General features: G+C 40.2%; 5 protein-coding genes across 5 annotated transcripts; 2 read left to right on the forward strand and 3 right to left on the reverse strand.

The window, feature by feature from the left end:
* The first annotated feature begins 12,150 nt into the window (after positions 1 to 12,150).
* cldn7a (claudin 7a) lies at positions 12,151 to 19,518 on the forward strand. The gene is made up of 4 exons (XM_066722758.1): positions 12,151 to 12,740; positions 16,587 to 16,751; positions 17,100 to 17,184; positions 17,298 to 19,518. Exons 1-4 carry the CDS (start codon positions 12,518 to 12,520, stop codon positions 17,461 to 17,463), a joined length of 639 nt encoding a protein of 212 aa, XP_066578855.1. The 5' UTR covers positions 12,151 to 12,517; the 3' UTR covers positions 17,464 to 19,518.
* A 3,325-nt stretch (positions 19,519 to 22,843) lies between these two features.
* LOC136768521 (uncharacterized) lies at positions 22,844 to 28,473 on the reverse strand. The gene is made up of 3 exons (XM_066722759.1): positions 28,264 to 28,473; positions 27,551 to 27,888; positions 22,844 to 25,267 (listed from the first exon to the last, which is right to left on the reverse strand). Exons 2-3 carry the CDS (start codon positions 27,852 to 27,854, stop codon positions 25,182 to 25,184), a joined length of 390 nt encoding a protein of 129 aa, XP_066578856.1. The 5' UTR covers positions 27,855 to 27,888; positions 28,264 to 28,473; the 3' UTR covers positions 22,844 to 25,181.
* A 7,562-nt stretch (positions 28,474 to 36,035) lies between these two features.
* On the reverse strand, positions 36,036 to 54,801 carry LOC136768530 (oocyte zinc finger protein XlCOF6-like). The gene is made up of 2 exons (XM_066722780.1): positions 54,540 to 54,801; positions 36,036 to 39,795 (listed from the first exon to the last, which is right to left on the reverse strand). Exons 1-2 carry the CDS (start codon positions 54,694 to 54,696, stop codon positions 38,138 to 38,140), a joined length of 1,815 nt encoding a protein of 604 aa, XP_066578877.1. The 5' UTR covers positions 54,697 to 54,801; the 3' UTR covers positions 36,036 to 38,137.
* Positions 54,802 to 65,165: 10,364 nt separating this feature from the next.
* Positions 65,166 to 66,954, reverse strand: LOC136768097 (lithostathine-like). The gene is made up of 3 exons (XM_066722151.1): positions 66,945 to 66,954; positions 66,416 to 66,556; positions 65,166 to 65,524 (listed from the first exon to the last, which is right to left on the reverse strand). The coding sequence occupies exons 1-3, from the start codon at positions 66,952 to 66,954 to the stop codon at positions 65,166 to 65,168; spliced, it is 510 nt and encodes a 169-aa protein (XP_066578248.1).
* Positions 66,955 to 67,668: 714 nt separating this feature from the next.
* On the forward strand, positions 67,669 to 71,832 carry LOC136768540 (cathepsin K-like). The gene is made up of 8 exons (XM_066722793.1): positions 67,669 to 67,733; positions 68,154 to 68,286; positions 68,896 to 69,018; positions 69,127 to 69,291; positions 69,422 to 69,646; positions 69,795 to 69,960; positions 70,251 to 70,356; positions 71,147 to 71,832. Exons 2-8 carry the CDS (start codon positions 68,164 to 68,166, stop codon positions 71,244 to 71,246), a joined length of 1,008 nt encoding a protein of 335 aa, XP_066578890.1. The 5' UTR covers positions 67,669 to 67,733; positions 68,154 to 68,163; the 3' UTR covers positions 71,247 to 71,832.
* Positions 71,833 to 72,089: the final 257 nt, after the last annotated feature.

Consider the following 72,089-nt stretch of genomic DNA (forward strand, 5'->3'; position numbering starts at 1 on the left):
TAATTAGGCTAATTAGGGACATACCTTATTCTTTTCATAAGGTCACTGCCAAATGCATAGCCCTCAACTAGACACAAGGCATATAGTCTTCAGTTGAAAATGTTAACTTTACTTCTTCATGTAACTGATGTTTAAATTATTCTGTTTATAAGTCATCAGTCCTTAACTGCACAATTTGAATCGCAATCATCTGTTTTGTCAATTGTTGGAGTTTCTCGAGCGAAATGCTTTTAAAACACGGTTTCCTGTTTCTAGGAACGTTTCACCTTATATTGTCAATTTACAGTAACTAATGACTCAATGACATGAGGAGCCCGGCTCTCCTGGGAGTTGGTTTTGTGAGAGAGAAACTCTTCACTTTCCAAACAGAAACTAGTGTAACCTGAGTGGTTCTCACCCAAATGGGTTGGGCCCATTCAGGGAGCTGCTAACCAATCATTGAGGATCAAACGAATCACACGGACGGATGTGCTGAGAGGAAGTTTCTCCCCTAGTTTGCTGCCAGTGCAAGACACCTTTACGTCAGTTTAATTTCTGCTTGAAGCCTGAACTCAAATGTTTCTTCATACTTAGGCAAAGTGTCATAATATAAACCCACATAAACTGCAGGTGTATAAGCACCACTCAGGTGTTGAATAAAGTGTGCATTAGTCACTATAGTAACTAAGCAATTTTGAAGCTTCTATTTACAGATTTTAAATTACCCTCACAACATAAACATAGACCGTAAAGATTATATGATCCTTTTCAGAGAAAGATATGGCAGCAATCCAAGGTATTTGGCAATGTTGCAAATTGTAATCATAACAATTGCAGGGTCTATAAAAATAATCAGTGTGGTCATGTAAAATGTTTAAAAACAGGACTACAAATTTGGAAGAATGAACAAAAGGTTAGTGCCTCCTATACATTTTATACTAATACTGTTTAATCGGAAAGGACTTGAATCTTTAACCTGAGCAATGGAACAAGACCAAATTAAAGAGCAAGTGAGGTGGGGGGGGATATTTGTAATGTTTATTATTACCTACCACTTAATTTCTTTATATTTGTAAGATCATATACTGTTTTCTTGTCTTCTAACATTCTGGACCTCAATTTTATGTTTATAAAGCAAATATATATCCCATCTTAGGAGGACAATAGGAGTTGTCTGCCCAGGCTACTCACCATGCTTCGGATTTGAAGCACCTTGGGAAACCAAGCTTTGAGTTTGTGGTTCCTTTCAAGAAATGGTGCAGGTTTCAGTTGGTGTCCCACCAACCAAGCAATCAAACTTCCTGGGGGAAATTTCATGCGTGTCTGTGCACTTTTGTGTAATTATATCACAAACAGGATCGAACCCGGCTTAAGCTGTGTATCATCAAGTCAAAAGCCACATACTCTGTTCTTGTAACTGAAAAAGTCTTACTACTGCATGTATTTACAATAATCATCATCATCATCATCACAGATATTAATAATAATAACAGATTACAATAGTAACAGATATATCCTTTTATATGGAGAAACTATATATAAAATGTAATGGATAATTCTTGCAGAAATATGTACAATATCTGTCTAGCTCAGTTTAATTTCTGCTGTTCAGTGGAAAGCTGACAGTCAGTCTTTTATTATCATTAGGAGGCTAATAAAAAGATTTCCATGCTCATGTAAGGGCATTTGTCAGGACTGAGAACTACCCAGTGAGTCATGCAGTCTTTACAGTTTACTAGATTTCCTCTTCTGGGAGTACAAAGTGATATCTGGAAAAACTGGTTTTAGTAGCATGAATACATAAGTCTCTGTTTTTATTAGCCCTACAATTTGAATTCATTATCATTTTTAAGTAGGATCAATGAGACAGCTGTGCAAGGTTTAAACAATCAGTACAGTGTATAGTCCTGAAGCTATGCCAAATCTTGACATATCGAGTAAAGAATGAAAATCAATAAACATAAAGCCCCCGTTAAAGCGTGTGTGGGGAAACACAATTAGGAAGTGTATTACTTTTTACAGAAATTAAAAAATACAACAATACAGAAACAAACGGAACAACAACACAAAAGCCAAATAAAAACGAACAATATCAGCATCGTTTTTACATGATAAAAGTGGGATCTGGGATGGTAAATATACCTAACGGCTGACCGCTCCATATTAGACAATGGCGCCTAAGGTTCTGAATGCCAATTGGTTAGCCAAAAGGCACTATATAGTGGAGTTGAAGTTGAAGAATGTGAACCTACACTCACCTAAAGGATTATTAGGAACACCTGTTCAATTTTTCATTAATGCAATTATCTAACCAACCAATCACATGGCAGTTGCTTCAATGCATTTAGGGGTGTGGTCCTGGTCAAGACAATCTCCTGAACTCCAAACTGAATGTCTGAATGGGAAAGAAAGGTGATTTAAGCAATTTTGAGCGTGGCATGGTTGTTGGTGCCAGACGGGCCGGTCTGAGTATTTCACAATCTGCTCAGTTACTGGGATTTTCACGCACAACCATTTCTAGGGTTTACAAAGAATGGTGTGAAAAGGGAAAAACATCCAGTATGCGGCAGTCCTGTGGGCGAAAATGCCTTGTTGATGCTAGAGGTCAGATGAGAATGGGCCGACTGATTCAAGCTGATAGAAGAGCAACTTTGACTGAAATAACCACTCGTTACAACCGAGGTATGCAGCAAAGCATTTGTGAAGCCACAACACGTACAACCTTGAGGCGGATGGGCTACAACAGCAGAAGACCCCACCGGGTACCACTCATCTCCACTACAAATAGGAAAAAGAGGCTACAATTTGCACAAGCTCACCAAAATTGGACAGTTGAAGACTGGAAAAATGTTGCCTGGTCTGATGAGTCTCGATTTCTGTTGAGACATTCAGATGGTAGAGTCAGAGTTTGGCGTAAACAGAATGAGAACATGGATCCATCATGCCTTGTTACCACTGTGCAGGCTGGTGGTGGTGGTGTAATGGTGTGGGGGATGTTTTCTTGGCACACTTTAGGCCCCTTAGTGCCAATTGGGCATCGTTTAAATGCCACGGCCTACCTGAGCATTGTTTCTGACCATGTCCATCCCTTTATGACCACCATGTACCCATCCTCTGATGGCTACTTCCAGAAGGATAATGCACCATGTCACAAAGGTCAAATCATTTCAAATTGGTTTCTTGAACATGACAATGAGTTCACTGTACTAAACTGGCCCCCACAGTCACCAGATCTCAACCCAATAGAGCATCTTTGGGATGTGGTGGAACGGGAGCTTCGTGCCCTGGATGTGCATCCCACAAATCTCCATCAACTGCAAGATGCTATCCTATCAATATGGGCCAACATTTCTAAAGAATGCTTTCAGCACCTTGTTGAATCAATGCCACGTAGAATTAAGGCAGTTCTGAAGGCGAAAGGGGGTCAAACACAGTATTAGTATGGTGTTCCTAATAATCCTTTAGGTGAGTGTATACTATATGTAATATTTTTCTGGTATTGAGTTTTACGTCTATAGATTAGCCATTCGATTCCAAAGCACAAACAAGGGCCAGGTGATGTGAAAATGGCCACTTTGAAGAATGGGAACTATCTATTTTGCCTTGGGGCTATTTCACTTTCCCTGGTGCTGGTGCTGGTGATTTTTTAAAAGATCCTGGGCAAAATGCAGGTTGAGTCAAGAAGCTCAAGCTTGCTTGCAAATTTACTTGATAAGGATCACAAGCACAACCAAGATATATGAGCAATGATAGAGGGGATAAAAAAACAACAACACATTTTTGATTGGTATCACAATTTGCAGAAAACTGAAAGAAAAAACAACAAGCTACAGGAAACGCCTACACATACTGAATGTGTAATTACTTGTTGACAAATATGTTACTGATTCATACAACATTGACAGTTATTGAAATGTACTATTTGCCATTTGATTTTTATCCAAAATAAATTATGTATTGATTTTAATTAAAAAATTACACCAGTAGTTTTTACTAATCAGCATATATATGTTATTGCTGTTGTTGTTGTTGTTGTTGTTGTTGCAATCAAATGCAACACATTAAGCTAGGGGTTTTCAAACCGGTCCTGGAGTACCCTGCCCTGCTGGTTTTTGTTCCAATTCAGGTCTTAATTGCTTAATGTAATCCTTAATTGACCTAACAAAGCAATATACCATTCAATTAAGTAATTAAGACCTAGGTTGGAACAAAAACCAGCAGGGCAGGGGGCACTCCGGGACCGGTTTGAAAACCCCTGTATTAAGCAGTTCAAAAAATTCTGTTTCTCTACAAGTACTATGTGTAAAGATTTTAAAGGCAATTTTATGTCTAATTTAACTCCTAAAAACTGCAACCTTTCAGTGCACACTCAAGTGCTGTTAGGACACCACCTCCTACATACCATGGATTCACAGTCATGCCGGTGTCTATTAATGTAGATGCTTACTTATAGGGTGTGTTCTTCTCCCCAGGACAGCAAACCAGTTTTGGAAAATAAAAACTTCTGAATGTCTACAACAGCAATTCATGGCACTCTGTACACACACCTGCAGGCGGTCGATGCTGCCAGATGGAAGCAAATGTTTTATTCTCGAGGGTTGAGATTGTATACATTCATTTTTCTTTTTGTCTTGTTTCTGTGTCAGTGTGTTGGTATCATTGAACCACAGCAACCATTGCTGTTGTGCCACCATCTTTGTTTTCTAAGAGGCTTCTGTATTACGTGTTTTGTTTACTTTGGCAGTTGCAAATTCCAACTTCTTATTAAAAAACCTGTTTATCTACCATTCGACAGATACTCCCTGTTAATAAATACACTCTGTTTGCAAGTCCAGACACACTGTCTATCACAATGTGCATTTCTGTAACCAGCATGCATCTTAACCGCCTGCTGGCCATATCCCTAAAGTGAGACCATGGACTGGATTGAATAAACCCACACACCAATTGCAAATTACAATTTCCATGGCAGATAAAGACCACAAATGTATATCCATTGACAGCCATAGGTTTTTAATTATTTGTTTTGATTTAGTGTGAATATGAATGTGATTTGTACTGGTGTAGGATGCAATAGATGTAGTTTGTATGCTGGAAATTATTGTATCCCACAGCTGAAAGTAATCTGTTTCCTTGGCAGAGAACTATTCCTTTTTTTCACAGTGTAAATCTGGTATCAAGCACAACGCTTTCAATGTGTAACATGGTCTGTTATATGGTCAGCTGATATATGTGGTGATCACATCACAATGATATCAATACTGGCAGCGCGAAACATCGCAATATGCAGCAGTGGGAAAAGCTTTTTATTTTATTTAGTTTTATCTGTGGGTGAGAAGCGAACATGTCTGAAATTCCTCCACCACATGTAGAATCACTGTAAGTATACAGTAATCTAGCTTAGCATCCTAGGTTTGACTACAAACAAAACCAACATTTTAAAACTCAAGTAAATATATATAAGTAAATATATAACACAGTGTTTACGCAAGGTATCTCAAGATTGTGTGACGATGACACTTGACAACCCTTGACTTTGATTTCACCTCAATACTTTAACGAGGATGGGGACCTCAAACCTTTCAGGTCCCCCACACTGATTCTTCGACCTGGAATACTGGAGCCAACACAATGGACACAAGCAAAGGAGAGCCATCATTTGATTTATTATTCTTTACACAAGCACAGGTAGACAGTTTACACAGCAGCATGTTGCAGACTTCAAAGCCTATGTACAAAATTACAGCAGCAGTTTAAAAAAATTAAGAAAATACCTAACACTAACCCAAATGACAAAACCTCACTTTATTACTATAGAGCAGTATTAATTTCGTCAACTAAAACTATGACGAAAATATTCGTCAACGTCTTATATTCAGTGAGGATAACTATGACGATAACGAGACGACATAGTGTGAAAAAAACAATAACTAAAAATAAATGCTTTCTAATTTTAGTTGACTAAAATGTGACGAACGAAAACACAAGATAATGGACATAAATGACAGTATTTTGCCAGGCGGCCAGTCAGGGATCTGTTTAATGGTCCAATCATAATCATGCCTTTACTCGGTCATCACGTTCGTGTAGCGCAGCTAATCGCAGTTCTGCGCAGATCTGCGCTGCTCCACCAATGCGAGCGGTGTGCTACTGCAACTCTGCGCAGAACCGCGGAAATCTGCGCAACAGAATGTGACCCGATTGGACACAAGCGTGTGTTTCGCTAAACATTGAAGGCGTTGGTGTGGTTTACTGTATTGTGCTTATCGTGAAGTTGATGCAGATTGTGTGCAGTTATAATTCAATTGTTTTCTATACAGGACTGGTAAGTGCGGGTCTTGTAATTAGCAAAGTTAGGATCTAATTGGTTAATTTATAATTACAATAAGCCAAGCTAAGCGCTTACAGCAGCACAATTCATGCTTGGCTACAATATGCTTATGCTTTTCATATCACTTTAAATATCCAATATGTTGTATATCAAGGGGGAACGTTTTGAAAACGAAATGCAAAAGCCATTTGAAATTGTAATATTGTCAGCGAATGTGCGTACTGGAATATACAAATACAAATTGTATTTGCATTTTCACTTAAATAACGCGTGCATAAATTAAAGATGAAAATGCAATTGTGGAAATACATTTGCATTTGAATAAAGTCCACTATATGCTTCCATACTGTTCTTGTAACTCTATTCTTATTACAAACATTTTCAAGAGAGACTTCAAACTTGTGACCATGAAATTTACAATACCTGTTTGTGTTTTGATTTCAAATACATTTCATATTAAGTCAATCAATATGTTTATGTTTTGCATCCATCCACCAATTGGTGTAAACATCTGGCATCAGACATAATGCATAATGCTGATAATGACATTTAAAAAAATACATGAACTAAAATGACATTGACTAAAACTTGACTAAAATGTCAGTTTTCGTTTACTAATATTAACTAAAACTAATGAAAGATGGAATTAGTAAAATGTGACTGATAAGCATTTTACTGATAAGCTTAATGTTGAACGTGCTTGATGTGGTTTACTGTATTGGGCTTAACGTGAAGCTGATACAAACTGAAAAGCATTTTATTCAAAAGAGTAAGACTAAAACTAAATCTTAAATAGCTGACAAAGTTAACACTGCTATAGAGTGAACTACTCTAATACCCTAATGAAAAGAAAAGAGATTAAACTAAAGGCTTATTCCAAAAAGCTAATAAAACTACAAAAAAAAAAGATTATTCCAAGAAATCCCAAGTCTATTCCTATATATTTAAGTATATGGACACAGACTGATGACTAAAATCACAGGGACACAAAAGAACAAAGCACAATAACTAAAGTCTGTAGTTGACCGGTATACTTCAGATAAACGTTTTATGGATACCTCTATAAAACCACATGCTTTGTCACTTCATTACAGAGACAAGAGAATACATTACAGGTGCTGAGAATAGTGGTAAGACATAGGGTGACTTACATTTTATACAATAGATCACATTATTTTTGTACATACAATTACCCATTTATACAGCTGTGGTTTTACAGGTACAGTATCTTGCTTATGGGTACAACAGCAGTGTCCCCCACCTGGGATCGAGCCCACAACCCTCCCTCCACCAGAGCCCTGACCACGACTCCACACTGCTGCAAGGGTCAGGTCCAGTGGCAGCGCAAATAACTCACTGTCAATTACTTTCTTGCCTCAGGGTCATACAATAATCAACGCAACACTTAGCTCTCAAGTTCCTTTGTTTTCCCCAGTGCCTGTGTCCTTCTTCTAGCACAAAACACCAGGTCATGGCTTCCTTGCCTGCTGTCCGGCTGATATCTCTTTCCCCTGGTGGTTGAATCTGAGTCTCCGGTGTCCGCCCCCCCCCCCCTGCCGTTCCCTTCGTGTGTTGATGAGCTCAATCAGTCGTTGCTGGGTGACACCCTTCGTTGGCTGCAGGTGTGCTTTGTCACTGACTAGGACTCAATACAAAAACAAAAGTGTGGCAGTGATTATACAATTAAGTCAAAATAATACACACATGAGGACAAAAGAGAGAAAGGTTACTGAAGACAGCAAAATAGACATGAATAAGCCTTTGAACAAAGAACATTATAGAAATCTGAATACACAAATTATGAATAAAAGCAAGCAGATCACCCTAGTTTACTTTATTCTTTCGATTTTATTCTGTTGTTACTATACAGCCAAACACAAACTGTGGAACGGCTATCACTTACGCCTCCTTGTTACTACATAAACAAAACTATTTACATAGAAAATATATACAAATTTGTTCATGATTCAGCCCCTCCCAGGGAACATGGGTATATTTTTCTCGGGAGCTGCCTGGCGGCCACCCAAGAGATAATGTCATGATGTCACATGAGCTGGGCACCGGTGATGTCACACTAAACAGCTACAAAATACAAGCGGAAGCATCCTGTCATTCTAGTGTCTCTCCCCTCCCCTGACTCACTGTGTTTTTGTCTGTTAAAATCTAGATAGAAACTGAACCCACTCTCAGGAAACCGTTAAGGAATATGCAAGAGAGTTCCTGAAGCACATTTCACACCAGGTGGAGAAAGGTCTTTTAATAGCTCACCTAGTTAACTAGCAAACACTGATCTAAGAGGTTCACCAAGTAGAAGTATCCTGAAGAGGAGAATCAACACCTTGGCACACTATGACAAAAGACGCCGTTCGGTGGCTTTGTTCCAGCATCTACAAAGGGATTATATGTACAGCACCTTAAACTGAAATCGCTTTATCACAGAAGATAAGTGGATACACAGCAATACACTTCCCTTCAGTGAAGTAAATAGAAGGACAAACAAAGTTACAATTCACACAAAACGTTAAGCAGTGGCATTTTTGTTATGGTCAGGTTTTCTGTATCAAATCATTGGAACTGTTAGGCAAGCATAAGCAATAAAGAAGTGGTAAATGGGTTGACAGTGGAGATAAAACATATGGCTGAATTACAGCACAGCGCGTTTTACAAGCTTTTATATTTGTAGTAACCAATCCTGTTAAAAAAAAAACTGTTTTTGCTCCTGAGGTTTGTGCTATCTCAGCACATTTGTAGTCCTGGTCCCCTTGCAGTTGGGAAGCTACAAGTCCTGGGAACAGAACAATCTTTACAACCCACCTGACTTTCAGTAAACAAGCAAACTTGGCTGACACGGCCCCTTCCCGGAAAGATATATCAACCACGTAACCAAGAGCTACAGCCTGGGCATCCCGGACACTCATTGGGTTTCTTTGTGAGTTTTACGTTCCTTCTATTTCAATGTAGCTCCTGTTCACAATCGATGCATTGTTGTCGACTGTGCGTGGCCCTGGGCTCTGAAAACAGCACATTTCTCCACAGTCCGCTGTGTATACAAACTGCCTACTGATGAGAGGGCAGGGAACGTTCAGTCCAAAGCTCACATCACGCAAGAAGTACAATACAGTCAATTTGAGTGCATTTAGTGAAGGCCTCCTGGATAATTCCTATCATAATATTTCTGCAGATGCGTTTAAATATGTTGTTGTATACATGCACAACACATATGAGGTTATTCAACATCTTTTCAGTTTCTGTCGAACACTGAATGAACTGAGTCAAGTTCGGAGGTGTATAAACTTTGGGCCGCAACTCTATTGACTTCTGTGACGTGCCAATCGAAAGTTTGCACAACACCTGACTCCGACCCAATTCAGGAAGTTTATCGTGCTGTTGTGTTTCAGTCCTCTTGGGTAATGTCATCAATTGACCAAACAGACACACAAACAAACACATAAATCATTGAATAGTCCTGCTACCATTGATCTTTATTATCTGTGATGGTTCAAACAGTCACTGTTGCTTTTCAGACTTATGAGAAAGACAGCGCTATGTCAGAATGTCTTTCTTTAAAAAGTGAAATGGAAGAAAATAATGTTGACATATTTGTTTAATCATTTTAACCTATTTATATAAACATAATTATATATAAATATCAATTCTAGTTCTCAAATTAATGTTTACACTCTATAAACAAATAGTTCGGTAGTTTCAGAATATGTTTCAGTGAAAGGATAAATACATTGTCCTGTGTTCAGGTTTGTGGGAAGACCTATTTTATCTTTCTATGTCTTCATTCTTGTCAATCTCAAAGTGACAGTCTGTGTTGTTACTCAATTGTTTAACAGTTTATCAATGATTGATTTCTGGACTGTTAACATGTGTGGGTGAATGGGTGTAAAAAGTCAGACAAGACAACAAAGCCATTCAAAGAATTCACTTATTAATGTGTTGCTCTTGATTTATTATTTTGGTTAGCTATATCTTTAATTGTTTTCTTAATGCTATCTATCTAACTGGACAAGATGAGCTAAAATAAAAAAATAAGTAAATTATTGGTTTAAGAAAGTTGGTCACACGATCAATCTCCAATTTGAAATAATAATAATATTGATTCAGTTATATACTTTCCCATCATGTTTTGTCAAATTAGTTAAATATCAGTTCAGTGGATTTTTCCAACTATAGCTATTCTCTTAAAACTTTTTTACATACTCTTGCTCTCTCCTTTGAAAATAATATAATAGCTATCATTGTTTATTGTACACATCAGCCCCCAGGTAGGTGCTAAATATACTGTCAGCAGATGCAGTATTAAATCATTTATTTTGTGTCCTTTGATATACTTTGTAACTGGGTAACATTTTGCTGTTACCTGTGAGCTTATAACATTCGGTTGTATTCATCACAATTAAAGCATCTTCGAAATAAGAATATTAATGTATTATATTTAATTTATATGACTTTCTCATGATCTCGTTAGCTTGGTTATTATCAAATTCTAAGCTGAACTGTTTAATTATGATCATAACCGTTATTTTGTAATGAGAGAGATAAAGTAGTAAAATGTATCAGTTTGTGAGCAAATGTAATTTATCTTGTTATGAAGGGTATCAATTATATTAGGAAAAAGTAATATAACATGTAAATACTCAATATCTTACGTACACTATATATATATATATATATATATATATATATATATATATATATATATATATATATATATATATATATATATATATTTAAGTAGTAGTAGTATTTTAATAAACCGTTATACATGTTTTAGTGTTCAACTGCGGTGGCACAATGTCCATATGTTCTTTATCGCTCTAATCGCTCTTTATCTCATTCGAGAGCAGATTTATTTGCCTTTGTTTTGAGATTTGTTCATATTTATCGTCAAGTCTTGCGTTGTTTGCTTACCTGTACCGCTTCTCTGTAATCTTGAGTAGGAGATTATGCACGGATTTCATTTGCACGGTGTTAATCAAAGGGACTGCCTCGGGCACAGTAATTAAACCAGAACCAGGGATCACAATTAAAAAGTAGGTGTATTAGGACTGAAAACAGAAGGGGTTTACTACACAATAATCGGCTTGAGTTTAACGTGTAAATAAAACTTGCTGTGGCATTTAAAAACCGTATCCTCTGTTTGTGCACTGCTGATACCAAGCAAGAAGAAAGAAACATAATAACCCCCCCCCCAGAGATGAATTGCTCCAATGCGGTGGACTAGGCTTTTCATAGATCTGATGCCACACGTGTTGAATGTATGTAACACGTTTTCCTATTCAAGCTCAGATTCATTATTTCTGTTATGTTTTTGCAGTTGAATATGTTTACGCAGTTTCACTAAAATAAGAATAAAGTTTGTTTGCCAAAACGTCGATACATGTGTATCTGTTCCAGAACAAACACCTACACCGAATTCCTCAATCCACTTTCACTTTTCCCCCACAAGAAATGAAACAAAACCAATACACACGTTGCAACAGCACATATTTACAAAAGGCATTGTGTTTGTTTTACTTTATTTGCTTTTTTTGTCATAATCGTGGGCTTTGGGTTGTTTTGATGGTGAATGTGCCAGCAATGGGTCAACAACAAATCAGACACGTTTCCATTTGTTTGCGCCAGTGCAAACCAAAAGGCGCAGTTTCTGTTTCGTTCAAAGTTTGCCTGCTGGTCGAGACCAGACAGCACCACCGGTCCCAGCAAAAGCAGCCCGTTTGACGTCACACCGCATGACGTCATCATGAAACCCGGCGCACTGAAACTCCCGTGCCCGCGCCCGCACGCCCCCCCCCGCGGCTTAAAAGCGCGTCCCCGGCGCCTCATTAAAAGCTCAAGGTGCGGCAGACAGGTGTAAGAGACGGACCTGCGCAGGACGGCACGGTGCAGCACGGGTTGCCTGGATAAAATCACCCAGAGACGTCGTTACCTTGCTTTTACTGTAACCTTACACCTCAGGAGGGGAAGCATTGACTGGATTTGACCAAGTGCGCAAAAAAAGTAGTTTGATTCCCAAATTGTAGCAGGTGCACCGGAGTTGGAAGACAAAGGCGGTGTGAACACGCGTTGAAGGACATCTTCTTCCCTGGATACAGACCTCAGACACATCCGTCTCATTTTTCCAATCCATCCAGTCGTCTGGCAACTTGTTGGTGACGTTTCTTCTCTCCGGCCGGCGTTGGACGTGCGTTGATCCAGATGGCTAACTCCGGGCTGCAGATGCTGGGCTTTGCGCTGGCGCTCATCGGCTTGATCGGGCTGATCATCGGGACCATCCTGCCCCAGTGGCAGATGTCGGCCTATGTGGGGGACAACATCATCACGGCGGTGGCCATGTACCAGGGGCTGTGGATGTCCTGCGCCTTCCAGAGTACCGGGCAGATGCAGTGCAAGGTGTACGACTCCATCCTGCAGCTCAACTGTAAGTGTGACCCGTTTTCTCTTGCCTGCTGTGCTTATAGTCGACCACCTACAGCCCGAGCCCATCATGCGAGAGCAGTGTGGGACAGGTGTGCTCGGACCCAGAACTTGGTTAGGAGCACCTTCTTTAGGTGGGAGTGATGTTTTGGAAGTTCGCACTTGGGCGTGTTCACATAAGACCGAGTATCTGCTGCAACTGGGGGCTTCTTTAGTTTAATTACAGCGCACATTGACCTGGTTAAATCTAAACCGCACATCCCCTGTTCCATAACCGTGCATGCCAACGCAAATTCGTGAACTTTCCCACATTTGAAACGGTTTCATTGAGGGATAATAAAACCTGGGGGGTGAATCGTGTGTCGCTACACTGTTGCAAACTGTTGAATGGGTAACAATCGGCGGAAAGGGGCGAGTTGAACGGGCTACAGCGGGGGGTACCTGGATGGTATTTTGTGTGGGTTGTCCCTAAACCTGTTGCTTCTCAAATTACGTTCTCGGAAGCCTGTGTGAGTTTCTGTAGAGGGAGGGGGTGAGGGGGGGCTCATAGCCTTTAGTCCTGGAGATGACGTTACAATATCACTGTAGTAACCTGTGCGGGAGGAAGGAGGATCCGGGTGATTTCGTTCTTCCATTTTGAAAGGACGACACCGTTAATGGCTTTAGTGTTTGAAAAGGTCACCCTGGAGCTGCTAACCTAGGCTTGCAAGGGTTTGTTACCTGTGTGGGTGTACTGGGGGGGGGGTTGGGGAGCCATTATGCAACCCACACTGATCGACTAGGCTGTTTTTGGAAGATTTGGTTGCCCGACAGTTTGCATGTCGCCAATGCTTTGTACGACTTCAGGAACCTCGCCCAACAAAACCGACCCATTGCTTTTCACATGAAAGCAAATGCCACCGCGTTAGACTTGCTAATTAACGCCTGCTTCCATTGTCGACGTGTTTACTCTGAGTGTAACGCATAATTAGTGACTGTCTTCTCTAGAAGAGCCTTTTTGTCTCTATAAAAGGTTGTAACATTGTCCATTGTTTCAAGGTTTACACGACCTCCGTTTGTGCCGCATCCTAGGCGCACTTAAGATAACAGGTTTTCCCCCCAGAAACTGATTTTAAACAATTCATATATATATATAAAAAAAATATGCTTTTTATTTTAAGCAAATGAGTTCACAATTTATTTTTACACCCTTTTGTTGCTTGCAATTATATGAAATGTGATCTGGAAGTGGTTGATCACAGTGGACTGAAGTGTTTTACCAAAAGACACTCATTTGGTGCAGCATTATTTTCACACAGATTCCCTAGTCCCCATGTCTCCAAGACTTCCTACATCTAGATGTTGTAGTAATTGGTGAGGAGTCTTTCGATTCCAATGCTATACTGCACACAGTTTATACAATAACTCTTCAGTGTGCACATTTAAATGTCTTATTTAAAGGATGGATTCGATGATTTGCCCCAAGGGGCAATTCGGTTTGCAAACTGGGGTTAAACCTTCAGCAATCTTAATAACAAAAACTAACTCAACGGCACTGATCCACGGGTGGAGGGGGGGATTCAGATAGCAGTAGTAAGGATGCTCTTGTCTTTCTAATTCCTTTTTAAGGTGGACTACAATATAGTTTTGAAAAGTTTTTGGTTTCTATGTAGTTTCTCAGAAGTGGTCTAATATTTAGAGTAATGTTATTCCATGCATACTCAATACCTCTTGTATATCACTTTGTTAGATCTGAAATCTAAATGGTTCACATTTTGCTTGATGCATGTTTTAAGATGACATGTATCAGTAAAAACAACAAAGAAACTTTGAGAGCAAGTTAAGAGATCGCACAACATTTAATCTTCTCAGTCGTCCCAATTGGATACTTTCACTAGACAGGTGTTCACATTACCAGATTATGACTTGTTTCTAACTCTCCTGGGTACACATTGTGCAGCAGTATTTCGTGTGGAGGTTTGGGATGGTGTATTTTTTGTCACTGTCAATGCTTTTTTGTAATGCAGAAATGTATTGGTCATCTGAAATGTTGTACATTTTTGGGGGAATGTGGCCATTTCTCCTTTGCAACTCACTCCTGTTATCTCCGATCAGCAATGCATTCTGGGCTTATCCACAGTGAGGCTGGAGAAGACGACTAGTGCATTCCAGACATGCCTGACCTGAAACCCACAGACTTGAGTGTAGAAAATGTTCCTCGCACTGGCACCCAAACTGATTTTTAGTTTCTTATTCTGCTGTTCATCCCATTTCTGACAATAAGGCCTTAAACTCCTTCACCACGATCTTCTAGGGAGTGGCAGATGAAGAGAACAGATCATGGGGAAATGGATGCATCCAAACAAACGATAGCAGAATGATACATTTTATAGTGAATTATGTTTTGGGCCAGTCCTTGCTATTTTCCGAACTACTTTCAGTACGACCGCTTAAGTGTAGCTCCATGTAATGACTCCGGACCTCTTGTAATGAGAAATGGGTTATTGGGTATATAATATCAGAAACTAGAACCCAGCTAAATCATTTTACTTATCTTCTGCTTTTCAGGCCTTTGTGTAATCGTGAAAGTGCAATGGAACAATAAAATCACACTCCGGGCGTGTGACACACTGTACGCGGAACTACAATACTAAAATGCACCACTATTCACAAACCATAAAACAATATGGTGTTTGAACTGATTATCAAAATTGTGGTGATTAAGGAGCTTTTATAGGGTGTTATCTCAATGTAAATATGTTTTATAGAATCTTGAACAAATCGACTGATAAAAATGAATAAACCATAGTTACGTGGAAGGAATACTGGAGTACACTTAATCCAGAGGAGTCTGAATTCTCTGCTCGCTGTGGAATGTTGTGCAGTAGTTACAGTAATATTTAAACTTTATAAGAAGGGTTAACAAAACTCAGTTGACTGTAAATGGCTGGAAATTCCCCAAGTTAACCATGGACACGTTAACAATGTTATAACACTCGATACCTTCTTTCTCTGTTGGAGTTGCTAGAGAACACCCAACCATGTTTCTCAACTATGAGAATTTAGTTTTAGTTGTGCAGAAGATTTACCTGTGTGGCACTAGTGATATTTAGCCTTCAAAAAGACCTGAGAATGAATCCTTTTGCTTTGTAGGAGGGAAGTAAACTCAGATTTTCAGTTGTTTCTCATGTATTCACTCTGGCACACCTTGCACTGAAACCTGATCCCTTTGACCTGATGATAACTGGCTCAACCTGTACCGTGTGTGTCCGCCTCTGAAAGGCGGAAGGTGGGGGAGGATCAACGTCGCGGTTTCCCCCAAAGGAATTCTCTTGGTAGAACCGGTTTTGGCCGCACCTTATGCACCTGATACTCCAGAGCTGTTGCCAGGCTTGATGTGGCCTCATTTACATCTGTGTCAAGAGATTTGTAAACTGGGGACAGCCGAGTCTTGATTAAATCGAGCGCGTCCCAGTTCAAAATGCCCAAATGCATCTTATTCTTTAAATAGAGTATTATGTTTAATAAAGTTAAATAATGTGTAGGTCATATGAAACCCTATTTAACTTCCCTGCCCCCCGAGCCCTGGCTGGACAACTAACCCAAGCTTATTCAGGAACCTATTGTAGTCTCAAAGTAGGCCATTACAAATACATCAGGATGCACAAGCTGGCGTTAATCACATGGGGCCTGTTATTGTGATGAAGGTCTTGGGTGGAATGAGAGCCGGAAGACCTCCTATCCTAGGGAATTGAGCCCCTGCTTATTAGATGTTGATTGGTACACTTCAGTTTTTTTTTTTGTTTTTTTTTTTACGTTTTGAAAATCTTAAGCTTTCTGCACTAATCGAGCCAAAATCTCTTCTCTCCAGCTTCCCTGCAGGCGACACGTGCCCTCATGGTTGTCAGCATCGTGGTGTCCGTGGTCGGTCTGGGGGTCTCGTGCATGGGCATGAAGTGCACAAACTGCGGAGGCGACGACAAGGTTCGGAAATCGAGGATCGCCATGGTGGGCGGCATCATTATTCTCATCGGAGGTGAGGACAGCGGTTTTGGGTTCTTGTCTAAATATCTGATCCTTTTCCTCTTGTGCAGAATACTGGAAAACCACTTCTACCGTAGACCCCGACTCAATTCTTTACTTGTATAGCACCCTTCACAGGGTAGCCACAGAGTGCTTTACAGACTGGTAAAGGTACAACAAATGTACAGCAAAATAAAATGCAGACCTTTAAACAGTTTACATGATCTAATGTAAATCATTTTCCAGCCACTGGCCTGACGAATACACAAGGGGTTATCTTGCCACACCCGTAATTTCTTCTGAAGATCATGAAGATCTTGGTCTGCATTCTCTAATCTGTTTTCCTCTCCATTTCCTGCAGGTTTGGCTGCTATCGTGGCTTGCTCATGGTTTGCAAATAACATCATCAAGGCCTTTTATGACCCCTTCACTCCTGTCAACACCAAGTGAGTACCACTCCTATCTGATGCTCATTTACTTCCGATCTAGTGTATACTGTCGGCATATTGTGTCGCTAATTGTTATATTGCTTTAATTTTGACTGTTTGTTTTTCTTCAGGTATGAGTTTGGTGCAGCCATCTTCATTGCCTGGGCTGGGTCTTTTTTGGTGCTTTTGGGTGGTGGCATGCTTGCCGCTTCCTGTCCTGGTACAAAACAGGGAAAAACCTCCAAATATCCAATGCCAAGCAACCGACCTCCCAGCAGCACCAAGGAGTACGTCTGAACGTCCCCTATTCGACCTCTGCAAGCCAAACTGCACAAGGAAGGAACCAACGCCTCCTTGCAGGCTGTCGTTACAGCAGTGATTTTTTTTTTTAATTGCATTTTAACTCTTTTTTTTTTTTTTTTTTTTTAAGCAAAGTAAACGTTTATCACCTCAGTTGACTTCAAGTTGAATTCACACCCCAATGCATAGCAGTTCTGAATATGTAAGACTTTGATTTTTGGTGCATGTCCGAGAATGTTGGCGAATCGGATTTTGTAATCCTCCAGGTTCTTTAGGGTGTTTTTTCTCGCTTCCCATAAGGAGACAACGATTAATCGGTTTAATATAAAGTACATTTTGAGTGGGACCAGAACCAGACGAAACTGTGGCTCTTTAGTGCCAAGGTTGCTGACCACCAGTACCTCGTGATGAGGACCTCACAGCAGGGATAGATAACTCTAGGCCTTTACGGCTGAACTTTTTTCTGGTTTAATTCCACCTCAAGACTTAATTCTCTAGTTTTTATCAGTGGTTTCAGCCCTTTAATCTGTTGTCAATGGAAAGACCCCTATAAAACCTACAGGAACTAGACCCTCCAGGGGTTAAGGCATTCCAGTCCTGGCTTACGGCATGATGTATTAATTTTAAAATCATCCACGGAACCGAACTCCTTCTGAAGTATGCATGTACACACCGATTTCACTGCTAGAATCCGTATTGGTTCAGGTATTTTCACTCCTCAGTTGTTCAGGTATTTCCCCATTAGAGGTTTGTTTATACTTTGACATCAAAATAGTAATCGATCTCAATTTTAGTTTTTAGTTGTTTTTTTATATATATATGGATGCATGTTTGAAATTTGAGTAGCTGAGTAACCTAATGTTTTTTACAATAAAAGTTCAAAGTTCACTTGTTTTAATGCCCTCAAACATGACCAGAGCAGGGTGATTTTTTTTTTTTCCTCCCTTCTAGTAATGTGAAGGCTAATACTTTCTCTTTACTGTAAAATTAGTGCTAGAGATCTGGAAGTGAGTTTTAGGAAGGAAATTGTTAATGCCACACTTACTTAATGCTAGCATGTCTATATTATAAGCTGTCCACTTGTTGCTGCAAACTTATGTTCAAAGACTTTAAAAATGTGAAACCTGCATTAAAATGTATATAGGAGGAACCTTTTAAATTATGAATGTGCAAATTGTATGGGGTGACTGATCAAAATTGGTCAACAAAAACGTGTTCATCAGTGCCACCAACGTACTATTTCTAACTTCACGTATGCTAGAAGCCAGGGCTGTATCGGTTTCCTTATTAATTCACATAGATAATTTGTATAAAATTAATTGTTGTCAAAGTCCAGATTGTTTTGATGGTTTGGGGGTCCTTTTGCTCAATTTTTAAAAGGTCTGAAGTCTTTACATTTGATTCTGGAAGAGAATGAACACCAAAATTATATCCTATTCTGTAAAGATGATTTAGACTGTGCATACTTTGAGGACAAACCTTTTGTATCAAGTAAGCCTTTTCATTGCCTTTTAAATTGTACTTACTAGAATATTTGACTGTAAAAAGCAGCTTATACCAGGAATATTTTGTTTTTCATGCATTCAACCCTGGTTATTTCCCCTTGTGAATCTAAAATGGCATGGATAAATGAAATGTAGACTCTCTCGGCAGCAGCCAAAAAGTTTTTGCATATTCACTTTGAATATGCAGATTCCTCTGCCCAACTGTGTGGGTCCAAATCCCTTGCAGGTTGTCTTATGCTGTGTCCTTTTGTACAAGATCTATATTAAGAAATAAAAGCTGCCCCATTAAGAGCTGGATAGATATAATGCATTTTTACACTGCTTTAGGATCTGTGATCTGTGTTTTGAAGTAGTGTGGCAAATTTTGTACATGGCAAATTCTGCTTGGTTTCTTGCATGTTGTACAAATGGGTCTGGCTTCTTTATATATTTTTTTTCCTTCAGACTATGGTTGGCTAACTTGCCGTCTATCAATGCCTAACTTTAAGTTTGTATTTTGTAGTTTTGTTTTGAGAAGATTCTTGTGTAAATAAATATTTCAACCTTTTTTGGTGGCTTTTGTTTTTTCCTTGTCTGTGTGTATTGGTAGAAAATAAACTGTTCTTGGATGCAGTTTTCTGAATGTCACAGCCCAGAGCTTGAGTTGTTGGCTAGTTTTGCAGGCCTTTGTGGATTGAGTTTGTTCTATAGACCTTATTGTGAAGGTGGTGAAAAGGCTGGGGTGGAGTTGGAGGTCTGAAAGTTACAGGAGTAACAGATGTAGTAAAGGTTTCATTTGTTTTAATTTTCTGGTCACCCTTTTCTCTAAATGGTTGTATAAACCAGTACTGACCTAACCACCTCCCAGCTGTTGGATTCAAACCAGTAACTGACAGTTTTGATTTTCATGCTTTGCATTGTGTAAATGCTTGTAATTGTGATATTTGTACACTGGCTTTTTTTTTTTTGATAAAGAAAAAATAATAAATCCTAAGATGCAGGCAGGTTGAGGAGGGAAAAAACAAAAACAATGGCTGGATGCAGCCTATGTTTACAGACCGGTGTGCCAGTAAGGCCTACAGAAACACAATAGTTGGGTGTAGTCCTTTCTTGCGGTCTTGCAAATAGACAAACAACCACTGAAACAATGGGATGTGATCTCTTCCTATAATAGGAAAGTGCGGTCTGCCTCAGAAAATTATTTAACCAAGTCCGTACTGTTCCAAGTTCCCCAGGTCTCGCCTCCCATCAATATCGCCTGATTAGTTGGGAAAGGATTAGACCCAGCAAGCACATTGTCCTTCCAAACAATAGGCCCATCAAAATCTGTCGACATTTCATCTGTCAAAGAACCTGAAACTCTGGATAACGGTGAAGAAATCCAGTACAGGATTTGCTTATCTTGGAATGGAAGCTGGGGGGAACTTCTGAATATGTTATGTAAGTTTGTCTGAAAACTCAAATTGTGAAATGAAAAGGATGCATATTCAATTCCATTTGTTTGGTACAATGTAGAATTGGCTTGTTTTGTATTCTGACCTGTTGGTTCTTCCTGAGCAACATACTCTCTCACAATTGGCCCCTTCCTCAATGACTACTTTACTACTTGTGTAGTACAGTACATGTTGTCTATGGAAACTATAATGACTATTGAGATGTAAGTCTGTGAATCCTTCACACTCTACTGATTTCAAAATGAGTCCAGTTGCTGTGGGAAAGACCAATCTGGTGCTTCGGAGTAGCTTTTCCATGGTTTAATCTTTCGTGGAAACAATACTTCCTGGAACCCTGAAAGATCACATCTGCCATTACGTGGTAAGTTTTAAACTTGGTGTTTAAAGTTGTTTACATGACCAAATCAAGTTGGAAACATATCGCACATCTGATGTATATGCTAATTGGAACATGTAGCGATGCATGAAACCATAACTTTAGGAACTCCACTAGTTCCCCTTTAAGTGATTCATTCTAGTGGATATTTGTGTGTCATTTCCTGCATTTGTAACAGTATGATAGTCTGTATGCGCCAGCCTTGTATAAGTTAGATCAGGTGGTTTAATTTGTTTGTTTAATGCATTTACACTAATATTTGAAATATTATTGAATAATCCAGATACACACCGATCAGTCATAACATTATAACCACTGACAGGTGAAGTGAATAACACTGATAATCTTGTTATCATGGCACCTGTCAGTGGGTGGGAAATATTAAGCAGCAAGTGAACATTTTATCCTCAAAAGTTGATGTGTTAGAAGCAGGAAAATGGGCAAGCGTAAGGATCTGAGTGACTTTGACAAGAGCCACATTGTGATGCTAGACGACTGGGTCAGAGCATCTCCAAAACTGCAGCTCTTGTGGGGTGTTCCCGGTCTGCAGTGGTCAGTACCTATCAAAAGTGGTCCAAGGAAGGAAAATAAACTGTTCTTGGATGCAGTCAGATGAACCGGCAACTGGGTCATGGGCGGCCATGGCTCACTGATGCACGTGGGGAGCAAAGGCTGGCCTGTGTGGTCCAATCCAACAGACGAGCTACTGACGAGGTTCTGATAGAAAGGTGTCAGAACACACAGTGCATCGCAGTTTGTTGCGTATGGGACTGCGTAGCCGCAGACCAGTCAGGGTGCCCATGCTGACCCCTGTCCACTGCCGAAAGCGCCTACAATGGGCACATGAACATCAGAACTGGACCACGGAGCAATGGAGGAAGGTGGCCTGGTCTGATGAATCACGAGTTCAAGGTGTTGACTTGGCCTCCAAATTCCCCAGATCTCAATCCAATCGAGCATCTGTGGGATGTGCTTGACAAACAAGTCCGATCCATGGAGGCCCCACCTGGCAACTTACAAGACTTAAAGGATCTGCTGCTAACGTCTTGGTGCCAGATACCACAGCACAGCTTCAGAGGTCTATTAGAGTCCATGCCTCGACGGGTCAGGGCTGTTCTGGTGACAAAAGGGGGACCTACACAATATTAGGCAGGTGGTCATAATGTTATGGCTGATCGGTGTATATTCCAATGTGTAAATAACATATTAGGAATATGAAACAGTATTGAGGATGGGATATTCCTGAGCCCTGTTCCAGATATGAGACTGAACCACCAACATGTTAAAACAGAGCCCGAGTCATATCTGAACAATTACAAAAAAATGTTCAACACCAAGAGCCTTAGCTCTGTCTTAACAGCATAAGTGGAATATTCTGCATATTTAAACATACCGGTTGTTAGTTTTCAGCACTTTCATTTTAATTTGAACAATGATTCCTTTCACACACACACAAACACGCTTGTCTGTATTACATCCTATCTTGTGTGTAAGGAAACACACTCCCCTGCTCCATTAGCAAACAGAAGGATGCCTCAACGTCCTGGGGTTTCTCAATTTGGGGGACTTTTACCAAGTCATGTTTTATTAATGTAAAAATAAATATTTTATTCAAGAAAACAAACCTTTTTTTTTTTTTTTAGTGCAGATGAAAATCTGTACTGTCCCACGTTATACTAAAAAGCAGATAATGCATTTAGTATTCTTTGTGTGCCAAAAGGAGTTAATGACTGTATCCAACGTCCTGGTGGTTGTAGGAAGTGGAGTAGATTGTTTTACAGTCAGTTCTGCCCTCATGTGACAGAAACCTGTAATGCACTTTGTTGTTTTGTTTACTATTGGATTATTATTTATTTATGAGCAGACACCCTTATCCAAAATATAAGCACAATACAACATGCAAAAATACAGTGCAGTTCAATGCATAAAACATATTACAAATTCCAATTTACATAATGCAGTGCAATTCAAAGCATAATAATGATAATTAAAAAATGGCAAAGCTTCAACGAGCCCAATACTGTTAAAGCACTAATGGTACAAATAACCTCACAACACACAGGTTTAAAATGTAAATGCATATTTTTAATAGGAAAATCCATCCTCCTATGAGCAATCAATACTGTCATAGATAGATCAATCACATGCATTCCTTAAATAGCAAAAAACTGAAGACACTTAACACTTGTGTCCTGGTGGGGTTGGCAGCCAGGATATTGTGAAGATTGTGTCATATGTGTCATAACACGAAAGGTAAAAATAGCAGTATTGAAGTTTGGAAAATATAGTATTTTACACAGTGCAACATTAAGATTGTGTTGAAATACTGTGATTATATGCAAAGACAGTATTAGCATTGTATGTCTGATATGAAATGCCTACATACTTAAATAACCTTGCTATACAAACCCTGAAGCATAAATGACCAAACGTATTATTTCACTTTAACCAGGAATACTTTACATCATTCTAACTGTAAAGTTTACTTTGAAAATCAGCAAGCAACATTTTCATCCTTCTCGTTCTTGACAATGTAAATGCCTTCATTTAGAAACATCAACTGGAACACAGGGAGTGGAATAAAATATTCCAATGTCGCTTCCTAGTACAGACGTTTAGGTTGAATGGATACCTTTGTTCAAAGCGTACAATCGGAGAGACAATCAATAAGGCAGGCAAAGGCAATGCATGTTTATTTTAGTTTTTATTTTTTCTCTTCTCGAATTGTTGAGTTTTCTGTACCCTTGGATTTCACAATTGAATGTATATTTCATCCAGAGTCCTGGATTTCATCACAACATGATGCCGATTTTTAAATTAAAATATAACCACAATTTAAACCTAAAATTAAACAAGCTGTAGGCTGCCTAAAAAATGGCAATTGACAGACACAAAGTAATGAATGGATGTTTCGGTGCTCTCATGATACAAAGCATATCTTGATATGGTAGATCACAACATAACTCATGCAACCTTTACCAACACCATGCACTGTACAAACACCTAGGTACAGTCGCAAAATAGAAATCATGTGCCAATCAATCGCCAACATGCGGATATCCAATTTGAAATACAAGGTACAGGGCTTTCTACAGCTTTTGTCTTTTTTTTTTAATAAATTAATAACCGTAACATTTAAAACAGTGGGATTAATTCCCAGTCTGCTTAAATATCCAGTATAACAGTTTCCAAACAAGAATAGCTAATGAGAAGCAATTATACTTCTCTTTCCAGTGAAGACGGTCATCTCTAAAACAAAACATCCCTTCTTAAAAGATAAGCTGTAAACATATGAAGAAATAGTATTGCACTTTTTTTTTTCGTTTTTCTTTTTTGCTGCACGAGAAGCTGCATTTTGGCCAATATATAGATTCCAGACCAACTTTTAAGACATGAAACAAAAATATATAAAAGGAAAGTCGGTTTTCAATTAGGACATCTTATTTTCTAAATACTAAATATGTCCTACCACTCTCTCCCTAACAGTTCCAGTTTCTACAGTTTACTCTGATAAATCTCCATATTTGAGGAATCTCTAATTATTGTTATTATTATTATTATTATATTTTTTTTAAATAAGGAGATGCTGGTGAAATGCTTGCAGCCAGACTACGTTAGCTTTAGTATTTTCAATTTCAACGTACAAATGGAATGCTATGCCACACAATGCTGTATAGAAACACAAGGTATATAGTTTCTAGGTGCATGCTTGCAAAGAGAGAGTGTCAGCGTGACAATGCATATAACAGATGTTCCACGTAAAGATATAAAGATATATTTCTTGCCACATGTGAAAACTCATGCTCATTTCCTGTGTGGCCCTTTTGTATGGTTTCAATATAATTCCATATACGTATGCAGTTACGGAGGGATATTAGATTAGAAACTAAATGAGTCTGGCTGCAGGCTTTACACCCCCTATTACAGAAATGGTCATATTCCGAAGGATGTCGCACCATAGTAAGTTTACAACTCATTTTACATTCGCTAAAGAACCTTTTAAAAAGCATACAACATTTTTTCAAATTAACATCCCGAAAAATTAAGATCTACTATAGTTTTCTTATACATAAACTACTATAAACTTAGCATAGTGGTCAGCCTATTATGAACATGACCAAATCGAAGAGAAAATTAGAACACCTTTTTAAGTTTTTTTTTTATTATTATTATTTTTTAAAACACTTTAAGAAACCGAAATGAAAGAGAAACCACAGAAAAGCACACCAATTGTATCAGTGTTCCATAAATAAGCTTAAAGTGCTTGAAGTTAAACAATAAATAAAGTCCCCATGAAGATTTTGACGTCTCCAATTCATTTCCCCGGTAAAAAGGCATTTCGACCCACGGTTTTGCGGTTTGGCTTCGTGTAGGCATGGCACAGTCGGTATCGCAGGGTATCTAGGCCACAGGCGTCAGGTTAAGGGATATGGGGAAAAGGCCATTATTGTTCATCATGTCATCAAAATCTTCATCCTCGATCACAACTAAAAGAAGAGGGAGAAAAATTATTCAGAGTCAGTATAAAATCATATATATTAATTAAGCTCCCATTAACAGCTTATTCCTTACAATTACTATGTACAATGTACCTGAAGGGGAGGAGGCTGTATTTTCTTTTGCTTGGTAATACAGTTCAAATCATAGCCACAATAGCAGTGCAGCATTTCAGATGTGGGTTCTGCTCACCCCCCCATTTAATGGTACATTACCCTATTCAAAACACAGCAAGTACTTTACACAAATAGTAATGTAAATGGGAGATTAATAACATTGGACAGGGGAGTAAAGCAGCTCTTACAAAGAACATCTCAAGCATAAGACACAGGGGCTGCTGTTGTTGGGCAGGCCAAAGATGACCTGGCTGCATTTGACCAACCCAAAGCCAGACGTATTTAGTTTATTGCACGCTGCCCCCTGTTGTTTCAATCTGCAATGACGGCACAAAATGTAAACAGCCTGGACTCTTTAGGGCTCAACCTAGAGTCTTTTCAGTTACTTAATTGAACCTTAATTGAAGTAACAATCTACTTACATTTGACTTTTTAAATTGTGTAATAAAACAGTTGGTTCTTTAATAAATTCTTTATACAATTCTATACTTAACCTAAAACCCCTGCTGTTTAAAATGATTAAAAGGCTCAGATTCTGGAAATTAGTTCAGTTAAGGCTTCAATTAAGTAATTGAGAGCTCAGTTGCAACAAAAACCAAAAAACAGTCCCCCAAGACTAGGATTGGGAGCACTGTGTTTGGGTGGATTACTGATTTGAAACTCCATGTAACCTGACATTGACAATGACTGCATTCGTATAGCAAAGAAAAACCCTGTGTTCACAATTGCCAAGAACAATAATAATCTCAGAGAGTTACTTAAAAAGGTAAAGCAACCGAGTACTGATTAAAAGAGCATTTATTTTGTATACCACTTCACATAAAAGCTGTACACTGAGAACTTGTACATTATGACAGCGCTTATAAGTCTAAATCGAGGGTGCCCTCTTCAGGACCAGGAGGGTTAGAGTGCATCAGGGTGTTTTGCTGTGTTGACATCGCCAAGACACCAACAACGCCAGACTTAATAAACTGGCTACACTGCCTAAGTGAATCAAATTATTAGATCATTAAAAGGTTATTAAAAGCATGGGCGGAAGGAACACAATGTCAGATGTCAAGACAAGGAGACACCACAGCCCTGGAGGACATGAGGCTGGGCATCCCCTATTCTAATTATGGTCATGTCATCCAGCTAGTGCATTCCAGCTTTAAACTAGGGTTGGGCAATACATCGGCAGCATAGTTTCATAAATTGATCTTGGGGAAAACACTGTAGCAGGTTTTTTTTTTTTTTTAATGAGTCATTTCCAGTTGCACACAGATCACAAATGAATACGTGTCAAAAAAAAAAGAGAAACGTGTGTCTTAGAATGAAATCTACTGTATCAAATGTGTCATATATATACTATAATACCATTACACTATATTATATGTCTACAATACTAATATAGGAATGTGTATATGAGCTAAAGGGGTCAAACTGCATCTCAATCTAATAGGTATTGATCATCAGAAAGCAGCATCGTCAGTGGTGTTCTGGTTTTCGATTCAAAACAGATCTGGATCCCAGCACCATCATTTATGTTGGAAAGCTGGGGCAGGAAAAAAAAAAAAAATACCGCAATGTCAAATGTCAATGAATCGTGATCTATAGCCGGCTGTGTTAACCCCTGTGAAAAGTCATCTAGATCTTAAAAAGATAAAATCGCAGACCTGTACACACACAGCCTCCTACATGTTCATAAGCATGTCAGCGCTGTGACACATACAGTCCCCACAATGACAGCTGTGGAGAATGGACTACGACATCAGTAATAATGAGCACTACACACAATCACAACGTTTACTCCGACACGGGGATAAACCCAAGCTTTGCAGCAATACAAGCATGTATTCAATAGTAATACACGGATTGCACATAAACCATACGCACTTTTATAGCTTGCAGAGGTGGGGGACTGCAGTGCATTCAGTCACAAGCCCCAAACTCTCAGCTAAACTATTTTAAAAGCAGATATCAATAACACAGGAGGACATTCAAGCGGCCTCGGTGTTTTTGTTCAAATGCGCAATGACTGATATCAATGCGTCCCGAGTGAAGTAGAAACATCACTGTTTTGCTGTAGTTGAATAGTTTACATTAAACGTCACAATGTTACCGAGACAGCGTCTGTGCGTCCCCCGCCAGCCCCGCTCCAGCCCCCGGCTCTCTCACCTCTCCGGGACCGGCCGATCTCGCCCAGCTTGGGGGCCCGCCTGCCCAGCCGGCGCTGCGGGGAGTCGAGGCTCAGCCGGCCGGGGTTGAACTCCGCCGCCTGCCCCGGGTTATAGCGGCCCTCCTCCGGCGGAAAGCGGCCGGCTTGGGGCTGCTCCGGGACCGCCGCTAGGTCGTACATCTCCCGCGTCGCTGGCGCAGTGGGGGCCTGTCGTTTGTCCCGTCCTGCCCCGGCCTCTCTCTTCATCCAAAGGCGCGGCTCGCCGGGCTGCTCCTGCTCTTCCTTCCCGCAGCAGTAGATCATACAGATGGTTACAACCGGGCCGCGGACTGTAGCCCTGCCGTCGCAAACACACACATGCACAAGAGCGCGTTAAAATGGTGGCTCTGGAGTATCAATATTGAATATTTAACAACACAGTGCTACGACACCCTACACGGTGGCGTGACAGCCCAGCCGGACTGAAAACACGCCTTTGACACACTTCTCAGCAAATGCACGGGCCACCTAGTCGCCCGCTCGCTTAGTATCCATAATAACGCACTGCAATAGTTTAAAATGAAAAGTTGCACCGCGAAATCCCGATCACGCCTATGCAAGAACCCGACATCCCCAATCCCAATCCCGATCCCAATCCCAATCCCCGGCACGCCGCGCACTTATCAACGGGCAAGTGCAACAGGATGATGTAGAGGTGTGCTGCAGTGCTGACCTGTGTGCGCTGCTCTCTGTTGAACGCAGTGCAATGTGTCTACAATGTTTCCAGCACCCGTCTGTTTTAACGACACCCCCGCGTCCCCCCCGGCCTGGGCTCTTCTCATAGGCGCGCGCAGGACGGGGATTCCCCCGCCGCTGTTTTTCTGCTGACGTCACAGTCCGCGCTGCCAGGAAAGCCCGCGCGCCCACACCGCCGCTGACGTGGGCGTGTGACCTTCAGTTGCTGCTGCTCGCCCAGCTCTGATTTGCGACTGCGCGTAGCGACACGCGTGCCAGGTTTAGCAGTGCTGAGATGCGCTCCATCTTTGCTGATCTCCCCCTGAAAGGGTGATTTATAACCACAGTGGGGATTGTAAATGATGGCTTGTTGCAATAAGTTTATGTACGAGGCTGAAGTTGGCTTTGCAGCTTCTTATTCGGGCAACTTTACCTCCATACCTCTCTATATAAGGTCTTCTCCAACTTTTAATGGTTTTAAATCTCTTAAAACTGTTTTGTTTTCTCTAGGTATACTCTTATTGTCTTTGTGTCTTTCATGTTGTCCTTGTGTTTTTGTTATGAATTTTGGAATTTGCACTTTTTTTGACCAACCCAAAGCGAGATGTAATTTTGGCACTTTGGCCAACTGTCGTTGTTTTTATATGTGCTATATAATAAAAGTGACTGACTGACTGACTGACTGACTGACAACTTACTATTCAAGTGCACACATTAATTTATACAAGTTGAATATTTAGCAATGGCATTAACTGTGGGCCATGGATTTCTCTGCAGATTCTTAAGGAGGGGTATTTATCTACCAGGTTCAAGTGTATTTCAATGTGTTCAGTGGCACAATAGTGGGTATGCATGACACATATGCCCGCCAACAAAGGACTGATTAGCCCTGAAGTTAAGACAAAATACCTTGATTGACTTATTTGTCTTATTGTTCTATATAAAATGAGACAGTACATACATAAGACAAGACATAAATGTACTGCAGGATACATGTAATGGTGTTGTAAATAAATAAATACATATAACAACATTAATAAATACAAATACATAAAGTTAGCCAATGCACAGCACAATAATGTGTCTTTTTAACACAAGTCTATGTGGCAATAACATTGGTTTTTTTTTGTGACACTAAATTATGAAGTCCTTAAACAATCATAATGTTTTAATTTTAACTTTAGTTCAAAGTAGTCCTTACACTTTCACAGTCAGACTACAAAATCAATTTTATAGGGCATGTTCCCTGAGATCAATTTTATATTTACATAAAATTCAACATAAGACACAAAACATACAGCAAATGCCAGAACACCTTCAATGCTCTTGGCACAGATTCGATGAGTCTCTGGACTCTACTGGAGGGATGGACACCATTCTTCCAAAAGATATTCCCTCATTTGGTGTTTTGATGATGGTGGTGGATAGCGCTGTCTAACACGTCTGTCCAAAATCTCCCATAGGTGTTCAATTAGGTTAAGATCTGGTGACTGCGAAGGCCATAGCATATGATTCACATCATTTTCATACTCATCAAACCATTCAGTGACCCTCGTGTCCTGTGGATGGGGGCATTGTCATCCTGGAAGAGACCACTCCCATCAGGATAGAAATGTGTCACCATAGGATAAAGGTGATCACTCTTGTAATAACTTTGTAATGATTTGCAGTGACCCTTCCCTCTAAAGGGACAAGTGGACCCAAACCATGCCAGGAAAATGCCCCCCACAGCATAACAGAGCCTCCGGACCCCCTCACTGTAGGGGTCAAGCAGTCAGGCCTGTCCCGTTCTCTTGGTGTCCCACACATGCACTCGCCCACTTGTCAAGAATATGGTGAAGGATGACTCATTTGACCAGATCACTTTTTCCCACATCTCTGTAGACCAGTGCCTATGGTTTTTGCACCACTGAACTCCCAAATGTGCATTTGTCTTTGTAATGAGGGGTTTATGTACTGCAGCCATACTATAATATCCTCTATGTGCAGTTCTGGATGGACTGTTCTTGCTGACACAGACTGATCACGTCCTGCATTGACATTCTCAGTCACCTGGGAAAGAATTGCACTTCGGTTGTTCCTTACATATCGCAGCAATGCACGAGCATCACAGTCATCAAATGTGCGCTTTCCACTCCAATTTCCAAACCCAATTTACTGAGGTATTTTACATATATCTAAATGCTGATGTAACTTTAGTCACTGAGCAGTCTTTGTGACTGAAGCTCCTGCCATTCATGCCCCAATAATGACCCCTCTTTCAAAGTCACTTCCTCTTGCCATCTTGATCCAAAAGTGAGGTCAACTGGACCTGCTCAGGATTGTTATACATGCCACAGAACATGATAGGATGTTAATTGCTTAAAGTATCATGCAGTACACCTGTTTGGAGGCATCTGCATTCATTATGTTCGTCCACTCATTTATTCAGGTATTTCCTTTAATTTGTCACCCATCTATATATATACAATATATAATATACACCGATCAGCCATAACATTATGACCACTTGCCTAATATTGTGTAGGTCCCCCTTTTGCCGCCAAAACAGCCCTGACCCGTCGAGGCATGGACTCCACTAGACCTCTGAAGGTGTGCTGTGGTATCTGGCACCAAGACGTTAGCAGCAGATCCTTTAAGTCCTGTAAGTTGCGAGGTGGGGCCTCCATGGATCGGTCTTGTTTGTCAAGCACATCCCACAGATGCTCGATTGGATTGAGATCTGGGGAATTTGGAGGCCAAGTCAACACCTTGAACTCGTGATTCATCAGACCAGGCCACCTTCCTCCATTGCTCCGTGGTCCAGTTCTGATGCTCACGTGCCCATTGTAGGTGCTTTCGGCAGTGGACAGGGGTCAGCATGGGCACCCTGACTGGTCTGTGGCTACGCAGCCCCATATGCAACAAACTGCGATGCACTGTGTGTTCTGACACCTTTCTATCAGAACCAGCATTCACTTTTTCAGCAATTTGAGCTACAGTAGCTCGTCTGTTGGATCGGACCACATGGGCCAGCCTTCGCTCCCCACGTGCATGAATGAGCCTTGGCCGCCTATGACCCTGTTGCCGGTTCACCGCTTTTCCTTCCTTGGACCACTTTTGATAGGTACTGACCACTGCAGACCAGGAACACCCCACAAGAGCTGCAGTTTTGGAGATGCTCTGACCCAGTCGTCTAGCATCACAATTTGGCCCTTGTCAAAGTCGCTCAGATCCTTACGTTTGCCCATTTTTCCTGCTTCTATCACATCAACTTTGAGGACAAAATGTTCACTTGCTGCCTAATATATCCCACCCACTGGCAGGTGCCATGATAACGAGATTATCAGTGTTATTAATTTCACCAGTCAGTGGTCATAATGTTATGGCTGATCTGTGTATATAATTAATGACCACATATTAAGTCCAGACCAGAATACAACTGAAATGAGATACAACACGACCAATGCAATATTTCAAGAATAACTATACACAAAGACACAAAATATGAATCCCAACACCTCAGAGTGCAAATAATAAAATGGAAACAATAGCAATATATTACATTACCTCATCAGTAGAGATCAATTTGCATGATAAAGTGGGACACGTGATGGAAACAAACACTGCATCATAAAACAATTATTTGAAATATTAAGACTTCATGGATAAGTAAAAATAAACAAGAGGTGATTTAATAAATACGATTTAACTATTAGGCTACTATTTAACCCGTTACTTTCGATGTAAATTATTTAACTTGGATACATAGGTTGGCATATGTGGCATGTTTACCTGTTGTTTTGCAAATGAAAGCCACATTGGGCCGGGCTAAATACACTTAGTAGAGAAATAGAGTACACCGGTAGAGAAATTAACTGTGGACAGGAATCCGCAGAGAAGTAAGTGGCCCAAGGTGAAATAACCCGTTGCTTTCATTGCTAAATATGCAACTTTTATAAATACATTTTGCACTTCAGCGAATGGCATATGTGGCATCTTTCCCTGAAGGTATGCCACTGTGAACTGCGTTGGGCCGGGCTAAATACACTGGGACCTGGCAGAGACCGTACCCCTGGTCAGGAAACGTAGAGACAACAGTGGCCCAACGAGAATTAACCTGTTACTTACATTGTTACATATGCGACTTGTATAAATAGGTTGGTATAGGTGGCATGTTTACCTGCTGTTTTGCCAATGAAAACTGCATTGGTCCAGGCTAAATACACTTAGATCTGGTAGAGAAAATGGCCCTGGTGAAGAATCCATGACCCACGGTGATTTAACCCTTTAATTTCATTGCTAAATTCACTTGTATAAATAAATGTGTGCAACTTCAGCCTCATAGGTTATGTAGTATCATGACATTGTCCCAGTGAAAGAAAACAATACTGATCACACATTTATTTCCTACCTGTTTGAGATTCAATGCTGTTGGAGGTAACCCTGAAGCTGCCATTGAGAATAATGTGTTAATCAAGTGTTCATCACACTGAATCTCCTCCAAACACAGACACTAACCACTCAACGACACCAGTGAAGCCGCTTCTAAATAAAGTAATTCAGGTTTATGTTAAATAACAAGGTAAGAGTGTGCATGGCAGTGAAGTTACACAATGAGATGCTGTAATCTGCATTCAAGGGCTGCTTGAATCAACGTAAAAAGATATCGTCTATGTGTGAACTGTTTGGGTGTAATGAGAAATAAAGACTCGTCGCAGATTAAACTGCAAACAATCAGTTCAAGTCTGAATATAAACGGCTGTGAGATGTTTTATTCCTGCTAGTATGGCAAGGACGTGAGAATACCTCTTCTTATCAGCCTATAGGGATCCTCGATATATTAGGTTGACGTGCAGATCGACAATATGGTCGCGTTTGTGTTGCGCAAACGTCCACAGTTCTGCGCAGCTCCACCAATGGGATTGGTGGGATTCTGCAGATCTGCAACTACAATTACAACTACAAGCAGGGGGTTAGGTCTTTTATTTAGGTTCCCTATGGTGTTGGAGACAGATTAAACAGACATGTGCACGGATGACGCCATACAACAAAATGGCACGCATTAGATAGTGCTGAACTTGTGCAGTGTCCTTTTCTGAGCCAGTGTCTTTTACAGCGTGTGTTCAGTATTTCCTCAGGATGTGATTTGTATGATGGTTACACAGGCCAACATGCCCCTTCAGGATCTTCAGAAAACCCTGGCCCTGGCAAACAGCTATTATACAGCAGCTCCATGAACCACAGACTCATTCATTCTGGGATGGCAAAGACAAATCACAGCAGCTAAGTCTATGGGAATTATTACCTGTACCTTCCAGTTGTTATCAGTGGCGGATTGTATGGTGTTTAGCTTTTAAAATCTAGTTCTTCTACAATGCAGTCAAGCAAGTTATTACATATATTAAACAGTCAACAAAGTACTGACCTTTTCTTGTACCTAAGTCTAAGTGAGCTGGCAGTGTAAATACAAGTACCTGTCACTGCATGTGATAAATATGCACTCGAGATTAATGTACATAGCCAATCACAATATGTTGAAAACCACACCTCTGCCTGTCTCAGTTGAGACAAGTCAAGTTTAAATTGCCTTTACCAAGTTACACAGAGTTGGACACAGTTTACAATAACAAGCAAGCAGGTAAAACACATCAATTACTTGTACCAGTTTCATTTATACCTTCAATCTGTTTGTCACTGTAATAGGAATTACACAGAGATGATCTTTAAATGGACATTGACAAACCATTTTAAGAAAAGGGCACCATTCTTTTTTTTATTTTTACTAATGTTAGCTGCCGTTTTTTGTTAGTAACTGCAATTTTGGGTGCGTTTCAATTTTTTTAGAACAACATGCAAAAAGGACAAAAATAATAATTACATGTAAACATTTGTTGGAAATGTTTCTTGGAACAGGAGTCTTCAGTCAGTAAGCTTTATTTTGTAATTAATGCACACAGACACCCTGAATCTGGTGCAGGCCAGTTGATTTCCTGGTTTCAAGCAGTTATATGTCCCACCAAAAGGGGCGATCTACAGGAGAGGGCAGCGCTCTCCCAAAAGCAGCCGATCATAAAGTTACAGTTTTAAGTGGAGTGTCAGTGGGGGGAGAATTCTACCAGACATTCTCCCAACCTGTCATCTAGAAACCCTTATATCTCACCCAGGACGTGGGAGCTGCTCAGCACCTCCTCGTTCCCCCCAAAATGGTTAAAATGTGGCATTGTTAAGAAAACTGAGTTATATTTTCTACACATATTTATAGTATTATGTTCTGTACAGAGGTATGTGAAAATAAGTTTAAACTTTGAAATATCCAGGTACTAGCAGAGATTATAATCATTCATATCCTAAGGAGATATAAACCTCTTTTGACTGAGGCTATCAGTTACAACAATAGAAGTGGTTGGCTGTGGCTTTACTGGCCGCTGGAGTCATTTACATGATCAAAGAACTGCTTTTGAGTGATTGATTCATGTAGACCAGTGGTCTCAAACTCAATTCCTGGAGGGCCATGTGTATGCTGGTTCTTGTTCCTATCTAGTCCTCAATGACTTAATTGAACTCTTAATTTAACTAATAATTTCCTAAATCGGAGCCTTTTTAATTACTTTAACCATTAGGGGGTTTAAGTTAAGTCGAACCAACTCTTTTATTACACAATTTAAAAAGTCAAATGTAAGGAGATTGTTAATTCAATTAAGTAACTGAGAGCTCGGTTAGAACAAAATCCAGCAGGGTAGGGGGTCCTCCAGGACCAGGATTGGGGAACTCTGGAGCTAAAGACTCAATATAGGTTGAGCCCTATACAGTCCAGGCCCTGTTTACGCTTTGTGCTGTCATCATAGATTGTAACCACGGGGGGCAGCATGCAATAAACTAAATACTGATGGATTTGGGTGGGTGGTCAAATTCAGCCAGGTCTTCTTTGGACCGCCTCTTTAGCTCACTTGGAACAAAACCCAGCAGGGTTGGGGATAATCCAGGAGCACGGTTGGGGACCCTTGCCCCACAGCATTTAAAATGCTTGCCAAGTAACCAACAATAGGACAGTGTGCTTTTGTATAGACATAGAAATGAGCACACATCACGAGAGAAACAATGGTTATAGACGTGTTAACCCTTAAAAGTTACCTTTGTTAACAGACATTTACAACATACCTGTGTATATTTTATACATTAGCTTCCATGTCATTGTAATTTTACAGTATCTATATGATCAATCAGAATATCTCATATGGTAATTCAGACTCAGGAAAAACATTGTAATTTTAAGTATTACTGACTGAGGACTGTCTTCATACATTATAAAACCTCTAATCTCTTTCTGCAACCCCTGAAAAACACTCTGCTTGTTAAGGACTGCCTTTCCAAAATAAACTTTTTTTCCATTCAAATAAATCAGGCATCACAGTGCATCAGTGTTTTGCACTCCTGCTCCATGTTTCCTGGCAGCCCAGTTCAATCTAATCCTTTGTAGTTTTGAAACATGGTGAGGAACCAAAGTCCAGCTAAACAGGAGACATGTACATTTGTCAATTGCTCACTCAAATCTTGTGGTTAGGGCTGTGGACTCTGGAGCAGAGGGTTGTGGGTCCAATCCCAGGTGGTGGGGGACACTGCTCTTGTAACCTTTGAGTAAGATTAGATACTTTACCCAAATTGCTTCAGTAACCCAGCTATATACATGGGTAATTGTATGTAAAAATAGTGGTATATACAGCTCTGGAAAAAATGAAGAGACCACTGCAGATGTTTCTTAAATCAGCATCTCTTCATGTACAGCAGCCATTCCATTCATATTTTTATTTTATTATTTTATTATACAATAGTCAGTATATTTTAAACACACATTACCAGTTAACATTTAAACTAAATTGGATGGCGGGGCGGAAACAGGCATGGCTACATGGGTTGTGTGTGCACCAATAGTAAAAATAGACAGGACCGCACCAGTCCTAGCTGCAAAGATGAGGGTCTCCATAGGGGGGTTAAATTAAATATATCGTATGGTCTTCTGTGGTTTCTGATGCTTTGTAAAGGTTTCAATGAGCTTATTTGGGAGATATAAAGATGCATATTGGAGGAATATAGCAAGGTGCATGAGGGTGTAAGTCTGAATGTTTGATTGGTGGGGACAGGAATGAGAGGGGCCATGGGCCCTATATAAAGTGATACCTGCCCTGAGAGAATGAAAAGGTGTTGACAGACAGAGAGGTCAGGAGCTCAGAAATGGGAGCTTTAGGCTGGCTGTTACCAAGTCAATGGCTGTCAGTTTTTGTTGTACCTTCACAAATATGGTTTCCATGTATGGATTAAGGTGTATATTGTATATTGTTTATATTGTTAGTATTATTTGTGTTATTGTCCTATAGTGAACTCCACAACTTTGGACCCACTACACTCCCACAAGTACAAGACTGTTTTTTACTCAAATCAATTCAGCCAAACCCAGGTGGCCGGCTGAATGCATTCAGAGTGATGGCTGCAGGACGTGGGCTAAGGCACGTGAAGTAGGGCTGCAACAAACAACTATTTTGATAAATCGATTAATCTGTCAATTACTACCTCAATTAATTGGATAAAAAAAAATCCAGCATTAAATGCAAGTGTTTCATTAAAAAAAAAAAGAGTATTTCCTCATCTTGCACAATGCTGTTCGAAACAACATGAGATGGCAGTCTAAAACCAATAGAAATCATATGTGCAAAAAATTAAGGGTTTCATTGTATATAGCAACGTGTTTTTACATTGTTCTCAAAACAAAAAGTTGTACACTTTTGTTTGAAAAATGCTAAACTGTTTTGATAAATAATGAAAAATAAAGAAACATTTAAATCAGTGTTTACAGGCTTTTCTGCAACAAATAGCTTCAACAGCAGTCCAATACTGGACTATGGAGGTATAATTATTTGTTTCTGAAATGAGACAATATGAGTATACATAGTAGCACAATATTTACATTTACATACACACTGGATGATGCATCCGATCTTTATGTTTCTGAAAAGAGAAAAAATAAAACTGGTGTGTGCGTCTTTCCTTTCCCACCTTGAACACTGTGAAACAAGTTTGATTTGATGTGATTTAACGTGCATTAAAAATTACATTGACACGAGAGGAAGACGTGAATTGGTGGAAAAGCTTATGCTCTGCATGTCTAACCACTAATAACTATACAACAGAGCAAATAAATATAGACTGACAATATATGGCAAGCTATCACGGAGGAGCTGGGCATGAAAGGTACCCACTGTCTGCTAGAATAAAAGCAAACTCAAAACGAAACTCAAACTTTTCCCATTTGTGTTTTTTCCCTTTACAGTATATAGCCTATTTATATTTTGAATTCAATAATTATGGCCCTAATTTGATCATATAGTCCAATCCTTCTGCAGCACTGCATCACGGCTGTGCAATGCACTTCCAGAGGCTCTGAGAAGCGACCAAAACACAATAGTTAAAATGTCTTAAAAAAACACCTTTTTAAAAAAGTTCTTAAGGATCTCTGTTAGTGCAAGTTTTTAAATCCTCTCAGCCTTTTTATTGCTTCCTCCTCTTCATTGGCTATCCTGTTTGTTTTCTTGCAAACTTTATTTTGTCTGTATGTAATGTACTGCTCTATTGCATCTTTTTACTTCGTCTGGTTTGACTCTTGAGTGTAGCGTGTGGGTATAATAAGAGGGCGTTATAAATAAAATGTATAAAACCAATAATGATAATATTTTAGTCGTAGCTTGCAAGACACACACCAGTTTAAAAAAGGAAAGGCTGTGTTTTAGGAGATCCACAGCTTGTACCACGCTGAGCATCTTCCTCCTGTCAGCATGGCTCCAGTGCGTTTTCTCTTTAGGTTCTCATGCATCATTGTCACACTCCCTTGCCATGCAAGTTCAGCTTTGCAAATGTTGCAGCAAACGGACACCTGTGTGAGTGCGCTGATGTTTTTTTAAGTTTCCTGGATGAGAGAAATTCTTCCCACATTGGGAGCAGCAGTACGGTTTCTCTCCTGTGTGAATGCGCTGGTGACATTTAAGGCCTCCTAAATCATTGAAGCTCTTCCCACATTTAGAGCAGTAGTATGGTTTCTCTCCTGTGTGAATGCGCAAGTGAGATTTAAGTTTCATTAACTCACGGAAGCGCTTGCCACACTGGGAGCAGCAGTATGGTTTCTCTCCTGTGTGAATGCGCTGGTGAATTTTAAGTTTACTTAAGTCATAGAAACTCCTCTCACACTGGGTACAGCAGTATGGTTTCTCTCCTGTGTGAATGCGCTGGTGAGATTTAAGATTTGCTATCTCAGTAAAGTTCTTCCCACACTGAGAGCAGCAGAATGGTTTCTTTCCAGTGTGAGTGCGCTGGTGAATTCTAAGGCCCCCTAAATCACGGAAGCTCCTCCCACACTGGGTACAGCTGTATGGTTTCTCTCCTGTGTGAATGCGCTCGTGAGATTTAAGGCTTCCTGACTCGGTAAAGCTCTTCCCACATTTGGAGCAGCAAAACGGCTTCTCTCCCGTGTGAATGCGCTGATGTTTTCTAAGGTTTCCTGACTGAGTAAAGCTTTTCCCACACTCGGAGCAACAGTATGGTTTCTCTCCTGTGTGAATGCGCTCATGAGTTTTGAGGTTTTCTGACTGACTAAAGCTCCTCCCACACTGGAAGCAGCAGTATGGTTTCTCTCCTGTGTGAATGCGCTGATGAGTTTTAAGGTATTCTTGCTGAATAAAACTCTTCCCACACTGGGAACAGCTGTATGGCTTCTCTCCTGTGTGAATACGCTGATGTTTTCTAAGGCTTGATAACTCACTGAAGCTCTTCCCACATTGGGAGCACCTATATGGATCCTCTCCTGTGTGAATGCGCTGGTGAGTTTTAAGGCTTTTTAGCTCACGGAAACTCATCCCACACTGGGTACAGCTGTATGGTTTCTCTCCCGTGTGAATGCGCTGATGAGATTTAAGATTTCCTAACTCATTGAAGCACTTCCCACACTGAGTACAGCAGTATGGTTTCTCTCCTGTGTGAATGCGCTGATGAGTTTTAAGGTGTCCCAACTGAATGAAGCTCTTCCCACACTGGGAGCAGCAATGGCAGCCCTTACGTTTCCGAGTTTCCCTTGAGGGGGGAGTGTGGGAGCTGGAGGGAGTGTGGGTGCTGGAGGGTCTGGGACGCAGCTGTCTACACTGTGTCGATTGGTCCCTCCCTACACTGAGCTCTGTTTCCAGATCACTGAGGCCTCCTTTAATACTCTCCAGCCTAAGATTACAGAGTCCATCTTTCAGAAGAGTGCGAGTGTCTACCTCTGATTCATTGGACTCTGTTTTAATGTGATCAGACAACACACTGGGTTCAGGCTGTGTTCCAGACTCCAGGCCACTGAGCTCCGCTTCAGTGTCTCTGCTCCTGGGCTGCTCAGTTAGCCCCTCTTTATCTTCAGTAGCTGTGGGCTCCGTGTCCTGCCCCAGACTGGAGCCCCACTGCTGCTCACAGCGCTGCTGCTCAGTGGGAGCCCTTTCCCGAGAGTCAGGGAGAGCGCTGGCCTGTACAGCTCCTGGGGGAGAGACAAGACATGAGAAGAGCACTGAGAACAGCAGATCTGAGGACAGGTTACTAGTACAGGTCATAAGAGTTACACTGGATACCGATTCTGTCGAAAATGGATGGCTATATTTCAAATGTGTACTACTAGAGCAGTGGTGGGCAACCTAGAGTGGTCCACAAGTCCATTTGTCAAATGACCGCTTGTGCCGCATGTCTCCCTTTACCACAAGCCACAAATGTTACACTTGAATTACAAAATAGTAGGGTGAAGGTTCGTTCAGTCTCCAGACCTTCATAGATTTTTACAAACCTTCAAAGGTTCGTCACATTACAATCACATCCATTTTTGTTCTCTTGTTGATAAAAATTGACAGTGTTTGAATACTGCAGAGTGCCACCGCACCAGATAAAGGGTTAATGGGGTAAAGGTGATGGGGTGGGGAGGAGCGTAGGGAGAGGGGATAAAATCTTAAGTGAGGCGGAAGAACGAGTCAGTGTGTGAGTGTGTTCAGTGCTCTGCAGTAATAATTAATACAATGATTTGTTGTTGCACCCGCAATGATGATTTGGGTCTACTCCTTGCAAACCCCCGCAAGAGTTACAATACTAAACCACACATGTCCCACTATATAAATTAAGACATTTGATTTGTATACTACCCATTACATAAATAAACATTGCTGGATATAAAAAAATTGAAACTGTAATAAAAAGCACCTTCATTGCCACTGTCGTGTCAGCAGGCATTGGACCAGATTCAATTTAAACAATGTATTTGAAAATATAAGATTATCACAAGATAATCTTCTGAAAGAGCACTATCCTGCCAGCATGCCTGTAGCACCACTGCATTATTCTGCTTTATTGTTTCATTTTCAACGATCTTTACAGCAAAGTGTTGTGCAATATAATGTAAATGTAAAACAAGAGCTTCAACAAAATGTTGCTGTTCAGAATGTTTTGTTTAATGCACAGAACCCAGCTGAAATTATCACGGAAGAAAAGGCATTTTCCGGGATCATTTAACCAATGCGAGTTTACATTATTATGTGTTATTTATTAGGTTTAATGGTCAATTGCATAGAACTGAAAGCAGCATACTGGAGATGATCCCATATTTAGTTCGCAGCTCTACTAACTGCAAGTTTGTTGCATTATTATTATTATTATTATTATTATTATTATTATTATTATTATTCGGTATAATATTATTATTATTATTATTATTATTATTATTATTATTATTAATAATAATATATAATGTTGGCACAAATTCTGAACTGTAGAAAGGAGTCTTTGTATTATAGTTAACCCAAATGTTAAGGTATTGTTCCGGTGTCTTTAATATTTACTACTTTCAGTAGTTGTAACATTAAAAAATAAACCGAACAGAGGGTATATTCATCAAGGGTATTACAATGATTTGCTATTTCTGACACTTTTCCCTTATCAAATAAAATACAAATAAAAAGTTAACTTGTATATATGCGTCACCACACATGTACTTTATTATTAGTAATGTGCTTTTACTTGAAATTTAACATGTTTCATGTAAGTAAAATCAATAAACCATGTGCTTGTAAAAAACTAATAAAAGCATGATTACTGTTCGAGATGCTTATTTTAAACTACAAGGGCACGTTATATTTTGTTAAATGGATTACCTGTAAATATATTAAAAGTAGTAGGATTTTCATTCAAATCTATACACTAGTAGCTAATGTGACATCATCGATACATTATGCAAATTTGTATATTCAGTAATGGGTTTCGGACCTTCACAGGTAAAAATGTACCCTTTGGGACAGCCCTACAAAATGGCAATATAATGCTATAAATACATATCAGTAATGTATTAAGGGAGTAACACATTGATACAAAATAAGCTTTTTTAAATGTTATTTGGGGAGGTAGGGAGGGTGTACTGGTTAAAAGTCTCCTGATAGCAATCAATACTTTAAGTGGTCAAAATGTAAAAAAAAAATATATATATATATCTTCTGTGGAAGAGACATAACTAAAAAATGATCGATTGCATTTGGTCCGAATGTAATGATAGGATGTCCTTCCTGTCTGTCAATCTATATTTGCATACCGACGCGCAGACAATCACACGTCATCAGCGCGGGAACCTTGACTGTGCAGCGCGAGCGCGAGAATGGAAGGTGAGCCGCAGCTCTTTCTGCTCATCCTGAAGCTCCAGTAAAAGAACAAGAAAAGAAAAGAAAAGAAAAGAAAGACCGCGTTAGAAACATCTACAACGAGAAAACGTCTGGATCAAGAGCGTGCTAAAAGCAGAATTAACTTTGGCGTTGCTTTTCCACGCTGGAGGCAACTGCGGGACGCAAAGGGTCTGAAAAATTACACCATGGTTGGCAAAAAATGCCAATTTTCTATTGGACGGGTAATTACAAGGTTTGATTTGTTTTGGGCATTTTGTTAATGTAATGGACTATTTAGCTCATGAGACATGCGCTAATCTGAAACTGTTGCGATCGATTCCACCAACACGTCTCTCCTCCTAGATAGAGGGGGCGTAGCTTTGCAGACACCTGCTTTCAAAACAAGCTGCTGACTGCTGGCCTCTTTGGATTACACACCCTAGATTTAAGTTACAGCTTTATTGTGCAGCATAGAGTTACATTTCATAAGATAATTAATTAATTTAATAAAGCACAGACAATGCTAAAGAACTGATCCAGAATTCCAGATCTATGGTGTTGACAATGCTGTCTGTGAGAAGTTGTCATTCTAGTTGTCTAGGTGGCAGCAATAGCTTTAATTCAGCTTAACATGCCCCTCTTGATCTCTGTATCGTCTCTTCTCGCAAAGCCACTGCTAGCCTAGAGGCCGATTTACACTTCTGCGTAGATATAAAAGCAACACAGAGCAGGGGTAAGCGCAGCCCACAGAGCATTTAGCAGCCCAGGTGAGCATTTATCCGAAATGCGGTCCTGCGCGTCAGGCCAGCGCTGATTGGTTTAGCAGGAGATTCTGACAGCCAATCGGTCAGTGAGGAATTTGCTTTCCCTGGACAGAATGAACAATCAGTATTCTTGATTAGACAGTGACTGATCAAGGCATTGATCCAGAGACCCGGGTTTGCAATGTGATCACGACTGAATTCCAAAGGAAAGTTAGAAGCTTCCTGAGCTGATCAGATAAGCGCTATATCAGGTGCAAATCTAATACAATAAATAATGATAATTCATATATGATGTGTAGAAAATCATATGTTTCACCAATCAACATGATTGTAAAATCGTTCCCAATTACTAATTTCATTACAAAGCCCATATCGTCGGCTATATTTATTATATTCAGTAGGCTATAGCCTATCGCATGAACTGCGGGTCTGGCGGTTATAGAACTTACAGGTCTGAAAACAATTAGGAGACCACTGCAATTTTTTCTTAAATCAGCATCACTACATGTATGGCAGCCATTCCTATTTTTATTTGAAATTTGGGTGAAATGTTGTCAGTAGTTTATAGAATAAAACAAAAATGTTCATTTTATCCAAACACATACCTATAAATAGTAAAACCAGAGAAACTGATAATTTTGCGGAGTTTAACAGCTGAAACACCATGCATCTAATTCAAATATTTAGTAACATCAGAACGGATATGCAGGAGAGATTCACATACGCAGAGATGTGTGTATGTATGTTCTAGTGTTAAGTGTCTAGCCAACTATAGCAAGACAATAGAGATCTGCACATAGAGGATGTCATTTGTATTTGTGTGTGTGTGTGTGTGTAGTTTCTGTAACATGTCATTAACAGTATGTGTTAATTTACATCCATACAATCGTAGGTGCACCATAGAAAACGGGTTTCATTTCCTGAAGATTGCGATGTGTTATTGCGACACTGCCCCCTATGTGTGCGTCCACCTTACGTGCAAGTATGTTGGCAGACAGCTACGCAAACGTCTGCGTACGACGCCTGCGCATGTACGCAGAGACGCAGTGTAAATTTTTCTGAGATACGCGGAGCTGCACGATTCGGCACAGATTTCTGCGGGTGGGGCTTAGTGACGTCACACAGAAACACTCCAAGAACGCGCATCTCCGACTTTCTGTGGAGAATTGAACTTCACAAACGTGACCATAGTCTCTGCACACAAAACGGTGGCAAATGCCATTAATTCATCAATAAACAAACATTACAATATTTTCCTTTCAGTCTGGTACTTTTTACCTCCCATTTTGTTTTCCTCAAATCATAATCATGTATCTTTTCCACAGATTTTCTAGTGTTAACTATTTATTGTAAATATTTGTATTTATAAATATTATTTTGTATACTGGTAAGTTGGCCTTGTTAGTTTCTGTTCACGTCCTGCAACTGAACTCAGTTTACTGTGTCCATATTCTGGACAATGTGGTGTGTTTTGCCGAAGTTTATATTATTTATATTATTTTGCCATTTTTGTGTCTATACTACCCGGCAAGAATCCAGGCGAGAGAGAGAAAGCAGTCACACTACAGATCAGTTTTAAGACAACAAGACAGTTCATGTTATGTTGATCATTTAAATACTCTTGCTGTGCTGAATTTTATTTCTGCTACGACATTGACAATTTGATGAATGGTAGATAGCTAAGCTACACTAGTTTAGGGCTACTATAAATCCAGTTTTTAATCAGACTTTTTGTCTTTTAATTTCCATCTGGTTGGATCTAAAAATGTCCTGAATTTGCCCACTCGTCCTTTTTCCAGCGCTGAGCTACAGTCCTGAATGCGCGTTGAGCCCTTCCGCTCCGGCAGCACTGCAATTCGATCAGAAATGAGTGATGAAGTGTGAGGTGATAGTGTTAGCGACAAGCTTTTTTGAACAAATATTGGTTGTTAATAAATGACTAGCATCTGTAAAGACTACAACAACCAACAATCTACAAAAGGAAAATTAGGTTGAGACGAGACGGGAGAGTGTGAGTGAGGGGACAGAATTGACAGAGCAGCAAAGAGTCAATTAGGAATAGAAAATCAACAGGATGTTTTAGACATTTTCTTTGAAGAAACAGTGACAAGCACGGGTCACAGCAGACTGGACATATTCTCACACCTCACATCACTAGTGTTTAGTTGTTGCTGTTTTGTCAGAGTTACATTTGTACTATATTACCTTGTTATAGTTTTAAAATGTATTTGCATTTAATTGTGTTGTTCTGCAAAGTTAATACTTTTTGTATACATTAATTAATTAACTAAAACAAACCTGGTATTATTTTTTTTAGAAACAAAAATCATGTTATTGATTGTTATAAAATATATTTTAGCTCACAAGTCCTTTTTTTTTTATATTGGTAAAGCATTTTAGCACCAATACAACCATTCATTGAAGAAATAAGTGCTGTTTTTTAATTTAACCCGTTTTAATATATTTGCACTGTATATAATGTTACACAAGGGTCGATGGATTGAATGTTACTCATAACTTATTGTTCAGACATTAATAAACAGATTTGTTGCATGTAAATATTTGTTTGAGGTCATAACACTTTATTGACAGTTTAGAAATGGTAGCCCTAGATAGCTCTAGTTCTCAACTCATTATCAGTGGAGCAGTAACTTTACCTAATGGGTTAAAAGGGGCGTGTTAATGTGCAGTGTTAAAGATGCATCCCAGTGATGTTGGGAGGTTGTGCACCCATTCTGTCCAATCAGACTATCTTTCTTTATTTTTTATATTAAGGGGACCCTATTTTGTTCACTAATACCATCCCCCTCTTGCACTGAGCAAATTCTCAGGGATGTATCTGTATTGAAGCACTTTTGGGGGCGAGATGGGTGAAGAAGTTGTCTATATTGTCAATTGTCTTAATGACAATAAGGTATCACTTGTCTATTGTGTTAATGTCAATTTCAAATGGTAGCAAATATGGTGGTACATTTTTGCTGGATTGTTATGAATAGCCCAGCTTATCCTTGTCATTTGATTAAATATTAGCGTACAAACTGAATTTTTACAAGCCACTTTATAAGACACCTCTTCCAGGGGAGCATGCCCCCAGACCCCCCTAGCAGCCCCTCTGTAATAATCATGGCCCCCATTTTCAAAATCCTACAATCACCCCTGATACACACATTCAAGTACGAGTGCTGTATTACTTTCATACAAACACAACAACAATCAATCAGGATAAAATAAACATAAGCAAACTTGTTCATCTGATCACCAGATGAAATGGAATAATGTTTCGCTACCTTTATGAATGATCTGGACTAAACTGAATAAACAACATGAAACCAGTCACACTATCATACAAAGACAATACATTCACACTCTACACACACACACACACATATATATATATATATACATATACATATACACACACACACACACACACATATATATATACATACACACACACACACACATATATATATACATACACACACACACACACATATATATATATACATATACACACACACACACACACACACATACATTATATATATATATATATATATATATATATATATATATATATATATACACTCACCTAAAGGATTATTAGGAACACCATACTAATACTGTGTTTGACCCCCATTCGCCTTCAGAACTGCCTTAATTCTACGTGGCATTGATTCAACAAGGTGCTGTAAGCATTCTTTAGAAATGTTGGCCCATATTGATAGGATAGCATCTTGCAGTTGATGGAGATTTGTGGGATGCACATCCAGGGCATGAAGCTCCCGTTCCACCACATCCCAAAGATGCCCTATTGGGTTGAGATCTCGTGACTGTGGGGGCCAGTTTAGTACAGTGAACTCATTGTCATGTTCAAGAAACCAATTTGAAATGATTCGACCTTTGTGACATGGTGCATTATCCTGCTGGAAGTAGCCATCAGAGGATGGGTACATGGTGGTCATAAAGGGATGGACATGGTCAGAAACAATGCTCAGGTAGGCCGTGGCATTTAAACGATGCCCAATTGGCACTAAGGGGCCTAAAGTGTGCCAAGAAAACATCCCCCACACCATTACACCACCACCAGCAGCCTGCACAGTGGTAACAAGGCATGATGGATCCATGTTCTCATTCTGTTTACGCCAAATTATGACTCTACCATCTGAATGTCTCAACAGAAATCGAGACTCATCAGACCAGGCAACATTTTTCCAGTCTTCAACTGTCCAATTTTGGTGAGCTTGTACAAATTGTAGCCTCTTTTTCCTATTTGTAGTGGAGATGAGTGGTACCCGGTGGGGTCTTCTGCTGTTGTAGCCCATCCGCCTCAAGGTTGTACATGTTGTGGCTTCACAAATGCTTTGCTGCATACCTCGGTTGTAACGAGTGGTTATTTCAGTCAAAGTTGCTCTTCTATCAGCTTGAATCAGTCGGCCCATTCTCACGACGTACGACGCCTGCGCATGTACGCAGAGACGCAGTGTAAATTTTTCTGAGATACGCGGAGCTGCACGATTCGGCACAGATTTCTGCGGGTGGGGCTTAGTGACGTCACACAGAAACACTCCAAGAACGCGCATCTCCGACTTTCTGTGGAGAATTGAACTTCACAAACGTGACCATAGTCTCTGCACACAAAACGGTGGCAAATGCCATTAATTCATCAATAAACAAACATTACAATATTTTCCTTTCAGTCTGGTACTTTTTACCTCCCATTTTGTTTTCCTCAAATCATAATCATGTATCTTTTCCACAGATTTTCTAGTGTTAACTATTTATTGTAAATATTTGTATTTATAAATATTATTTTGTATACTGGTAAGTTGGCCTTGTTAGTTTCTGTTCACGTCCTGCAACTGAACTCAGTTTACTGTGTCCATATTCTGGACAATGTGGTGTGTTTTGCCGAAGTTTATATTATTTATATTATTTTGCCATTTTTGTGTCTATACTACCCGGCAAGAATCCAGGCGAGAGAGAGAAAGCAGTCACACTACAGATCAGTTTTAAGACAACAAGACAGTTCATGTTATGTTGATCATTTAAATACTCTTGCTGTGCTGAATTTTATTTCTGCTACGACATTGACAATTTGATGAATGGTAGATAGCTAAGCTACACTAGTTTAGGGCTACTATAAATCCAGTTTTTAATCAGACTTTTTGTCTTTTAATTTCCATCTGGTTGGATCTAAAAATGTCCTGAATTTGCCCACTCGTCCTTTTTCCAGCGCTGAGCTACAGTCCTGAATGCGCGTTGAGCCCTTCCGCTCCGGCAGCACTGCAATTCGATCAGAAATGAGTGATGAAGTGTGAGGTGATAGTGTTAGCGACAAGCTTTTTTGAACAAATATTGGTTGTTAATAAATGACTAGCATCTGTAAAGACTACAACAACCAACAATCTACAAAAGGAAAATTAGGTTGAGACGAGACGGGAGAGTGTGAGTGAGGGGACAGAATTGACAGAGCAGCAAAGAGTCAATTAGGAATAGAAAATCAACAGGATGTTTTAGACATTTTCTTTGAAGAAACAGTGACAAGCACGGGTCACAGCAGACTGGACATATTCTCACACCTCACATCACTAGTGTTTAGTTGTTGCTGTTTTGTCAGAGTTACATTTGTACTATATTACCTTGTTATAGTTTTAAAATGTATTTGCATTTAATTGTGTTGTTCTGCAAAGTTAATACTTTTTGTATACATTAATTAATTAACTAAAACAAACCTGGTATTATTTTTTTTAGAAACAAAAATCATGTTATTGATTGTTATAAAATATATTTTAGCTCACAAGTCCTTTTTTTTTTATATTGGTAAAGCATTTTAGCACCAATACAACCATTCATTGAAGAAATAAGTGCTGTTTTTTAATTTAACCCGTTTTAATATATTTGCACTGTATATAATGTTACACAAGGGTCGATGGATTGAATGTTACTCATAACTTATTGTTCAGACATTAATAAACAGATTTGTTGCATGTAAATATTTGTTTGAGGTCATAACACTTTATTGACAGTTTAGAAATGGTAGCCCTAGATAGCTCTAGTTCTCAACTCATTATCAGTGGAGCAGTAACTTTACCTAATGGGTTAAAAGGGGCGTGTTAATGTGCAGTGTTAAAGATGCATCCCAGTGATGTTGGGAGGTTGTGCACCCATTCTGTCCAATCAGACTATCTTTCTTTATTTTTTATATTAAGGGGACCCTATTTTGTTCACTAATACCATCCCCCTCTTGCACTGAGCAAATTCTCAGGGATGTATCTGTATTGAAGCACTTTTGGGGGCGAGATGGGTGAAGAAGTTGTCTATATTGTCAATTGTCTTAATGACAATAAGGTATCACTTGTCTATTGTGTTAATGTCAATTTCAAATGGTAGCAAATATGGTGGTACATTTTTGCTGGATTGTTATGAATAGCCCAGCTTATCCTTGTCATTTGATTAAATATTAGCGTACAAACTGAATTTTTACAAGCCACTTTATAAGACACCTCTTCCAGGGGAGCATGCCCCCAGACCCCCCTAGCAGCCCCTCTGTAATAATCATGGCCCCCATTTTCAAAATCCTACAATCACCCCTGATACACACATTCAAGTACGAGTGCTGTATTACTTTCATACAAACACAACAACAATCAATCAGGATAAAATAAACATAAGCAAACTTGTTCATCTGATCACCAGATGAAATGGAATAATGTTTCGCTACCTTTATGAATGATCTGGACTAAACTGAATAAACAACATGAAACCAGTCACACTATCATACAAAGACAATACATTCACACTCTACACACACACACACACATATATATATATATATACATATACATATACACACACACACACACACACATATATATATACATACACACACACACACACATATATATATACATACACACACACACACACATATATATATACATATACACACACACACACACACACACATACATTATATATATATATATATATATATATATATATATATATATATATATACACTCACCTAAAGGATTATTAGGAACACCATACTAATACTGTGTTTGACCCCCATTCGCCTTCAGAACTGCCTTAATTCTACGTGGCATTGATTCAACAAGGTGCTGTAAGCATTCTTTAGAAATGTTGGCCCATATTGATAGGATAGCATCTTGCAGTTGATGGAGATTTGTGGGATGCACATCCAGGGCATGAAGCTCCCGTTCCACCACATCCCAAAGATGCCCTATTGGGTTGAGATCTCGTGACTGTGGGGGCCAGTTTAGTACAGTGAACTCATTGTCATGTTCAAGAAACCAATTTGAAATGATTCGACCTTTGTGACATGGTGCATTATCCTGCTGGAAGTAGCCATCAGAGGATGGGTACATGGTGGTCATAAAGGGATGGACATGGTCAGAAACAATGCTCAGGTAGGCCGTGGCATTTAAACGATGCCCAATTGGCACTAAGGGGCCTAAAGTGTGCCAAGAAAACATCCCCCACACCATTACACCACCACCAGCAGCCTGCACAGTGGTAACAAGGCATGATGGATCCATGTTCTCATTCTGTTTACGCCAAATTATGACTCTACCATCTGAATGTCTCAACAGAAATCGAGACTCATCAGACCAGGCAACATTTTTCCAGTCTTCAACTGTCCAATTTTGGTGAGCTTGTACAAATTGTAGCCTCTTTTTCCTATTTGTAGTGGAGATGAGTGGTACCCGGTGGGGTCTTCTGCTGTTGTAGCCCATCCGCCTCAAGGTTGTACATGTTGTGGCTTCACAAATGCTTTGCTGCATACCTCGGTTGTAACGAGTGGTTATTTCAGTCAAAGTTGCTCTTCTATCAGCTTGAATCAGTCGGCCCATTCTCACGACGTACGACGCCTGCGCATGTACGCAGAGACGCAGTGTAAATTTTTCTGAGATACGCGGAGCTGCACGATTCGGCACAGATTTCTGCGGGTGGGGCTTAGTGACGTCACACAGAAACACTCCAAGAACGCGCATCTCCGACTTTCTGTGGAGAATTGAACTTCACAAACGTGACCATAGTCTCTGCACACAAAACGGTGGCAAATGCCATTAATTCATCAATAAACAAACATTACAATATTTTCCTTTCAGTCTGGTACTTTTTACCTCCCATTTTGTTTTCCTCAAATCATAATCATGTATCTTTTCCACAGATTTTCTAGTGTTAACTATTTATTGTAAATATTTGTATTTATAAATATTATTTTGTATACTGGTAAGTTGGCCTTGTTAGTTTCTGTTCACGTCCTGCAACTGAACTCAGTTTACTGTGTCCATATTCTGGACAATGTGGTGTGTTTTGCCGAAGTTTATATTATTTATATTATTTTGCCATTTTTGTGTCTATACTACCCGGCAAGAATCCAGGCGAGAGAGAGAAAGCAGTCACACTACAGATCAGTTTTAAGACAACAAGACAGTTCATGTTATGTTGATCATTTAAATACTCTTGCTGTGCTGAATTTTATTTCTGCTACGACATTGACAATTTGATGAATGGTAGATAGCTAAGCTACACTAGTTTAGGGCTACTATAAATCCAGTTTTTAATCAGACTTTTTGTCTTTTAATTTCCATCTGGTTGGATCTAAAAATGTCCTGAATTTGCCCACTCGTCCTTTTTCCAGCGCTGAGCTACAGTCCTGAATGCGCGTTGAGCCCTTCCGCTCCGGCAGCACTGCAATTCGATCAGAAATGAGTGATGAAGTGTGAGGTGATAGTGTTAGCGACAAGCTTTTTTGAACAAATATTGGTTGTTAATAAATGACTAGCATCTGTAAAGACTACAACAACCAACAATCTACAAAAGGAAAATTAGGTTGAGACGAGACGGGAGAGTGTGAGTGAGGGGACAGAATTGACAGAGCAGCAAAGAGTCAATTAGGAATAGAAAATCAACAGGATGTTTTAGACATTTTCTTTGAAGAAACAGTGACAAGCACGGGTCACAGCAGACTGGACATATTCTCACACCTCACATCACTAGTGTTTAGTTGTTGCTGTTTTGTCAGAGTTACATTTGTACTATATTACCTTGTTATAGTTTTAAAATGTATTTGCATTTAATTGTGTTGTTCTGCAAAGTTAATACTTTTTGTATACATTAATTAATTAACTAAAACAAACCTGGTATTATTTTTTTTAGAAACAAAAATCATGTTATTGATTGTTATAAAATATATTTTAGCTCACAAGTCCTTTTCTTTTATATTGGTAAAGCATTTTAGCACCAATACAACCATTCATTGAAGAAATAAGTGCTGTTTTTTAATTTAACCCGTTTTAATATATTTGCACTGTATATAATGTTACACAAGGGTCGATGGATTGAATGTTACTCATAACTTATTGTTCAGACATTAATAAACAGATTTGTTGCATGTAAATATTTGTTTGAGGTCATAACACTTTATTGACAGTTTAGAAATGGTAGCCCTAGATAGCTCTAGTTCTCAACTCATTATCAGTGGAGCAGTAACTTTACCTAATGGGTTAAAAGGGGCGTGTTAATGTGCAGTGTTAAAGATGCATCCCAGTGATGTTGGGAGGTTGTGCACCCATTCTGTCCAATCAGACTATCTTTCTTTATTTTTTATATTAAGGGGACCCTATTTTGTTCACTAATACCATCCCCCTCTTGCACTGAGCAAATTCTCAGGGATGTATCTGTATTGAAGCACTTTTGGGGGCGAGATGGGTGAAGAAGTTGTCTATATTGTCAATTGTCTTAATGACAATAAGGTATCACTTGTCTATTGTGTTAATGTCAATTTCAAATGGTAGCAAATATGGTGGTACATTTTTGCTGGATTGTTATGAATAGCCCAGCTTATCCTTGTCATTTGATTAAATATTAGCGTACAAACTGAATTTTTACAAGCCACTTTATAAGACACCTCTTCCAGGGGAGCATGCCCCCAGACCCCCCTAGCAGCCCCTCTGTAATAATCATGGCCCCCATTTTCAAAATCCTACAATCACCCCTGATACACACATTCAAGTACGAGTGCTGTATTACTTTCATACAAACACAACAACAATCAATCAGGATAAAATAAACATAAGCAAACTTGTTCATCTGATCACCAGATGAAATGGAATAATGTTTCGCTACCTTTATGAATGATCTGGACTAAACTGAATAAACAACATGAAACCAGTCACACTATCATACAAAGACAATACATTCACACTCTACACACACACACACACATATATATATATATATATATATATATACATATACATATACACACACACACACACACATATATATATACATATACACACACACATATACACACACACATATACACACACACACACATATATATATATATATATATATATATATATATATATATATATATATATATGTATGTATATGTATATATATATACACTCACCTAAAGGATTATTAGGAACACCATACTAATACTGTGTTTGACCCCCATTCGCCTTCAGAACTGCCTTAATTCTACGTGGCATTGATTCAACAAGGTGCTGTAAGCATTCTTTAGAAATGTTGGCCCATATTGATAGGATAGCATCTTGCAGTTGATGGAGATTTGTGGGATGCACATCCAGGGCATGAAGCTCCCGTTCCACCACATCCCAAAGATGCCCTATTGGGTTGAGATCTCGTGACTGTGGGGGCCAGTTTAGTACAGTGAACTCATTGTCATGTTCAAGAAACCAATTTGAAATGATTCGACCTTTGTGACATGGTGCATTATCCTGCTGGAAGTAGCCATCAGAGGATGGGTACATGGTGGTCATAATGGGATGGACATGGTCAGAAACAATGCTCAGGTAGGCCGTGGCATTTAAACGATGCCCAATTGGCACTAAGGGGCCTAAAGTGTGCCAAGAAAACATCCCCCACACCATTACACCACCACCAGCAGCCTGCACAGTGGTAACAAGGCATGATGGATCCATGTTCTCATTCTGTTTACGCCAAATTCTGACTCTACCATCTGAATGTCTCAACAGAAATCGAGACTCATCAGACCAGGCAACATTTTTCCAGTCTTCAACTGTCCAATTTTGGTGAGCTTGTACAAATTGTAGCCTCTTTTTCCTATTTGTAGTGGAGATGAGTGGTACCCGGTGGGGTCTTCTGCTGTTGTAGCCCATCCGCCTCAAGGTTGTACATGTTGTGGCTTCACAAATGCTTTGCTGCATACCTCGGTTGTAACGAGTGGTTATTTCAGTCAAAGTTGCTCTTCTATCAGCTTGAATCAGTCGGCCCATTCTCCTCTGACCTCTAGCATCAACAAGGCATTTTCGCCCACAGGACTGCCGCATACTGGATGTTTTTCCCTTTTCACATCATTCTTTGTAAACCCTAGAAATGGTTGTGCGTGAAAATCCCAGTAACTGAGCAGATTGTGAAATACTCAGACCGGCCCGTCTGGCACCAACAACCATGCCACGCTCAAAATTGCTTAAATCACCTTTCTTTCCCATTCAGACATTCAGTTTGGAGTTCAGGAGATTGTCTTGACCAGGACCACACCCCTAAATGCATTGAAGCAACTGCCATGTGATTGGTTGGTTAGATAATTGCATTAATGAGAAATTGAACAGGTGTTCCTAATAATCCTTTAGGTGAGTGTATATATATATATATATATATATATATATACACACATACACATACATACATACATACATACATACATACACACACACACACACATATATATATATACACATATACATATATACACACACACACACATATACACACACACACACACACAACAGTAACAGTGTTACCGGCAGCAGCAGCTCCTCCGGTCTCTCTCTGCGTCTCTCCGCAGCTCCGCTCTCGTCTCCCGGCTCCTCGGCTCTTCTCAGGCGGCCCGTCCGCTCCAGAGCTCAGCCCGGCCAGAGCCGAGGACAGGCGCTGTGTGAGCCGCTGGGAGAGAGACATCGGTCGGCGCTCAGATCCACACACCGCGTTAAAACACAGCGAAACCCCGGTATCTGCTCCGCTTCAACTCACACTAACCCAAGTAAAGCGAAGCACCGGGAGGCGCATGCGCAGAAGCCCAGGCGCCGCATTGAGCACAGAGTTCACTCCCAGTAACACAACAGCTAGACGGCTTGTCGTTTCAAAATAAAAGTCCCGCCATTCTCGCCTAAGGATATTCGTACCTGAAACTAATAACTAATTAAAACTAATACAGTGAGCGGCCTCTACAAAATTAACACACGGTACATATACACGACGTTACCGTAAAGTAAGGAATGTATATATAAAACTTACTTTCAACTGACTATTTAACACTGATTATAAAAATCATACTCTTATAAACAAACCGATTCCCTTGGATTATACTAAACGGAAAGATTACAGGCTATATTAGTACCTACATTGTTATTCAATGGAATTATGAATATGAGCAAAGTAACATTTTAATAAAATACTATTGCATCATGACCAATATTCATAGCAGAAAGCTTTAAATTGAACTTACCAGCCTTTCTTTATAGTTGCTTTTTTTTTTAAGAGTCGCGGCCGTGTTTTATCCGGAATGTGATTGTTTGGACATTAACTATTAACCTACTTTATCTAGCCGTCTAATAGCACCATGCCTATATCAAACAGCAATAAAAGCAATGACATCATTCAGATGTACAAACGAGGGTATTATTTTTAATAGATGTATTTTGAATCCAGAACTATATCAAAAAGGAGGGGGAAAAAACAAGCTGGGTGTAGCATTAGTGGTAGGAGTGTTACAGACCACCCAGCTCAGATATTCAGCAAGATGTTGCATTGTACAGTGTAATCAGGACTGCATGTTATAATGGGGGATTTCAATTTCCCAAACATAGACTGGGAGAGCCAAGTGGGGACTACAAAAGCAGAAATAGAAATGGTTGAGATGGTAAATAACAGCTTTCTAACTCAATTTGTCAGGGAACCAACCAGGGAGAGAGCATGCATTGACTTGATCTTTTCAAATGACCAAGATAGAGTCAGAGGGACACTAGTTAGAGAACTAATGGCAAATTGTGATCACAATATGGTTAGCGTTGAGGCATTCTTTAAAAAAGGGGATAAAACTGAAATTACAACAGGAAATTACAGACCTCTCACATGTATCAAAATTATTAGACAGAAACTAGAGGAGCATCTTAATGAAAACCATATTCTTGAAGATAGTCAACATGGGTTTAGACGAGGCAGATCATGTCTTACTAATTTATTGAAGTTTCTTGAACATGCAACTGCAGCTGTAACTCATGTGAAAGCATATGATATGATATACTTAGATTTCCAAAAAGCTTTTGATAAGGTTCCACACCAAAGACTGATCCTCAGATTGGAAGCTGTAGGCATTCAGGGTAATGTAAGTAGATGGATTATGAACTGGTTGATGTCTAGGAAACAGAGGGTGTCGATTAGAGGCGTCACTTCTAACTGGAGTGAGGTTGTTAGTGGAGTTCCACAGGGATCAGTATTGGGGCCTTTGCTTTTTCTAATCTATATGAATGATCTGGACTCTGGGATAGTTAGCAGACTTGTCAAATTTGTAGATGATAGTAAAATAGGTGTGTAGAAGCTGGACAAAAGAAGGGAGAGAGTCTTGGGTTCCAGTGGTGTCCTGGCTTTATTGGGGTTCACAGGGGACAAAACACAAGGGGGTAAAACAAGCAAAGCAAAACAAAATGTCCTCACAAAATAGGGGGCTTCGGGCAGTTAGGGTTAGAAGTCTCAGTCCTCCTTCTCGTCAGTTAGCTGCCCCCATCAGGGATGGAGAGGGATTAAATAGACACAACTGCCACTGATGTCACAATCGCCGTGATGCCCATTGCTCGCAGCCGTGAGTCCGCAGCCTGTTTGCGAGGGAGCGGACAACACAGCTGCGGCATATGAGCATCTCATCGGCGAGTGTCAGCAACAGCTGTGCCGTGAAAGACAGCGGCCTGTAACAAGGTGGCTCAGCAGATACAATCTTGGCAACACAGGCTATTCAAAGGGACTTGGATAATATTCAGTTGTGGGCCGACACCTGGCAGATGAATTTCAATGTGGACAAGTGCAAGGTATTAAATGCAGGTAACAAAAATGTCCACTATAATTACACTATGGGAGGAATAGAACTAGATGTAATGTATGAGAAAGACCTAGGAGTCTATGTGGACTCCTCACTTTCTCCATCCAAACAGTATGGGGAAGCAATATAAAAAGGCAAACACAATGTTAGGGTATATTGTCAAAAGTGTAGAATTGAGAACAAGGGCAGTGATGTTCATACTGTACAATGCACTAGTTAGAGCTCATCTGGATACTGTGGACAGTTCTGGGCTCCACACTTCAAGAAAGATATCGCTGCTCTAGAGGCAGTTCAGAGGAGGGCAACCAGACTTATTCCAGGCCTGAAGGGAATGTCCTACTGACAGACTGAGGAACTGAACCTTTTCACCCTGGAACAGAGGAGACTAGGTGGGGACTTGATCCAAGTCTTCATAATCATGAAAGGCATCGACTACATCAAACCAGAGGAGCTTTTCCAGATCAACAGGGACACACGGACCCAGGGACACAATTGGAAATTGGGCTTCAAGGCATTCAAGATGGTAAACAGGAGAAACTTCTTCACACAGAGAGTCGTCACAATCTGGAACAAACTCCCCAGTGATGCGGTTGAAGCTGAAAATTTGAGAACATTTAAAAACAGACTGGATAGGATCCTTGGATCACTCAGTTATTAATGGACACCAAACGAGCATGATGGTTCAAATGGCCTCCTCTCAATTGTAAACTTTCACATGTTTCTCATGTTGTGAATGTGCTTCAATCTAGTGGGAAAGGAGTTTGCACATTTAAGAGTCCTTATCTAGAATTCTTACAGAGAAATGACTTGAGACTGAGGATAATGTCAAGGATCCCACTAAGTTTTATTTCAGTGCTGAAGTATGTGGTGCAAACCTTGCTGGGTTACAGATAGATGACTAAGGTTGGGTTGGAGAGGGAAGATAAACATTGTTAGTTCTTGTGACACAAGCTGAGGAGCTCAGGACAAAAATGTGGTATCTGGGAATATCTTGAATTTCAAACTTGACTAATTCCATATTAAGATATAAATTATTCTGAATATTAAAACTAAAAGTTTTTAAGTTCCAATGTTTTTCTTCAAGGATTGAAGCCAAATCAGTGTATGATTGTTAATCCAGGCGTGTCAGACTGGTGGGCTGTTTGTTCAAGTAATGCACAGACCAGTACACCTGTCATAGTCCCCTAGCACTCCCCCTCTATCCCCACTAGGGGCCGCCAATTCCCTGCCTTCTCCCTGCTTTCTTCACATTGTCAAATAACATTCCGGTCACCCATGTGCACTCCTGTTCCTTCCCTCTGTTTTCATTTGCCCTGCACCTCCCAAGCCTGGTTCCTGCTCCCCCTTATAAACCCCTCACTGCCTTCACTCAAGGTGAAGTTTCGTCAGTTCTGCCTGCGACTCCGAGCCCTTGTTCCTCCGAGCCCTTGTTCCTCCGAGCCCTTGTTCCTCCGAGCCCTTGTTCCTCCGACCATGGCCCGTGACCACGGCCACGTCTTCGCCCAGACCTTGTTTGCCCTGATCCGCCGGTACCCGACCCATGCCTGTCCGACCATCCCGCGATCCAGCACTGCACTTGGGTCCCCTGTTCTCGAGCTCCCCGAGGCAATCATGACAGAAAACTTCGCCTCAAAATGGACCCAGCAGCAATTATTTTCGAGACACGCCAGGGCAACCTGAATATAGAGGAATATGTGGAGGACTTCTGCGCTCTGGCTGCCGAGGTGGACTTCAACGAAAGTTCCCTCAAGGACCTTTTTCGTTGGGGGCTAAACGAGCCCATAGCATTCTTGCTGCCTGAGGGCAAGTGCAGCTGGACCCTGGTCATGTATATTGACATGGTGCTGTGGTTGAGTGGCTCAGCCTTCACTGTGGGAGAGACAGAGGAGGTCCCGGCTGCCGCCCAACCAGAGGTCCCGAAGAAAAGAAGGAAAAAGAAAAAGGTCCCGATCCCGGCCGCCGAACCAGAGGTCGCGGTCTCGATCCTGGCCACCGCCGCCGAACCAGAGGTCCCGGTCCCGATCCCGATCCCAGCAGCCGCCGCCGCCACCCTGCCCGAGTGTCCAGCCCGAGTGCCCAGCAGTTGCCTTCGCCACCGCCCAGCAGCCCAAGCAGCCAGCGGTCGTCGACTTCGCCGCCGCCCAGCAGCCGGCATTGCCGTCTCCGCCTCCCACGCCTCCGCCTCAGATGGTCTGCATGATAAAATAAGTTAACGCAATTCAGTGGGGTGGGAACTGGATTTGGAATGCGTCACTGAATCAGCAGTGTGAATAGTAAAACATACGCAAGCCAAGATGTATTGAATTCCTGAGGATAGAGATAGGAATAAGATTGAAACATATTGCAGCTTAAGTAGGGTTTTCTGTCTTGGCGTTTACTCTTGGTCAATGACAGATCAATGCCGTGGCAGTGTTAGCTTGCGAAACTCAGATACACTTTGCGCCTGAGAGACATAGACTGTTCTTCTATATCCTTAACAATTGAAATCCATTTAGGCTTGCAAAGCTTGGGATACTTAAGAAATCATCCAGTATTCTTATTCATCCAAAGACATCATCAAGCTGCTTTTTTAGGATCTGAGTCTTGGTCTGCATCTCCAGGTGTCTTCTAATTTCAGTCTGTCACTTCACTTCTTCTGACTTGTCCTCTGGTCCCAGTTTTGTGTTGGTGAAGGGCCATGCCAAGGAAGATCAAGGTTGTCTTCTCTTGACTACAGCACTGCCCCACAGACTCATTGCTCTGCTCTTTTCTAGCTGGGGCACCAGCTGGGGAGAGAACGGCTACCTTCTTCTGGCCAAGGACCAAGGTGACGAATGTGGCATCAGCCAGAATGGAGTCATCCCATTGGTGTGATCACATTATGCAGCCGGGAGGATAATTGGGGCTTTGACTTCTGCTTCCCTATCTCTCCTTCAATGTATAATTCTAAATAATAAATAATCATATTGCAATTAAACCAATCCAGGTGTCTTCTGTATCATTTCCTAAGATTGGTCCTGTCAATCCTTCATTGGAAAATCAACTTTGTGTTTCTGTACTCCTGCAGTGTGCATGACTGACAGCAGTAGACATCAGACTGTGTTTTGTAAGGAATAACAGTTTCTTTACCACTCCCTACCCCCCAATAATAATAATAATAATAATAATAATTTATACGTAATAAATACTATATTTAGTCAGTATTTGCATCACCATTCATATGTATAAACTAGTGTGAACAAGTCATACTTCACTTAAATATAAGTTAAATCAACAGCCCTGCACTGATCATGGATATTACTTGACAGAACAGAATATATCAGCTGCTAAATGCTTATTTCTGGTGTACTCAATACACAATGATTTTAGCTTCCATTATACAAATCATCTTGGAAGAAAAATAAACCACATTTAAAACCAAACAGATGTGTAATGAACAGTATTGAATTCACTTCATCATTAATTTTCACCTTTCATTGACACAAGTAGGACAAGCAGGCAAACAGATTGTTAGGGTATATTGTCAAAAGTGTAGAATTGAGAACAAGGGCTGTAATGTTCAGACTGTACAATGCACTAGTTAGAGCTCATCTGGATACTGTGTACAGTTCTGGGCTCCACAGTTCAAGAAAGATATTGCTGCTCTAGAGGCAGTTCAGAGGAGAGCAACCAGACTTATTCCAGGTCTGAAGGGAATGTCCTACTGAGAGACTGAGGAACTGACCCTTTTCAACCTGGAACAGAGGAGACTACGTGGGGACTTGATCCAAGTCTTCATAATCATGAAAGGCATCGACCACATCAAACCAGAGGAGCTTTTCCAGATCAGCAGGGACACACGCACCCGGGGACACAAATGGAAATTGGGCTTCTAGGTATTCGAGACGGAAAACAGGAGACACTTCTTCACACAGAGAGTCATCACAATCTGAACAAACTCCCCAGCGATGTAGTTGAAGCAACAATTTGGGAACATTTAAAAGCAGACTGGATAGGATCCTTGGATTATTAATGGACACCAAATGAGGATGATGGGTCGAATGGCCTCCTCACAATTGGAAACTTTCTTATGTTCTTAATGCTTAAAAAAAAATAGCAGGAATCATGTAATATGCAACTTTATCATAATTGTATATCTTTATATCACATGATATATTAAGCAAATATTGTCAATTTATGGACGTCACTGACAACAAACATTCAGCTCCACAGAAGGTAAACATGCACTTCGATCCAAGATGAGAGAGAAACACAGTGTGGCTTGGTGGAGGAAACAAAAGGGTTTTTGTCCCTGGCCATCTCTTTTCATTTGATGTTTATTTGAGAGACCAGTGATTTTGTTTGTTTTTGTAAATAAATACACGCCTTGGCGTTTACAACTAAATCTGGTAGTGTGAGTTTTCACATTTTTGACCATACAGAGAAGCTGATCCATCACAATATATATTATTTTTGTTTTCCATCTCCCTACCCGAGTTCAGTTAAGCCTGAACTTGTTTCCCATATTTGGACGTTTTTTTCTGTAAGCTTACCAACAAAAATCCGATCATGTTTTACAGTGTATACATGTTCTATACTGTAGCCTATAGCCATTCGGGTCGTGTACAATCAAAATTAATGTTGAAAATTGTATATTGGAACAACGAAAACACAATGGAAATGCCATACATGCAGGTTGTTAATGCCTGTATTTATTCAATGCAAAATTGTAAATGTATAAAACGGTATCTTAGTTTCGATCGCTAATTGCAAACTCCAAACTGCAGTATTATATTTTTACAGTGTTTTTGTGTTTAGAATAATTCTAATCTGTCACAAGCTCCATGACGTCTGAATGGTTACATGCCTTTTTGGAGGCAGTACATATATGACTCGTCTGATTGGGTAATTTACTTCTTGAAGGCAGGACTCAGCACAGTGACAGCACCAGGAGCATAATTAGGCAATGTGACATGTAATAAATGGAAATAGAATGCATGACATTATTAGGCATAGTGCTGATATAGATCATCACTTGTTTTTCTCCACGAATTTCCATGTATAGCGCCAATAGTAGCCCGGGCCCGGTCGGCCCACTGCTTCCACTGTCCATACACCAATCACAATCAGATTTTTTTTTTTTTTTTACCCTGGCCAGTAGGAAATCAACCTGCCCAGATCAAACTCTCTGCCCCAAGGCAACACAGGCTGGCAGGCGGCACAGACACAGGGTTGCGCACACACAAGAGCAAACCCGACCAGGTGCAAAGACGACATAGATACATACTTTGTTACAATTTTTCTCCAAGTCACATGGGCCCCTTTACTGGCTCGAGCCCCAGTAATAACCCCTTGCATTAAGTAGGGCCTGCTCACTGCTCCAAGACTTGTATAAGCAATATAAACAAGTGTCCTACAGAAGTAAGGGGCAAAGCAATAAATGAATGTATAATTAAATTATTCCACTATTAAAATAATTCATGGATGCATGGTTCATAGGGTTCATCTGACATGTGTGTGTCAAGAGATAGACTACACAAGTCAAGTTCATTTTCATATAAAGTTCGTGCTCTAATACTATTTAAATAATATGTAAAACCTGGCCTATTTAAATGCCCTGGATCCATTTGCCATTCAAAGCATGCAAATATAATAATCATGTTATAAGAAGGATCATTTTAATTTGAATTAAATACGTTCCTTCAAAATCAATGCCACTGTGACATCTATGGACTATGGACAATGATACTACTCATCAGGGCGTAGCATAGGTTTGCATACTATATACAGGCATGATAAATGCATCTCATAGAGTCACAGTGCATTTCCAACTATATCATATTTTGAACAGGAAAGATAAAGCCATCAGCCACTGTTTATTCTTGGAGCAGTTATTTATTTATTTATTTTACAATTTTTTACAATGAATGTGATATGATGTGATCTAGTTTAATCTATGCTAATTTACTACCTTCACATAATTGTTCCATTATTGTGTGATGGATGATTAAGTTACCTTACGCCCTATGCCTGCCGGGATCGGCTCCGGCTTCCCCGCGACCCTTGCCAGGATAAACAGTTTCGAAAATGGAATGATGGATGGATGGATGGATGATGAAGTTAAATTTGTAATGTGTTATTCCTTCAAACATGTTACCAGATCAGTGGGTTGTGTGTTTCTGTCCTATATTGTAAATAATTACTGTATATTCCCCTGACTGTATTATTTAAAGTAAAATACCTCAGATTGTTTTTACAGCACATAAAATTTGAAAATATCTAGGATTTCTATAGCCCCCATTGTCTCATAAGGAAGCAAGTATTTAGCAGCAATATTTGTTTAGTTGTGTTTTGTTTTGTTTGTTTTATTTTAATTCATTTAGTTTGCTCAGTTGCATACAGAAATATGATACTATTATAACATATTGACACAAATATCCTACATGAGCAGGAAAAGTGAACTAATTCAAACCCATACACCCCTCTCCAAAAAAAGGAGAAAGGAGGAGGGAACAGAGAAAGTAATGTATATGAATTGATAGAAAATTGAGAGTTAATTGATAATTGATAGTGATTATAGTTTCCATAAACAACATGAAGTTTGCTGTGTCCTTAATCTATAAAATCCACAAGGAAAGAAGATGACCACTACTTAAAATCAAGGAAAATAAAACTCTTGTCCCGAACTGGTGAGCAAAATCAAGTTGTTTACAAAACCAAACATGTTTATAGGTTATCAACACACTTGCCAGGATACTTTGAATCTTCAGTTTATGTAGGCTTGGAAACTTCCAGTCCTAATCACTCAGCAGTGAAGCACGACAGATCCCTTCATTGGACAAATGAGTGACCGAACACAATCAGTCAATGGCTTACATGTATTCCCACTGCTTAGAAAGTGGAGATTTAGGGAGGTGAGCTGTAAGACTGGACTGTGGCCAGTGTCTGTACAGGAAATGGGTCAGGGGACCATGCAACAGTATGATTGTTTTTTTTTTTCCACACAGCCTCTATAAGACTCTGCAATCGCCTCACATGTAAAAATGGTACCTATGTATTCAAATGCAGATTTCCATTGCATTTGATCCATTCAAACAATTAAGTATTTCACCCACAACATTCTTCTTCTATGGTGTTATTATTGTTAATATTATGATGATGATGATGATGATGATGATGATGATTAAACCTTACTCAGGGTGACTGCCTACAGATTCCTCAGGAAACATTTTCAAAGCATGACAAAGTGCAGTAAATGCAATCCATTAAAAACACAACAAGCACACACCATAGCACAAATGAGCTAACAAGTGCTAAGGGGTGGGGAGGAGGGCATAGGTTGCAGTAAATGATAGAAGTGCTACAGATACAGTCATCAGGAGCCTCAGGGAGCAGAGTTATGAATTCCCCTTCTTTGAAAGATAAATACCCTGTGTACATCTGTTTGGATATCAGACAGATTCCAGGGAGTCTTCTTCCACAAGATCATGCGAAACGTGTTGGATTCCCACACCTTCGAACACTTCCTGAACTTCTGCGTTCCAGAGTCTCGTTTCACAACTGATCCCAAAAGCGTCCTTTGTTTGAACTTACCTACTTAATGCCTTATGTGTTTTCCCCATTAGATTAAACCTACATTTTAAGTATCTTTTGTGCTAAGATACATTGTCATGTGTTTGCATGTTTTTCAATGATTAACCTGCTGTGTTTACTTAAGTTGTGACCAGTTGAAGCACAGTCTGAGTGCTTAGTACAAGCTGTACTTTCAAACAGTCTGGGATTATGCTAAGCATCTTTAAGGAGCTGGTGTTATGCCAAGAGTAAAGGTTTAGACAAGATTCAAAGTAGTGTTGAATATAGTTTTTTTAATAGTAGGTCCAATGATTACACAGTCAAACCACTGGTGAACCCGAATCAGTTAAGATCTCAAACAGCAGAACAGTAATTACCAGGGCATGAAAATGCAGTATGAAACAACAACACAAGCCATGCAAATGTCCAAATCTCTGTGGGCATATCAGTCAAAATAGTTCCGAACAGAGAACATTTGTGGAGTGAAATTCAGAGAATTAGCAACCCTCCTCTTTCTAAATCTATAAGGGCCAATTAAGAACAATTAGTTAAGGAACTGGTATAATTAAGTCAAATCCAGTCATAGCTTATTTTTATGGTATGGAGTGAGTATCACCAATGGAAAGTCTACACATAGTTTTGCATAGCTTTACGATCACTTACATGTTCCTGTATTTATGATTTGCACTCCTCTGGAATGGATTTGAATGAAGAGGGATAATTGTGCTGCTTGGGGACTATTGGGAGAACAGGGATTCTTGAAAACCGAGCTCAATGCATTGCGCTAAAAGGGGTGAAATTTAAGCTAATAGCAGACAAAGCTGAGTTGAAGCTGGCAGCAAGTGTCGTGCCAGGCATAGCTGCCATCTGAGGTCAACTTGGCCGCCCCACAAAGCTCATCGAAAGGGTTGTTGGGCTGCCCCGCATCCCAGTGAGAGAATGTGATTGGTGTATCGTCAGTCCAGTACCAGTACTGCCAGCTCATGTGCCGCTTGAGGCCCAGCCACACTTGATCCGGGGAACCAGAACTTCGGCTGAGGAAATCCATCAGATAACGGTTATCCCGCTCGTTCTGAACGGACACCAGGTCGGTGTGATTGGTGAGGCAATAACGCAAGGCTTCCTTCCAGCCTCTCTTCTCCCTCACAAAGTGTAGACTGAATGCTGGAAGAACCAAAGGACAGAGAATGTAGATACCATTTGATTGGGTTTATGAAATCATTCACTTTGGACTGCAACCTGAGTCCTGGAGAGCCAAGACCTGATTAGTTTCCTAGGTCACCTGCAATCTGCAAGTTCAAGTGACTAGGAGCATGTGTTCATCATCATCAATGAGAGAGTGTTGAGACATGGGGGCTTTTAAGCCTTCACGTCACTTTATTGCCAAATTGTCTCAAAATGTCAGAATTTAGTGGAACATCTTCTAAACCAAATGGGATAAAACATGCCCAGGTCTTCACACATTTATGATTTAAGGGTGACCGATAAAAGTTGATATTCAGCTGTGGAAAAAATTAAGAGACCGCTTAACATTCATTTATGAACTTGGAGTGGTCTCTTAATTTTTTTTCAAAGCTGAAAATAAAAAACCTCCAGGATCAAGATTAGAGAAACCTCAATATAACTTGGAGGGGAGACCATATGGTCCCTTGTCACCAGTACAATTTGAGACAGCACAGTCAGATTTTTAAAATGCCTTTAAAAACAACATTTATGTTTAAATTTGGCAGTACACCTTTTCAAATAACAATGAAGAAGGACTTAAACACATTTTGTATTGTATATTGCTAAGTATTCATTAATTTTTTTGCTTGTGTGTTAATATGTTAAATTAATTATCCAGTAATTAATTCTAGAGCTATTCACTTGCTTTATCTGGGCCCAGGCTTTAAGAAAGAGTTGAAATGAGGTGACTTTCCCCACAGTACAGTTAAACATAAAATAGTAACTTCATTATTCATATCAGTCCACAATGGTGTAACGTTCACTGCCATTTACAAAGATTTCACAAGGCACTGCATTTCAGGCATAGTTCAATTTTTTTTTTAAACTCACCTTGGCACAGGTCTGAATGATTCACCCCTGAGTTATGTTTAGGCACTCTAAATCCACTGTTGCATGAGCATTTGTAGCTCCCCACAGTGTTGATGCACGTTGCATTGGGGCCACAGGGCTTGGAAAGGCACTCATTGATGTCTGTGGAGAACCATAGACATTTTCACAGCATGTCAGAGCCTTCGTGCTTTTGTGATTTACACTGAGTGTGCCATCTCAGGAATATATCAAAACTAAACCTCACGAATCAGCGCTGAATCAACCTGGAACCTGGCTACACTAACATATCAACAAAATGTGTTGCAGTAGCCCGTATGTTGATAAATGTTGATTCAGTAAGGCGGTTTCATGCTGGGGTCTAGCGAAAACTTACGTTGGACCAGGCACGTCAGACAGGTGGGCTGTTTATTCAAGTAATGCACAGACCAGTACACCAAGTAAATCCAAGTCCTCAATATGTGTTTAAAGGGAGGGTTTGATCTTTGAGATTTGTTGCAAATATGGCTCTTCTGCCTAGTAATGGTCTTACCAGAAGTCATTGTTTGCAAAGTAAAGCTGTTAAGATGGCACAGTAAACTCTTCATACTGCTAAATTTGCTATTAAGAGTCACTATGAATGGAGCAGTGGCATATTTTATGTCCAAAAATGATTTATTTCCTGATGCACTTTATATTGTATCTGGCCTGCAAGACTCGTGTGTTTCTGTGTATGCTACATCTCTGTGTTTAAGAAAAAGAGTAAACGTATAAAAAGATACGTCAAATGCATCAAAGTTTTACCAAACCACAGAGTGTCAGACAGTGTCAGAAATCATTTCAAAGCATCAATTTGAAAAGTTGATCACAATAAATCACTAATGCAAAGAAAAAGAAAACTGAAAAATAATTCTAGGTTCAGTCCCGAGTCATTTTGTTCGACCTTCCTTGAAATCCAGAACGATATCAGATTGATAAAAGTGTTCTCCATCTGTTTCAGCAAAGCTTGAACTACAAATCCTGTTGCTTCTTTTCAATTTCAATAATTTATTTATCTTGCTCTGTTGGCCCTAAGACCATTCTGTTTGTGATGAGTTGGCTTTTAAAAAGTAATCAAGCCCCTAAAACTGTCTACACCCTTCCTGAGGTTGTCACTAAGTCAAGTCATTGTCTCTTTGACTAAAATGTTTGTTTTGGATGAATGTGTGACTTAACTGGGCTCCTCCAAAACTGTATAAAAGTCCAACCCTGGAAAGTGTCAGCATCCAGCAGCAGAGACACCTCAGAACTAGAAGACACTCACTTGAAGAGAAGACACTGCACGCAGTGTGACTACACACAGGTGAGAGACCCATGCACTCTTCTGCTTTATCTTCAATTTCAGAAACTCATTTCTGTTGCAGTGCAAATTAATGGTAACACATTTCTGAACTAGACTAGTATGGTTACCTTGTGTTTGGGCAGTATAGGATTGTGGGTACAAGTCACATATGCAGGGTCCACTGTAATGCCCTGGATAATGCTGTGAGATTGAGATGTTTCAAGCATTTGCTAAAGGCTGGATCTGTTTTCATCTCATGTTTGAAATTATCTTAATAGTGAAGAAGCTCAATGGGACCCTGTCTTGCTTAGTGTGAGCAAAATCAGATTTTGTGTCTCTCATCTCATCTCTGCCCTCAAAGTAAACCCAAATGAAATATCTGAGCAATGTCAGATGGACTCATGTAAGACAGCATGTGTCTGTGTCTCTGTTCCTCCACAGCAGGTAGATCATGAAAGCTGTCTATGTCTTGGCCTCTGTGGCTCTCTACATCAATGTGCTCACCTGCCTGGACCCTCAGCTGGACTCTGAGTGGGAGAACTGGAGAATCAAATTCCAGAAACAAGGGACAAGGGTGAGTGAGAGAGGCAGACAGTGTGGAGAATTGTCATTGATAGTGAAGACTTCAGACTGGAATAGTGTCAACCTTCAAACTATAATTTCAAATGTGTGTCATGAAACTGTATGCCTTGAATTAGATTTTCGATTTCAACTGGTGCAGACTGTTCATGTGCTTACGCAGAGCCCTTGGTATACTGTGTAAATGTCCTCACCTGTACAGTACAGTAGGATGTGGTGATCCCCTAGTGTTGAGATGTCACCCTATAACTCTGTATATAATTTTTGTCTAGACTGATATGTGTAACATACTGTATGACAGAAGCGAAATTACTTTTCTTTAGTCTGTGGGTACTGAACATTACAAGCCCAAACATCAAGCTGGCTCTCCGTTGATTGAGTGTAAAATAGAGCACTGCATAATTCACTTTACATTGAATTCAAATTTAGTGCACAGGACTTTAATTGCACTGAATGTAACTCTCCTGCTCTGATGGCAGATGCCGCTGGGTGTGGAGATGGAGACACTGGCAGGTGTCTCTCTGCAGTCAGTAGGGGGAGCTGAAGCAGGAGTTTGGGAATGTATTCCCTATGAGCTCCTTCTGAAGGGGTTGCTTTGTTTCAGGTTGGGGATGTGCAGAGAAGAGAAATCTGGGAAGCAAACTACAGAGCCGTTGAGGAGCACAATCAGAGATTCCAAGAGGGCAATGCAACGTACAAAATGGGCATGAACCAATTTGGAGACCTGGTGAGCACCTCCTTTCTTCTTGATGTCTTGCATCTCAATTGTGCATTCCTCTCCCTGCTGAGCTTGTGTCTCTCTCTCACTCTTTCTTTCTTCTCTCTTGTCCATCAGACCCCAGAAGAGTTTCTGAACCTGACACAGATGACCATGTCCAGGCCAAACACGAGAAGTAACAATCAGCTGACAGGTGAAGAGCTCCGCAAGGCGGCCAGCAGTCTCAGCGTTACAAGTATTGATTACAGGACCCTGGGCTACGTCACTCCAGTTGAGAATCAGGTAGGTCTAACCAGGTTGCTTTCCTTTTCCAAACCTTAGCAATGGCTGCCTGAAGGACAATTACAAGAGGCTTGAAGTCCCTTGCCTCCTGCCCGACTCACCGCTTGTGTTTCCTCTCTTTCCCTCCCAGGGCTCATGTGGGTGCTGCTGGGCCTTCAGCGCTGCAGGAGCTCTGGAAGCCCAGTGGATGAACAAAACAAAACAACTGATCCCTCTGAGCAAACAGCAGCTGATGGACTGCTCCGGGGACTTTGGAAATAGGGGTTGCAATGGAGGATTGCCTTTTGTGGCCTATGAATACATTCAAAGCATTGGAGGGATCCAGGCTGAGGCCACCTACCCCTACGCCATGACGGTGAGGGATCGGGGAGGCACAGGTGTACTGAGGCTGCTCACACATGAAGCAAGAGAGAGACAGTGCTTAGAAAGCACAGATCAAGTCATAAGGACTAATGAATGGATACGAATTGTATAATGACACAATTCTCTATCTCCACATCCAGAAACAAGTCTGTGCTGCTGACAAGAGCAAGTTTGTCGCCACAGTGAAGGGCTGGATGTCCCTCCCCAGTGGTAATGAACAGGCCCTGGAAGATGCACTGGTCACCATTGGGCCTGTCGCAATCACCATTGACTCCACAACCCCCAGTTTCCAGTTCTACCAGAGTGGTGAGCTGCCTTTTCAGTCTGGATCTCTGCACAAATGGATGAATGGAGGGGGGAATCTGGGAGGCAGAGTGTGGTTAATACTTTGGAATTTCTGGGAGGTATTGAGATCTGTTCTTGCCATAGACTCTTGCTGTTGCGTATTCCAGTATCGGAGCCATGTCTGCAGTCTCCTATTGAGACATTATTGTGGGCAAGCTGAAAAGACTGATCACTCTGATTCATGAGCTTTTATTTAACTGACACCTAAACTCCCCTCTAGCACTGCAGCTCTCTCCTTGATTCTCTTGCAGGAGTCTTCTATGACCCCCAGTGTACCAACTGGAAACAGAATCACGCCATGGTCGTGGTTGGATTCGGCACTGAAGGAACTGACAATTACTGGATCATCAAGAACAGGTGAGCTATCATTGACTTCAAAATAAGTGTATGCCCACAAAGGCTTTAACTGTATTCCCTTAAAAAAAATCACTCACTCATGTTGAGGTTATATGTAGACCGAATTTCCTACTTTGGGTCTTTAGGTTTCTTTAAAGTGGGATTCCGCAGTGCCAGGTATTCTCAAGGTAATCCTTGAAGCATTGAGAAGCAGAATACCTTGGGCAAACATCAATGACTCTGTGATCAGATGATCTGAATGATGAAATAAGTTAACACAATTCAATGGGGTGTGAACTGGATTTGGAATGCATCACTGAATCAGCAGTGTGAATAGTAAAACATACGCAAGCCAAGATGTATTGAATTCCTGAGGATAGAGATAGGAATAAGATTGAAACATATTGCAGCTTAAGTAGGGTTTTCTGTCTTGGCGTTTACTCTTGGTCAATGACAGATCAATGCCGTGGCAGTGGTAGCTTGTGAAATTCAGATACACTTTGCGCCTGTTCTTCTATATCCTTAACAATTGAAATCCATTTAGGCTTGCAAAGCTTGGGATACTTGAGAAATCATGCATTATTCTTATTCATCCAAAGACATCATCAAGCTACTTTTTTAGGATCTGAGTCTTGGTCTTCTTGGTCTGCATCTCCAGGTGTCTTCTAATTTCAGTCTGTCACTTCACTTCTTCTGACTTGTCCTCTGGTCCCAGTTTTGTGTTGGTGAAGGGCCATGCCAAGGAAGATCAAGGTTGTCTTCTCTTGACTACAGCACTGCCCCACAGACTCATTGCTTTGCTCTTTTCCAGTTGGGGCACCAGCTGGGGAGAGAACGGCTACCTTCTTCTGGCCAAGGACCAAGGTGACGAATGTGGCGTCAGCCAGAATGGAGTCATCCCATTGGTGTGACCACATCATGCAGCTGAGAGGATAATGGGGGCTTTGACTTCTGCTTCCCTATCTCTCCTTCAATGTATAATTCGAAATAATATTGAATAATATCGAAATCATATTGCAATTAAACTATTCCAGGTAGATATCAGACTTTTTTCCAAGGAATAACAGTTTCTTTACCCCTCCCTACCCCCAATAACCCCTCTAACCCCACCCCACCCTCTTCCACCCACCCTCCCCTTGGTCCTTGGCCAGGAGACAGATGGCCAGACACACAACCAACAGAATAAACAAATAATTAAATCAACAGGTGGACCGATTACACGTCGAAAAACAAAGATATAAAATTACAATTGTGTGCATATAGACCAGTTGGGATGTATCACTCATGTCCAAGCATAAAAAAGGAACACAAACACACAAAAATAAATGAATAAATAAATAAATATAATAATAAATAAATAAATTGAAAAGTTTTTCACAGACTGTTTGGGGTTGTGTGTGTGTGTGTGTGTGTGCATGTTCATGAAGCATTAGTTACAATGTAAATGGACAAAATTGTGAAATTGTACCCAAGTTTAATTAAATCTATTTTCCTGGTTATTGTTGGTGGTTATGTTTTTTCCTATGTAATATAATCTGTTAACAGGTTTAGCCATTGTTTGATGCAGTGTGTGTTTCTAATTTTGCAGTTCAGGAGTATAGTCTTCTTAGCATCTTCTTAACTTAAGTTTATTGCATGGAACACTTCCCTAATAAACATGGCTAATTATTTATTTGCCCAGCTGCTTACTTGAGGCAGGTCATAGACACTTAGTGTTTTGAAACCCCTAGCCCATAGTGGTTAATGTTATTTTA

The sequence above is a fragment of the Amia ocellicauda genome, chromosome 14, assembly GCF_036373705.1.
Source record: "Amia ocellicauda isolate fAmiCal2 chromosome 14, fAmiCal2.hap1, whole genome shotgun sequence".
Classification (NCBI taxonomy): domain Eukaryota; kingdom Metazoa; phylum Chordata; class Actinopteri; order Amiiformes; family Amiidae; genus Amia; species Amia ocellicauda.

Excerpts from the sequence above, each read along its gene's own strand:
- LOC136768530 (XM_066722780.1), bottom strand. The coding sequence starts at position 54,696 with ATGTCTCTCTCCCAGCGGCTCACACAGCGCCTGTCCTCGGCTCTGGCC. Across the intron at positions 39,796-54,539 it reads CGGAGGAGCTGCTGCTGCCG|GAGCTGTACAGGCCAGCGCT; the intron begins GTAACACTGTTA and ends TCTCTCCCCCAG.
- LOC136768540 (XM_066722793.1), top strand. The coding sequence starts at position 68,164 with ATGAAAGCTGTCTATGTCTTGGCCTCTGTGGCTCTCTACATCAATGTG. Across the intron at positions 69,019-69,126 it reads TGAACCAATTTGGAGACCTG|ACCCCAGAAGAGTTTCTGAA; the intron begins GTGAGCACCTCC and ends CTTGTCCATCAG. Across the intron at positions 69,961-70,250 it reads TTTCCAGTTCTACCAGAGTG|GAGTCTTCTATGACCCCCAG; the intron begins GTGAGCTGCCTT and ends ATTCTCTTGCAG.
- LOC136768521 (XM_066722759.1), bottom strand. The coding sequence starts at position 27,854 with ATGATCTACTGCTGCGGGAAGGAAGAGCAGGAGCAGCCCGGCGAGCCG. Across the intron at positions 25,268-27,550 it reads GATCGGCCGGTCCCGGAGAG|TTGTGATCGAGGATGAAGAT; the intron begins GTGAGAGAGCCG and ends CTCTTCTTTTAG.
- LOC136768097 (XM_066722151.1), bottom strand. Across the intron at positions 65,525-66,415 it reads TCATTCAGACCTGTGCCAAG|CATTCAGTCTACACTTTGTG; the intron begins GTGAGTTTAAAA and ends TGGTTCTTCCAG.
- cldn7a (XM_066722758.1), top strand. The coding sequence starts at position 12,518 with ATGGCTAACTCCGGGCTGCAGATGCTGGGCTTTGCGCTGGCGCTCATC. Across the intron at positions 16,752-17,099 it reads CATCATTATTCTCATCGGAG|GTTTGGCTGCTATCGTGGCT; the intron begins GTGAGGACAGCG and ends CATTTCCTGCAG. Across the intron at positions 17,185-17,297 it reads TTCACTCCTGTCAACACCAA|GTATGAGTTTGGTGCAGCCA; the intron begins GTGAGTACCACT and ends GTTTTTCTTCAG.